Below are 71,719 nucleotides of genomic sequence, written 5' to 3'. Positions count from 1 at the left end.
TACGACCTCTTTGCCAGGATAATGGACGACCTAGACAAATTCGATTGTGAAACCTATATTCCTGATGTCAAAAAGCTTCAAATGGATGGCGACACTATACTTGTGCCTGAGCACGTTTTGAAGAAGCTGGACGAGCTCAAGAAGAAGTAAGACGCAAAGAAATAACAGCGATGTAATCGGCAAGGTTACATGTCTCATTCATTCAAGCAAACACGGCTCCTAAATTGCTGCCTAAGCTTACACGTCTAATTGTTTGCTGCAGGAAGACTAGCAATGCCATCAGCTAACAACGACGCCTCACAAGAAATTTGCAATGGCAGCCGGCCTTCTTTCTCTAGTGTTCTTTTTTTCATGTGAGGAATCTTGAACTTGTTACATCCTCTAACCTTCATGGTTTCCTTCAAAACACTCTGAAGTGTTAAATAAATCATGTTTGCTTTGTGTGGACAATGCTCTTGGAATGCCTACATGTGTTGAAAAAAAATAAAAAAAATGAATAAATCTGTTGTTAAAGAAACAATGAAATTAAACAAGTGATCAATTTACCTCTTGCACTGCTCGAATTAGACCTTCCACAGTTTTTGCTTGCTTCTTGTATTGAATAGATTGAATAGCTTGAAAAAACCCCAAGTCCAAAATGTTGAAATCCAGAGAATTAGGTGGTTGACAAATTAGGTGAATGTCAAATCCTTCTTGCTTAGCAGCCTCACAAAAAACCAGATCATTCACTTCTAAATGAGAAAGTGCATTATCCTGCTGCATGTAAATTGGTTGGTTCACATCTTCACGTGGCCATTTGGCTCGAATGGCAGGCAACACTTTGTGAACCATGAAGTCTCACATCTCTTGTGATTAAAGTTATGGGCTTGACAACTTGGGTACCAGCTAGACGATTCCTACTGTCTCTTTTAGCATTTTGATAAGTAACAAGTGGAAAACAACCAATTTTCCCATAAAAAATGCACACTTCATTCCTAAACCTTGGTCGAGCACAAACACACAAAAACATGAGCCTAGGAATGTAATTCTTGCTCTTACAAGTGCGATGGGGATCATCTTCCTCGGGTAGCAAGTAGTACTTCTCTGATTTTTGAGTGAGGAAAAACCATTTTTCATCGATGAACACATGGTTAAAAAATCCCTTAAATTTTGGTTCATCATGCAAGCTACCCTAATCAATCATGTCAACACACCACTGTAACCGAGACTTCTTGTTAGCATCTGTCAGGTGTGGCTTGATGCTATTTGAGTGGCGCCTAAGAAGACCTTTTTTCAAGTATCTTTGTAGCTTCCATTTGCTAATGTTTAGTTTCGTACTGACATCTTCTATAGTCATTCTTTCTTTGAGAGGAATGTTGCGCAATGGTTCCAAATCAATAGGGATTGCCTTGCGGCCTACTCTACCCTTCTTTTGACTAGCAACATTAACCAGAATGGATTGAGCAAGGGGGATTTTACCTCGCTGCCATAAGTGCTGGGCAACTCGAATGTGAAGTCCAAATTGTTCAGCAACAACTCTCGTATCACACTTGCCTAGTTTCCTATTCTTGATTCTAGCCAACAAAGCTTGATACACTTGTTTTCTGAGTTCTTCTGTCATGTCTTTGGCCTTCCTTCGTCCATTGGCTTCAACGGGAGCCTCATTAGCATCTTATAGTTGCAAAAAAAAAGCAAATTCAAACCAACGATTTTGATTACCAGCATCGAGTCATATCAAAAGAAATTTATCTTACCAGCGAGGTTTGCTTCAAAATCAAAATTAATCGCATCATATTCGTCTAGTGGCAGGTTCAAATCAAATCCTATCAACAAGAAAACGATGATACGAGAGATGATTAAATATAAAAAAAAATAATAAGAAAGGTAATACCGTTGCCATGTTCCAGCGGAGGCTCGTTGAGATCGAACCCAGCATCGCCGTTGCCATGTTCCAATGGACGCACGTTGAGATCGATCCCAGCAAATAAGTCGGCCATGTGGAAAAGTTTGTTGCACGGTAGATGAACAAGAGAAGTGGTGGCTTAGTGAGTTAGTGTTGTGGCGCTTAAATAGAAGAAGCTAGCAACCTAAACGTAGGACGCCAACACGAGCGAACGACAAAATATGCGTCATGCTAGTGAGCGACTGGCAAAAATACGCGCCCAAACGTGAGCAACCGGCAAAAATACACGGCGAAACGGCAAAAAAAAGCAGCGCCATGCAAATCCACGGTCTCTTAAAAAAAAAAAAATAACGCGCCTGAGAGGGATCAAACCGGGGACCTCTTGCCTCTGGCTACAGTGCGCTTACCAGTCCAGCTACGAAAATTTGTTGGATAGACGATACCCACAACCCTATTTAATAAGGGTAAACAGGAAAAAAATACCCCTTAATTAATCACTCCTTAGTATGCTAAATCATGTCCTAAACGATTTTATGAGTACGGAGGGAGTAATCATTAGTGAAGCTTACGCTGTGTGGATTTCAATAGATTTAGACTTGGCATTGTACTTTAAGATTTAGAGTCCTACTCAGACATGTATTGAATTTTACTTGAAATGTATGAATCATACTATGTAATGAACATAGACAAGTAACCTAAGGGCAAGTCAAACCATTCCAATGATTTGACATGGCTCACATTATGTTGTCACGTAATTAGAACTGTAGCCTACCTAATGTTTGGCGGGCAAAGTTTGATAAGCAACAAAACATGTGCTTAAAATAATGCAAACTTCACACAGTTGCACTAATGGATTTTGTTATTTAGAGAAAATTATCTTTGTTTCGTCTAGTGAACTCGACAACGGTTATCCAACGCTCACAATAGCCGGGGGAATTCCATGCGTTCAAAATTTAGCACCGAGTAAATTACTCCTATAGTCCTACTAGTCCATCACGCGCGCCCTCCACGCGCCGACAAGGTAGGAAAGGAAATAAAGGAGTTTTTTTTTCCACCCGATTCACTGCATAGATTGAATGGGGAGCGGAGAAATCTAAGCATTTGGTGGAGCACAAGCGGAGCGGTGGGAAGAGGCAGCGCGGGGGAAGCAGCGGCGGCGGCTACCGGCATGGGGCTGTCTTGCCGCTCCGTGGCCGAGGACGTCCACCGCCGTGGGGCCGCCGACCATGGGGGGCCACGCGCGGCGCTGCGCAGCAGGCCGGGGGCGCCGTCGCCCCGCCAGCGGCATCGCGCTGTAGTTCCGGCAGGGCCTCGCGCGGTGAGCCAACAGCGTTGAGGGGAGGAGGAGGAGGAGGAGGAGGGCCTTGGCGTGTCGGGAGAGAGGGAGAGGGAGAGGAAGGGCTGGAAGAGGGCGGCGCGTGCGCGTGCGCGCGGCGCATCACTGGAAGGGGGCGGCGAGCGTCGCGGAGAGGTCGAGGGAGATGGGGTTTGGTTTCTTTTTTTTTTTACGGTACGACGGGAGGCTTCGAGAGGCAGCGGACGCGGTGAGAGCAGGTATTCCAAGGTGGGCACTGTAGAAGCCGGTGTGAGCAACCAGGGCCGTTGATCTAAGAATCCAACGGCTAAAGTAATTCGGGTGACGTGGATGGACTGAACATTGACCAAAGCTTCCTGCTTTGATATATAGAAAAATTTGGGTCCCTATAGTAAAAAGGAAAAAGGAAAAAAATGCCTAGGCAGAGCTCCTTTGGGGTAAAGGGATCTCCATTGTGGTAAAAATAAGTATGGAATTTTCTTGGGGATAACCGAATAAGGACTCGCTTGTGGTACATGAGTATGGAATTTTCTTTTGTTTGACAAAAAAGAAGTGCTGGACTTCGAGCGCGCACGATTCGGCCACACGCGCCCGCTTCAGCCTCCAGGCGCGTTCCTCCCGTCCGCTACAAATACTGAGGCACCCCGCAGACGATGGGCGCCAACACCCACGGCTCTCAACAATCTCTCGGCAGGCCGCGTTCGTACGTCGCAACACCGCGTCCGCGTCCCCCACAGGCAGCAACGACGCCATGCCGGTCGAGCATGTCGTCGTCGTCGACAAGCGCGGCGGCGGCGGCGGCGGAGGCGGTGGTCATGGTGGCCAAGGAGGCGGCGGTGGTCATGGAGGAGGAGGAGGCGGCGGAGAAGGTGGAGGTTCCGTCGTCGGCTCAAGAGGCTGGGGCTTTGGAGGCGCTGGGTACCACGGTCACGGCCACAAGTCGGCCTCCAGTGGCCGCGATGGCGTCTGGAAGGTGGGCGTCGCCGCCTCGGTTCTGGGCGCCGCCGCCTGGCTGCTGTAGGAGAGCTTGAGGGTCGGCCGGGGCATTAACTAGTGGCATCGCACTTGTTGTGTTGCCAGTTCATCGTGGTTACGTTTAGCATGCACGCACGCACGTGTGAATTTTAGTTTAGTCATCCGGTGGTTGGTTGGTGAAGCTTATTACTACTAGCATTAGCGAATAGCGATTTGTATTTTTGTCTGCGTGCAATTGCTGATGATCAGTTGAATTAGTAATACGGGACTCTGACATTCACATGAGGCAGGCGTGGAAACAAAGCATGCGTAAGATCTCGTGTTTGGATCGGCTTGGAATCGAATCGAAATTTGAAATACATAGAACTGGGCATGATCCAAACTAGCTATTAGCCCAATCTGTTGAGTTTTACTACTGTAATTAGAAGAGCTTGTTGCGTGGTTAACGCTGGGACGAAACAAGTCCAGCAAAGCAACGTGTTAGTTGGATCAATAATAATCACATAACTCTAACTATATATACCATCAGGAGAGGCCTTCCCAATTAAATATACTGGAATTGATAAATCTGCTCCACCTAATAAACTAGTACTTCATGAAACCAGCCAAATTTACAGCCGAGGCAATTTCTTTTTGAAACTCAGCCGAGGCAATTTCTGCGAGAGAGAGAAGCAGACGGCGTGACGTCCTACGAAGATATCAGCGTCGTGCAGCTAGCCAGCTAGTACAATAAAGCACCATCTTGCAGTGGCAGCCTAGCACACGAGGCGAGCCCCCCGAGCGCTCTGCGTTAGGGATGAAAACAGATGGGTACGAACGAATATCATTGATATTATATTTGTTTTTATATTTCTGTCCGGATCACTACGTCAAAAAACATTTGTAGGGGTGGTTTACCCAGCCGTCCCTACGCAAGGGTCTCTACAAATCATGTATTTGTAGGGGCGGTTCCTAGGCCGCCCCTACAAATCATGTATTTGTAGGAGCGGCTGGTGTTTCCAGCCGCCCCTACAAATCTATTTGTAGGGGTGGCTCTTATTACCAGTCGCCCCTAAAAATCAATTTATAGGGACGGCTGGAAACACCAGCCGCCCCTACAAATCGATTTGTAGGGGCGGCTGTAGTACCAGCCGCCCCTACCAACGGGTGTTTGTAGGGGCGGTTCAATCTAGAACCGCCCCTACAGTACGTTTTCCCGCAAAAAAAATTGTTTTTTCAATTCAAAATCACTTTGCCGAACGTCCCACAACCAACGTTCCGAACCGCGTTCGCGTTGCCGAACGCCCCGTGACCAGCGTTCGCGTTGCCGAACACCCCGCGACTGCGACTATAAACATAAGAGTATTCTATAAACTACAATTACAAGTCTAATTTATATGAATATATACAATCCATCATTAAATATACAAATTCCATACACATTGTTATCAACGTCCTAGAGCTAGCCTTTCTGTCTCACGAAGGTGTTGGTACTGAGGATTTGTACCTAACTCAGACTCTCGGTCATGGTAGACGCCTCTGACGTGTACAATCTGGTCTAATATGAAGTTGCAAAGGTCGCCGATGAGCTCTAAGAGTTGGTCATCCTTGTATGGGTCTCTTTTCATTCCTTTCTCTTCTCTCCACTACAAGAAAACAAGTTTCGGTTTAGTATTTCATACCATTTACAAAGTTTTTATACTATGGGTGAAGAGGTTCAAACTTACTCTTAAGGGGTGTCTCCTGTAGGCACCGGTGTTACCCATCATAGAACATATATAGTATCCACAATGTACACTCCCAGGCTTCTGCTTGGGGCACTGTGTGTTTTGCATATGAAAATGTTTAGTAATGCTTTTGACAGCCATGTAACGGAGTACTGAAGAAGTAAGTTACACTTACCGCACATAGTGTTTTTATAGCCAGCTTTTCCTTCCTTGCTGGATCATGCCTTCCATGATGATTAGTGACATAGAACCTAAATGCCCTGTTCGAATTATTTTAGCAAATACAACTTGTTAGTATCCAAAAGTGAACGTTACAAGTATGTATACAAACATATAAGCTAATGAGGATTGTCGATATGTATACGTCTTGAGAATCGATATGAAGTCTTTGTATGTCACCGTGTCCTTATCTAATGAATCAAAGACCCATGCTATGCTCCTCCCGACATCGACGGCTATACAAATCAAGTGGTTGCTGTATGGATTTAATCATAGAACTAGATAAGCCCTTTTGCATCGAATGAAATATATCGAACAAAGCTTTAAGTATAGAGTTGAGATTACTCGAAGTTGTATGGTAGCTATATAGTAGAGTGGTGTTGGAGATTTTTGAAAGCCAAGGCAATGTATGCCGCAACTTTAAGGGACTCTCCCTTAGCTTCGCACTACGGATGCGCTCTTTCTTCCGAAGAGTCTTTGCAGCTGCTAGCTCTTTGGCATCCAGTGTCCACCGTTTAGGGTAATTAAAATTTATTTGGGCTATAGCTTGAGGGTCTACATACCCGGCTTTCACACTTGGCATTTGTTTGACAATGTACACTTGCATTCTACAAATCACGACGTGGGTTAGTTACAACATAATTCAAAGATTACATTCATATCATATCGGGAGGATAAGGACTTATAGGCACCACGTGCGAATTAGATTCATCTCCATTTCTCCTAGGTGAAAGCATGTGTGCATGTCATTAAAGTCAAAGACAATTTTCCCGGTTGGGCTTCCAAATGTGCCGGTGGGAAAGCATGCTTGTATGATATCTATGCTCGTTGGGAGAACACACAAGTACCAATCATGGAACATTCTCATTCCAAGTGGTAGGCGCTGGATGTCCCGGTTTGGTAGGAAGGGCTTGCCTCTTTCATATTTTTTTAGGCAATCCTTTGACCATTCGATGGCATCAACATTTGGATATTGCTTTGCAATTTGGTGGAGTTTGCTACTGACGGCCTCCTCAGAACCCCGTGATGAGACTTTTTTAACTTGGTTTTCAGGCTTGAACTGATCATGGGAATACCACTTGGACACCGACGAGACGTCTTTGATCGGAACATAAACTGGCCTTATGTTGATTGGAATCTTCTTTTAGAGTTCCCATTCAGGCACGTCCTCATCTTCTTGTGCATCACCTTCTTCAGGAGACACTCATTGTTCATGTATCGGTTGTGCTTGTTGAGAAGACTATGGCATCTCATGATGCACTTGCCCGGTACGAGCTGGAGAAGGTTGTGGCATCTCATCAGGCACGTGCTCGATAGGAGGCGGGGAAGAATGTGGCATCTTAGGAATGTGGGGGTCACGAGATGGTGAAAATATCTCCTCGTCCTCAACAACTCGCTCCAAATTTGGAAGAGGGAGAGGCGGCGAAGAAGCAGTCAATATAATGTCCCGTTTGTGCCAGAGGATGAACTGCCCCATAACGTCTCTGAGTAACACTAGCCCCTCGGGAGTTGCGTAGTCTATCCTCCACTGCATGAACTCGGGCTTCACTGTATGCACCTCGACCCTAGTGTATTTCGACGGTATCTTATTATTGTGGTGTAAGCCACCGGGACGATATGCCACACCCGTTGCCACCTCCATTACAGTGTTCTGCCAGCTGCTGAGAAACACCAAGGTGCAACTAGTAGGTTCCCGTATGAGATCGACTGGGGTTGTGGCTGCAGTGGAACCTTGGCTACTAGGAACTTTCGGAGGGCTGCCAACTAATGCAGTTCTCCCGACGGCGTCACTAATATACGTGGCTCCGTAGACATTCCTTGCTCCTCCAGCGCCTTCACAACTAGAGCCTTCGCTCGGAGCTCAAGACTAGTCTCCCGGTCTCGGCCATGTTTCTTGTACATGTGCCTGTCCTCTTCGAATCCTTGCTTCTAGGTCATCCTTTTCCCTAGCCCCCTGGTGCGGCCTGTGTGCTCCTTGTTTCTCAAGCCAAGGCTAAGCTCGTCCCTCTCTCTGGAAGGATTGAATGAGCCCGTCTCTTTGTCTTCAGCATATTTCAGTATCCTTGATACTGCCTCTTGGGTCTCCGGCTTATCAAACCTAAGATTACTACCGGATGGTTCTGTACTCCTCGCATATATCCAGTTCCTTGAGCGTACCTTCAAGTTCGTCACATCGATATTCCCAGCAGCTGCGGCCTTTTCATCCATCTTCCTAAATTGCTCTTCCTTGGCATAGTAGCCACTGGGGCCTAGATGATGGTGGTGTTTGTTCCTCTTTGCTAGCTCGGTGTTACGGGCACTGAGCTCCAATGCCTCCGCTGAAGTCTTCTAAGCCACGAGCTCCTCCCATTGATTAGGAGTTATTTTGCCGAACTCGTTGAAGGGAGTTAACCCCTTTTGGATATACTTCGTGTTGAGCTCTGACCTCCAATGTCGAAATGACTCTTCCATCATCCTGATAGCATTTTTTTACCAATTCGTGCTTACCCTCCGAAAATCTAAAATTGACCTTCAGATGCCTATCCCATAGTGCATTCTTTATGTTCTCTGGTACCTCTTTTCAGTTAGGGATTGCTGGGTTCAATTTATCTCTTACTAGGGCCCGATCGTATTATGCAATCATCCTCTTAATTCCTTTGGCTCAAGGATCTCCCCTACTAGCCCAACCTCCGTTATCACATAGTAAGCCTTATCTGGATATAGATTTCCTTTTCTATCCCCTCGTTTCCTCTTAGGCTTGGTAGTCGTGGTTGTGTCTTGAGTTTGTTGAGCAGAGCCATCGTGATCTGTCTCTGTGGTTGTTGCCTCTGCTCTCCTTTCCTCTACTCCGTCTTGTCCAGTGAGATGTCACGGACGTCGACGTCGTCTTTTCTGAGTTTCAGGATGGACCTGTATATAGGACAGGTCAAAGTGTTAGCAGAGGTAACACAGCCAAAGCTTTAGCAAAATTTACATGCTAAGGCTTCTTCCCTACCTCCTCGTTCGGGTCAAAATCCTTGTCCAAATCTTCCTCCGTTGGCCTCCTTCTTGCTTCTGGTGGGAAAGGATCCTCGGGACTTTCATATCCCTCTTCTGACTCATCATTCTCTTCTTCTTCGCCTTCAGCAGCCTCTCCTTCGGGGCCTTCCTCCTCGTCACACTCCTCCTGAGTAAGCATCACTTCTAGATCCTTTTCTATCTTGTTATCGAACTGTTCCTGAGTAAGCTGGTCCTCTAGTGCTTGCTCCTCAAGGGTTGGCTGCTCATCATGCTCGGGGCATCGAGCTGCACTGTCTGTTGTCCGCGACATTATTTTATGCTTTGTTCTAAAAGATGTAAGAAAGTGTGCTTTAGGTACGCGAGAAGGTATAAGAAATCAAAAAGGTCTATAAACCAAAGTAGTCCTATAAAACAATAATATAAAAAACGAGAAGTAGCAGTGGTAGAGGCCTAAAAAACATGTCAATCATCATCTGATCTTGAACTTGGAGCATCAAGGCATCATAACAGGGAAGAGAGGAGAAGGTAATGTAGGGGCGGCTGCTAATGATGCCAAGTTCCTCACAAGTTCTTAATCATCAGCTCATATTCCATATAATATATGGACTTGGATAATTTCATCATCGGCAAAACAAAGGAGAGGAGAGGAGAGGGGAGATTTGGCAAAAAAAGCAATAGCTGCTTAACAAACATAGAGAGGAAAATGTGTAAAAAAAAGCAGCAGCTGCTTCTCAAACATAGAGGATAGGAAAGGCGGCAAAAATAGAGGAGAGGGGAGATTTGGCAAAAAAAAAGCAGGTGCTGCTTCCCAAAAAAGCAACAGCTGCCATACTGACTTTGCTCGATCACACATGAACATCATATGCTTAATATCTTCTGAACCTAATAGGCAGATTGGACAATCAGAAGTAGTAGACAGTAGTAGTAGGGAAGTAGTAGAATTAGTTGACAGAAGTACAAGTAGTTGATAGAAGACAAAAGTAGAAGTAGTAAACAGTAGTATTAGGGAAGTAGTAGAGTAGTAGTAGAAGTAGCAAAAGCTGCTTAGGAGAGGAGAGGAGTAGAGGAGAGTATAGTAGTAGAGTAGTAGTAGGAGTAGCAAGTAGTAGTAATAGGAGTTGTAGGAGACCAGCCAGCAGCCAGCAGCCATAGTTGATAGAAGACAGAAGTAGAAGTAGTAAACAGTAGTATTAAGGAAGTAGTAGAGTAGTAGTAAAAGTAGCAAAAGCTGCTTAGGAGAGGAGAGGAGTAGAGTGGAGTAGATGAGAGTATAGTAGTAGAGTAGTAGTAGGAGTAGCAAGTAGTAGTAATAGGAGTTGTAGGAGACCAGCCAGCAGCCAGCAGCCAGTAGTTGATAAAAGACAGAAGTAGAAGTAGTAAACAGTAGTATTAGGGAAGTAGTAGAGTAGTAGTAGAAGTAGCAAAAGCTGCTTAAGAGAGGAGAGGAGTAGAGTGGAGTAGAGGAGAGTATAGTAGTAGAGTAGTAGTAGGAGTAGCAAGTAGTAGTAATAGGAGTTGTAGGAGACCAACCAGCAGCCAGCAGCCACTGGTACTAGCCAGCAGCCAGCAGCCAGCAGCCAGCAAGCACATTACAACCAACACAATTTATTTCTTATAGTGGTCGATCTCAGCCCGATACTGCCTAAGTGCCTAATAAGTAGAGTAGTAGTAGGAGCCAGCAGCCAGCAGCCAACAAGCCCGATTACAGCCAGCCAGCAGCATTCAGGTACCAGGTAGATCACAACATTAGGTAGATCACAGCATCAAGTAGTTCACATTCAGAAAATAGCACTGAAATTGAAACTGAAATGAGCACTAAAACTGAACTGAAATGAGCACTAAAACTGAACTGAAATGAGCACTAAAAATTAACTAAAATGAGCACTGAAACTTAATTGAAATGAGCACTGACACTTAGCTGAAATGACCACTATCCAGTTTTTAGAAATTTAATAGTACTGACACAACACTACAGACACTTAGCATAGTTACTTTAAGTACCAATGCATGAATATACTTACTAGTACTATCGGTAAGCCGATAAGCCAAGTAATTATGCAAATTACCAATAATTATGCAAATTGGTTAGCAAGGCTTTGAGATTTCAAAATCTATCTGACTGCTTTGCTGCAAATCCTGCAACTTGCGCGCCATTGTTTTTAACTGTGTTCACGTTTGTCATGAAAGCTCTTTTTTTTACTGTGATGTTGCTTTTGCTTTCACTGCTGTAACTCTTCTAGTTATGAGTGAAGTGGTACTAAGAAGTCCTGCTATCCATGATGGGCCGAAAACTCTAGGTCTCTTTCTACAGTACTTGCCATGTTGGGCCTGATGCCCAACATGAATATACTGATGAGGTTTACTAACAGTAGCAGGTTCACAACCATACTCAGTTCGTCGGTAGTTCAGTACAGGCCTACAGGGGGAGAAAAGGCTTCTTTTCAAGCTCTAACATCCACTACTCAGTTAGATAGCCTAATTATTTCTATTTTCAAAAAACAAAAAGAAGACGCAAAAGGGACATGAAACAAATGCACTGCAACTTTAAGCTTTCCACACACTTAATCTGGAAAGACTATGTCTTCCTATAGTGTCTGACCATTCTCGTGCTCATAAATAACATGATTCGGATCAAATACAAGTACAAAACCAAGCAAACCAAGTTTGGGTGATCAACAGAAACACGAAATTACTGCAGACTTGCTAGAGCACCATTAACTAGTAAACTAGCATACTTCAAAGACAGTAAAAATTAGGAAATCTCTTTCAACATAGGACATGCAGCAGCAATTTACTTTTTGGAACAAAAGCTGAGATCAATTCAATGATACGACTAAAAACCCACCAATAGTCCTATAGATGCATCATGACAGAGAAGTGACCTAGAAACCAACAAACTGACCATGTGTCATACAAGTACAGACCACTAGCCCCTTGGATATGTTTGTGATTAAATTCCAGGTAATCCACTAACTGATTGATTACCATAAGTGTGCTAGAGACATATACTGAACTGCACCAGTGGAAGCAAAGTAATCAAGGTAGCAGAGCCCGAGCACCAAAAAAGTATGCATAGCACATCAAGGTCAACTTTGCAATATATCATATTCCTATATAAATGAGATAGCATGGATGAAGCCTTCAAAGACTTTTAAGCACACTAAGAATTTTAAGCTGCTTTTGGAAGGACTAACGTAGGACTGATAAGCATTGCCCTATATAAGAATCAGTGTACCCACATTTTTTCACATGACAGTGAAAAAATATAGCAAGGAACTGAAGACAAGAAGAAGGTTCAAGGGACGGAACAAACCTGAGCCGAGGGCCGGGCGCGGGTCGTCGGCGTGCGGGGGCGGGCGCCGGGGGCCGGGCGCGGGTCGCCGGGGTCGGCACGCGGGGGAGGACGCCGGGGGTCGGCGCGCGGGGGCGGGCGCCGGGGACTGGGTGCGGGTGTCGGCGTGTGGGGGCGGGCGCCGGGGGCCGGGCGCGGAACGCCGGGGGTCGGTGCGCGGGGGAGGGCGCCGGGGGCTGGGCGCGGGAGGCCAGGGGTCGACGCGTGGGGGAGGACGCCGGGGGCCGGGCGCGGGACGCCGGGGGTCGGCGCGCGGGGGAGGGCGCCGGGGGCCGGGCGCGGGACGCCGGGGTTGACGCGCGGGGGAGGGGCGCCGGGGGCCGGGCGGGGTCGGCGTGCGGGGGCGGGCGCCGGGGACCGGGTGTGGGTGTAGGCGGGCACGGGACCGGCGGCGGAAACCCTAGGCAGCCTGACGGCGTCGAAGGAAGAAGACAGCGCCCAGACGATGACTCCCGTGCGCTTCCCTCCTATTTATACTAGGTACCATTTGTAGGGGCGGTTCCTGATCCAGCCGCCCCTACAAATGCATTTGTAGGGGCGGTTCCTGATCCAACCGCCCCTACAAATGAATTTTTAGGGGCGGTTCCTGATCCAACCGCCCCTATAATTTTTTTTAAAATTATAAATTCTATATTTTTATATCATAAAAACACAAAGTAATATAAAAAAATTATGTATATACACAAATATAATATTTTTTTATTATTCTATATATGAATAAATATATATATAAACAATTGTAGTCAAAACAATATAGAAAACAAAAAAAACAAAAATTAAAAATTTGAATTTTAAAACTTCGAATACAATTTTATGACGTTAAATGAAATAAAATGAAAATATTGTAAACATAAAAGTTGTATAACTCATCAACATGTACAACTTTTATTTTGGTCATCTTGTCATGTGACTTTGTTTGAACGATTTAAATTTTGAAATTCAAATAATTTTAATTTGAAACAATATTTTGAAAGAGTAAATGCTTTCACATGAAAAACTCATGAATACCAAAGTTGTAGAACTCATCAATATGTACAACTTTTATTTTGATCATATTTTCATTTGACAAAATTTGTACAGTTCAAATTTTGAATTTCACTAAATGGCAACTTCAAACAAGATTTTGAAACCTTAAATGATTTCAACAATAAAAGTCGTGAACAAAAAAATTGTTGAACTCATCACTATCTACAACTTTTATTTTGGTCACTTTTTCATATGACAAAGTATTAGTAAACATTGTTCATAAATTCACATGACTCATAGTTTCATGAACTATACGAGAAACATGTTGATTTGTGAACAATGTTTACTATCACTTTATGAGATAAAGAAATGATCAAAATAAAAGTTATAGATCTTGATGAGTTATACAACTTTGGTATTCATCACTTTTTCAGCTCAAAAACATTTAGTGGTTGAAAATCTCGTTTGAACTTGTCATTTTTTTAAATTTGAAAATTTGAAGTGCTCAAACTTTGACAAATGAAATTTTGTAGTAATAAAGTGGATGTTCAAATAGAGTCATCTGGATGTTGCAAAGGGTAGTCTCACACACATGCATAAAATGTAGTCTCATACACATACAAAAATATATAGTCTTACACATGTATATAAATATATAGTCTCACACACATGCATAAATGAAGTGTTACAAACACACACTTACACAAACACTCCACGTTCAACAACTAGCTAGCCCGCTGTAACGACTTTCCCTTTGACACCTTTTCATTCCCATGGCATTATGTCTTTGGGGAGGTTCTTTTCCACAACACTGATCTTCTTAGGAAAGTCTGTGAATAGCGGCATCTCATCGTACTTATTGTAAGCTTCAACATCATCCACGCCATCGACTCCAATAATGTGTTGTTTCCCGGAGACAACCACGTGCTTTGTCTTCTTCTTCGGGGGAGGTTACTTTGTGGGTCAGACATATAGAAAACCTGTGCGACACGTGAAGCGAGCACCCAAGGGTCATCTTGGTAGCCTAGATTCTCGAGGTCTAGGACTCTCAATCCGATCTCATTCAGTTGGTGTTGTTTGATCTAGCGGCATCGAAACAAGGCCACCGTTATATCCCTTCCATAGTCAAGTTCCCATATCTCTTCAATGATGTCAAAGTATTGGATCTTTCGCCCTAATCCATCGAGAGCCTCTATTCGAACGCCGCTGTTTTGGTTCACATATTTACTATCCTTTGCGTAGGTATAGTACGTGTATCCATTGATGTCATAAGCATTCCAAGATATCACTTATCTCGATGGCCCCTCCGCCAACCTACTGATGGTAATAGAGTCTATGGTTTCTTTAGGCGGTCTATTTTGGTCCTTCAACCATGTAGTTAGTCGTTGCTTGTGCTGTTTCATGACCCAATCATCCGAACGACCATTTCTCTCCGCCATAATGATAGCCAAGTGTTCATCAATATATGGTTGCATCAGTTGTGTACTCTACAAGACACTATAATACGCCTGACTCACCTCTTTATAATCATGGTCGATAAACACTTTTCTACCACTGGTGCCCTTCCCAGCCAGCCTACCCTTGTGACGAGAATCGGGTTTACCAATCCCTTTCTGTACTTTTAGGTACTCTTGACAGCACTCGACGACTTCTTTAGTACTGTAACCCTCTATCATGGAGCCCTCTGGGTATGCTCGATTATGCACGTATCAACTTAAAACCGACATGAACCGCTCATATGACCACATTTCATGCAAGTAGCAAGGGCCAAGCGCCTGTATCTGATGAACCATGTGAATCATGAGATGTGGCATTATATTAAAAAAAGCAGGAGGTAAACACATCTCCAGTTGGTTTTGTGTCTCCACCATAAATTCATGTAGGTCACTCAGCTCTTCCTTGCCAATCATCTTCTGTGAGATCTTTGAAAAAAAGTAGCACATGCGGGTGATGGCCATTTTCAAGAACTCTGGCTTTATAGTTCTGATTGCAATAGGTAGAAACACTGTCAGCATCACATGGCAATCGTGAGCCTTGCAGTGTGTCATTGATAAGTCCTTCATCGACACTAGCTTCTTCATATTTGCTGAAAATCCAGTCGGGACTTTGATCCCCCTCAGGAAAGTGCATATAGCTCTCTTCTTGTCTGTTGTTAGGTTGAAGCACGCCACTGGCATAGTGTATTTTCCATTAGCCTCAGGTACCGGGTGAAGCTGTGGCATCACGTTTAGCTGCATCATGTCTTTCCGTGTTTTCAGACCATCCTTTGACTTGCCTGTGTCCATCAAGGTAGCAATGAGACTCTCAAAGACATTCTTCTGCACATGCATAGCATCAATGGCATGGGGGACCTCCAAGTCTAGCCAATAAGGCAGATACTAAAAGAAGATCGATTGTTTCTTGAAAGGTATGCCTTCGACAGGAGGTGTGCTTCTATCTCTGTTGGTCCCATCTAGATTCTTCTTTCCATAGACGACGCGTATGTTTTTCACCATTCTGTACACATGTTCTCTGTTATGACGCCTCTCCGGAGGGGGTTCAATCTCCGAGGCGTTGTCATAAAATCTAAAGAACAATTTGCTACGGTACTTGTGACTTGTCTTTAAGAAGCGTCGGTTCCTTAGGTAAACTATCTTCTTAGATGCATCCAGGTACACCCATGTAGTACCATCCAAGCAAACCAAGCATCCCGTCTTCCCTTTGATCTGTCCAGACAAAGCAAACATCATGGGGTAATCATTGGTAGTAACAAATATTATTGCTCTACATATGAAGTCCTCCTTTCGGAACGCATCGTACATCTGTTCCCCATGCCTCCATAGCCTCTCCATTTCTTGCATCAAGGGCTCGAGGAACACGTCTATATCAATGCCTGATTGTTTAGGGCCAGAAATAAGAATAGTGAGGAGAAGGTACTTTCTCTTCTGACACAACCATGTTGGAATGTTGTACATGGTCAAGATCACTGACCATGTGCTGTGGTTGCTCATCCTCTCATTGAAGGGATTCATTCCATCGGTGCTCAGGCCAAACCGTACATTCCTTGGGTCATCGCTGAATTCTTTGTGCTTCTTATCAAACCTTTGCCACTGACTACAATCAGCCGGGTGTGCAATCTTATTATCATCCACCTTGCGCTCATCATCCCACCATGTCATGAGTGCGGCTTCTTTAGGGTTTAGGAACATACGTCTCAAGCGGTCGGTCACTGACAGGTACCACATTACCAGGGCAGGAATTCTTCTTTGCTTTGCATTGTTGCCTAATGGAGTGTCCTCTGGGGGCTAAGATTTTTGTACCACCTTTTTTTGTACCCTTCTTATTCCTCTTTTTCCTCGTGGATGGTTTGTCCCCACCGTAAAGGTCATTGTTCTTGTACCGGCTGGCCCCACACCGGGGACATTTATCCAATGACTTAATGTTTCGCCACGAAAAAGTATACAGTGGTTGGGGCATGCATGTATTTTTTCAACCTCCATTGTCAATAGACTTATGACCTTCTTCGCTTGGTACGTGTTGGCGGGAACTGAGTTTGGTTGTGGCAGCACCCATGACAGGAGATGCAATAGATCATTGAAACTACAGTCTGACCAGCCGTACTTAGCCTTCAGGATGAGCAGCTCAAGCACAAAACGTAGTAATGTCCAATGTGTCGGACAACCCTTTTCAACACCATACACAGTCTACTTCAATGCTTTTGTCACTCTTTCCAAATTTTCTAGACCTTTCGGGCTATTTAGTAAAATCTCTGGTCCAAGGGTTCAAATCATGTCATCTAAATCATCTTCAACTCCGACACGTGCTCCACCATCATTATTGACACCACATTCGTCGTTACCATCCCAACCACTAGCATCACCACCTTGTTCATTACCAAATTCAAAATCCATTCGTGCATCAAGCTTTGCTGAATATTGGGATAGGGATTCTATGGTTTCGTCGTTGTATTCCTCCTCATCCTCGTCGTTAACAATAACCGTTTCACCATGATGAATTCATACTGTGTAGTCCTCAACAAATCCTCGTATAATCAAATGTGATCTGATGATAGTCACATCTATCCATGCCATACGGTTCTTGCAATCTTTATAGGGGTAAATAATTGTATCCTTATTCTCTTTCAATGTCATTGCATGCTTCGTTGCGGCTTTAATAAATTTATCCACCTCTTCACGGAAACTTGCCTTGAACCTTAACGAACCATACATCCAAGAGTTCTTGTACTTCATCTTTTACAACAACAACAAAACAAATATTAAAGGACCACTTATTCAGATATATATAAAAATGAATCAAAGTAATAATTATTTGAGAATAATTGTATATACCTCAGATATATATGAATATAAATCTAATATAATTACATGAAGCATACAAACACACCATGATAGAGAAAAATTAATTAATGGCCCATTTATTCATAAATAATTAAAATACATATTTATTGATTACAATAAACAATTTCAAAGACAACAATTAGCAATAATTATACTTTACCCAATATCTTTCATACAAACCCTAGTCCAATTTTATCAAACATAAATTTACAAAAACGAAATTAATAAAAAAATCAAACCCTAGATCTAGATCACATGCACATGAAACATCCATAAAACTAACTAATGGTTCACTAAAATCAAAAAATATGGACCAAATAAGGGTATGATCTTGTTCTCCTCCCTAATTTACCCTAGTACATTTAAAAGTTAGGTCTAATTTGCTCATAAATAGCTCAAGCACCATAGAAGAGAGAGAAAAACAAAACTCTAATTACTCACTAACCAACCATTAAAACTTCAAAAAAAGTTTGGAATAGCATTTTCTTACCTTCTACAACCTCTCCACCAAAGGATTTGAGACCAAAACCTTCCCCCCTTAGTAGAGCAATTTTTGGGAGGTGTCCAAGGCCTCCCCATCTTTTTTTCACGGGTTGGAGTGAGTGACCCGAGGAGGAAGAAGGAGCTGCATTTGTTTTATATGGGGGGCATTTGTAGGGGCGACTGATGATTGAGCCGCCCCTACAAATCGGTGCTATAAATACGGGGCCATTTGTAGGGGCGGCTCAATCACCAGCCGTCCCTACAAATACCATTTCCAGGGGCGGCTGGTAATTGAGCCGCCCCTACAAATCAGAGCACATTTGTAGGGGCGGCTCGTAACACCAGCCGCCCCTGCTGTTCCGTTTGTAGGGGCGGCTCCATCACCAGCCGCCCCTACAAAAAATTCGAACCGTTGCTAAAAATCGTTTTCTACGTAGTGGATTCGGATTCGAATACGGATAGTGTCAACCATGCCAAATAGGATACGATTGAATATCGACATCATAAATATGTGATTTGAGGATTCGGATACGGATATGATATCGGGTGTTGAATATCCGGACCCGGATACGGACAGATTTAAACCCCTCTAAACGAATTCGGTATCGAATACGGTCGAAAAATATCCGTACCATTTTCACCCATACTCTGCATCATCCCGTCCTCTCCCTCTCGCCCTCCTCGCGCTCTCGCCACTTGCTCCAACTCCAGCCAGCGCGCGCGCAGGCACACCCACCGCACCGAGGAGGCGAAGGAGAGCGGGAGGCCATGACCATGAGACGCGGGACGAGGGCGCCATGCGCGCTGGCGCTGGCGCTGCTGCTCTGCGCAGCCGTGCACTTCCAGGGCGCTTCCTTCCTCGCCGGTGGAGGAGGCGGCGGTGACAGGGGTGGAAGCGTCGGAAGCGGTGGTGGAGGCGGCGGCGGCGGCGGAGCGGAAGAAGGCGGTGGCTCCGGGCCTGGCGGCGTCGGTGCGAGGACCGCCAACGCTGCAGGAGCATCGAACATCAACGGGGGCCGCAGCGACGCGGCTGGAGCATGGAGGGTGGCGGGCGCCGCACTCGCCGTGGCGGCGGTCATCGTCTGATGAGGATCGGACCTGCGTGTTGATCGCACGCACGCAGTCACGGTGTGGATGGGAGGCGTAATAATAATCCAAGGTTAACCCTACTAGCCGGGTGAGTTGTCTTAATTAATCAGCAGCAGCAGTATAGCCGGGTGAGTACGTACTAGCAGATCGGTGGATGCATCATGCGTGTGTGAGTACTCTACGTAGCATGCGGTTCTGGAATCTATCTACGCACAAGTGTGTGAGTAGCTGTGGGATTGTGGATTACTAGAACCCAGTTTGTGAACTGTGATCACCAACACCATGAGGGCCATGAGTCATCATGGTCACGCGAATAAAAACCCCCATGTAGGTGCGTGTGGGTGTGGCAACGACTTCACTGTCACTGCTGCACAGCCTGTTCGTTTGCTCGTAAACGATCATAAATTTACAGTCGGGAACAGTGTTTTTCTCTCACACCAAACCAGCCAGCAGTAAATAATTCACGATACGATACGGCCTCCCGAACAGGCTGGCAGCCTGCAGAGTCCAGAATCTCAAAGTCCAGTGTTATGTTCGTTTGGCTGATAAACTATAGCTGAAAGTACTGTTAACTGATTTGTTGCGAAAGAAAAATACTATTCATTAATTGAAAAAGTAGAACTTATAAGCCGCGAACATGCCGTTGGCTTTACGCTCCGTGGGTACTACTGTACTAGCATGCAACTATCGGCTGACATGTTCTCTTCGGAAGCATCCCAAATCATCACGGACAATTAGCTCATCAGCTGTGATCTCTACTAACTGGAAACAAGGGAAATGTGCTAGTATTCGTTTTCCTAGACGACGAGACGAGGACAAATTTTGCTGCACAATCCCCGCCCCCGTCCGGCCGTCCCCACCATAACTCTTTTGTGGTCCATTTGACTCTTGTCGTTCAATAACGAGCATCGAAATTGTTTGGCTCCGCTACGGCTGCAGCTGGTGTCATCAGCGTTGTCTCCGCCAAGCGGCAAATGCAGGGGAGCACACCGCGCGCGCCGGCCTTCGGAGAAGCGTAGCTCGAGCTCACGCGGGCGCACCGGTCGTGGTCGACGTCGACTCCAGTCCAGAGTCCAGCAACACCAGCTTGCTACTAGCCTACTAATGTTGTTAGCTGGCTAACTAGCCAACTGTAACTAATTTAAGGGAATTGCTATTAAACAGGCGCCTGATTTCTTCCAAATGTTCAGGCGACGTGTGATGGCCAACGGTCACAGGCTTCCTTCTTCCTTTCGTCAGCTCAGCACTTAAGTAGTAGATCGTGTCATGAACACGTCGCCTGAGAATGAGAACTCAGGCAACTGAACTTTAGGAGATGTGCTAATTTAATTAGGCTAGTGTGTATATATCCATGTGTATCTAAATATATGCCCTAAACACCGCACAAAAGCGCAACAGAGTAGCAATGTACGTCAATGCATGAATGAAACTAACAAATTCAGAAGAACCAAGCTGTCGTGCTAAGCTCTAGAATATCAGATATATTCCGCCAAACATATGTGCCCGCCCTTAAATCGACAGGTTTGTGGTTGCCATGCAGAGCGTCCACACGCCACACGGCTAGCACACGGCTAGCGGTCTCGCTAGACCAGCCGGCCGGAAAGCGGCAAACCCAAACGCAGATGCGACTGCGACCCTACGTCCCTACCTGATCCACCGAAAGCAGCAGCTCTGCATCAGCACGCCGGCGCGCAACAATTTCCAGGTTCCTACCTTGCTGAGTGCCAAGTGCCCACCTCCTGCTCCCCGTCCCATCATCATCAGTCCAAACTCCAAACTTCCGAAGCATACACGACGTGTCACGTACTCACGTGTAGCCGAGCATGTGAGCCGGGACGAGGTGGAGGATCGGAGTAATACACGTCTGCCCTCCATTGATGATAGTTCTTTCGCTTAGCGAATGTAAAACACTTATTAGTTAGAACAAACCTGAATGGATATGGTGGATCAACGGGGGAAGTATGTGCTATTTTTTCCTCAGAAGGGATGCCAAAAGTTTTGCCGCGATTTTTATTAGTCGGGAAAAATAAAAATAAGTGTTTGGCTCAGTTTTTTGAGTGAAAACCGGGTCCAAAAATCATCAATTGGAAGAGTGCACCACTCATCCCGATCAACTTTAGAACACTACCCGAACACCTAACGACTTTGCGCCACTACTTGTTCAACCTTGAGCCAACTCGGTAAAAAACAATCCAACTAGCAACTCAACTGCACTGGCAACTATCTAACAACTAAAGTAACTAAGAACATCTCAGCCCTAAAACCAACTATCTAAAACAACTATCTCTACCAAACAACACCGAGCACAACAGCCCATAAAAAAACACTAGCTGCCAATGAGTACTTCCATCTCTTGGGTATTTCCATATCCCACTTTGGTTAGCTTGCCTCTCTTCTTGTTTTTTTCCCCACTTCAGTTAGCACCGTGAGAGCATCCATGCTCGTCTTGGTGAGTGGACGCTCCAAATGTGCGCAAAAAATTCAAATTGATCAGGTTCCTCTTGTGTTGTTGGTGGTGATAAATGTCATAGCTTTTGACAGGCAACTTCTACTTGGATTGCTCCTTTTCCCTGTGTGGTTTTGGATTTCTTTGCTAACCTAATGCTTTTACCTTGTGGGGTAAAGATAGAAGGTCTTTGGTGGTGGGGCTTGAGGTGGTTCAGATGTGTTTCCCATTTCATGATCATTGTGTTCTTTCTTAGGAATTTGTTCCGGTAGTCGTGGGATTAGAGGGGTTGGTACAGATTTAGAATTTGAAGCTATAAAATTTAGCCCGGTTTTCAAGGAAAAATATATTGTTTCGTCTAGTGAACTCGAGTACGGTTATCCAAATTCCATGCGTTCAAAATTGGGCACTTTTACAATTACACTTACACGAGTAAATTACTCCTATTTGGGTTCCATATAGAAAAAAGGGAAAAAAATATTGCCTAGGCAAAGTTCATTTGGGGTAAAGGGATCTCCCTTGGGGTCAAATAAGTATGGAATTTTCTTGGGGGTAAGGACTTGCTGAGACGGAATTTTCTTTTGTTTGTCAAAAAGAGTGGTGTGCGTGGACTTCGAACACGATTCGGTCACGCGCGTCGCGGCGTCAGCTCCAGGCGTTCCTCCGCTACAAATACTGAGGCATCCCAGACGATGGGCGCCAACACAGCTCTCAACAATCTCTCTTCCGGCCGCGTTCGTACGTACGTCGCAACACCGCGTCCACGTGCGCACGGCATGGCTCTCCCGCAGCGCCGCGCCAGCGTGCTCCTCCTCGTTGCCCTCGCGCTCGCGGCTATCGTCTTCAGCTCCGCCGACGCGGCCCGAGTTCCCAAGGCCCTTGAGGTCCAGGAAGCCTCGGCGGCCGACGGGCGACAGGCACAGGCCCCCACAGGCATCGACGACGCCGTGCGGCCGGTCGAGCATGTCGTCGTCGTCGACAAGCGCGGCGGAGGAGGCGGTGGTCATGGTGGCGGGGGAGGCGGCGGTCATGGCGGAGGAGAAGGCGGCGGTCATGGCGGCGGAGAAGAAGGTGGAAGTTCAAGAGGCTTTGGAGGCGCTGGGTACCACGGGTACGGGAGTGGCCGGGGACCCAAGTCGGCCTCCAGTGGCCGCGATGGCGTCTGGAAGGTGGGCGTCGCCGCCTCGGTTTTGGGCGCCGCCGCCTGGCTGCTGTAGGACTGCTGAGGTCGGAGGGCCAGCCGGGGCACTAACTAGTACTCCACTAGTAGAGGCATCGCACTTCGTAGTTACGTTTAGCATGCACGTACGCACTGGCGGAACTACGTGGGGGCCTTAGTGGGCCATGGCCCCCCTCGCCTCCGTGATTTGCTGAAACCCCCCGTCCCCGAGCCGTAAAGTCTGCGAGTTAGCTGTAAATCTGCATGCGCTCTAAGACTGCATGCATTGTAAGCAAGCGGCCAGGGTCAGCCATGCATGTCTCTACATAGACGAAGGTCATTTTCGCTTCTCTTATAATCCATATTTTTCACAAGCTGAAACAGTATTTTTCTCTCACAGTAAATTAGCCGGAACAATGTTTCGGTTTATTTTTTCAGCGAAGCGAACGGGGACCATAGCAATCGTATAGCATTCTCTCCATTAAAAAAAAACAATTGTGTAGCAATGGTCCCACCGCTTGGCTCAGCCGTTAGCCCGTTACTCCGTTAGCCTATTTTCTTTGCTTCTGTTGCTATCCACCGTGTTGAGTCTTGTTGATTTTTCTATCTTTTTTTCTTTCTAACTTTTCAATCGATAAATTCTACATAGTATGTGTATCAGAACTGCTGACTAACATATTTTGTAGTCAATCGGGATCTTATGTTGCTTTTTTAGAGAAATTTTTATGTTCTGCTATTGTGTTGTCAAATGTATTTTGTATACTGTGACTTAATTATAAGTACTCCTTTTTTTCACTACTTATGTACATATAGATTCAATTGACAAATGGCCCCCCTTTATTTTACTTCAAGCTCCGCCACTGTTAGTATATACATTATTTTAAAAACACAAGTACGATATTTTGCCAAGCATGTATCAATAGAGAAGATTTGTATTAAATTTTAGAAAAGAACTAGATCATTTGCACTAAAATGCAAAAATATGCAAGATGATATTTTCTTAGAGGAAATATAAAAGATAATAAATATATTTCTTAGAGGAAAGACCCACTGACACTCAGGGCACATCAGTGTCAAAAACAAATTGTCGAATAACAAGGCCCACCGGCCCATGTAGGCTACTTTTTGCAAGACCGTGAGATCGTCACACGACACACACACACAACACCCTGAGCTGTAGATCGTCACGAGTAGGTTCCATGGCCGACACTTTCACTGAAGATGCTTGTTGGTGTTATGGTATCACACTTCTGCGTTTGGTTATTAGGTAACCAAAAAAGTAGACTCCATTTTTTTTAAAAAAAAAAGTAGACTCCAAAGTCCAAACCAAGGCCGTGTCCATTTTTCACTACTACATATTTGGATACTACAGATTTGGACATCACTGCCGGCCTCATCACTGTCGGATTCGTGAGAACCGACAGTGATGTACGCTTCCGAGCTTGAAAACAAATAAAAAATAATTGAGTCTAGGCTAAAACCGACATTAAAGGACCACGTCACTGGCTGTTGTTAATACAAATGTCTATTTAGTGTCGGTTGGATTACCAAACCGGCACTGATGTATACTTCTGGACCTGAAAATTTTATCAATCCCAGTTAACTCCGCACGTCTCCCAACCCCCTCCCAACTCCCAAGCCGGACGAACAGATAAAGCGTCTGAACAGATCAGAACAGGCATCCCAACTCCGCCGAATCTCCCCACGCCTCCACACCACACCCATCTCTACTCCGTCGAATCCCTTGCCGGAGAGGGGCTTCTTCCTCCACCTGTCCCCGAGGAGCGGCGCCAAGCCCCCACGCCTGCTCCCGCTCTTCCCCATCAGCTCAGTGAAAATGGAGGACGCTCAGCCATCTCCGTCGGAGGTGCTCGAGCATGAGGTGCGGACCCATGGAGGCCGCGACAGTGACGTGCGGGCACGAGGCCACCCCAGCGCGGTGACGTGCTGCCGTGGGGAGGCCGGATCCGACCTCCACGCCACCGGATCCGGCCTCCACGCCGCTACCGGAGTTGGAGGGAGAGGAGCGCCATCGTAGGGAGGCCGGATCCGGCCTGCACGCCGCTGCCGGAGTTGAAGGGGAGGAGCATCGCCGTGGGGAGAGGGCCACCGCCGCCGCTCGCCTGCGCCGCCCGCGTTGCCCGCGCCGCCGCCGCCTCGCCCGCTCCCGGATCCGGCGAGGAGGAGCCCGGATCCGTCCTCCCCGCCACCGGATCCGGCTTCCCCGCCGCCGGATCTGGCCTCCTCGCCCGCATCGCCTGAGGAAGAGAGGGAGGGGAGAGGGCCGTCGCGTCGGAGGGGAGGAGGGGCGCGCCCGCCGAAGGAGGAGGAGGCAGCCGCGCGCGCCCGCCGGAGAAGGAGGAGGCAGCCGCACTGTGTCTCCTCGGCAATCTCCCTATCTGGTGCTCCTGTGTCTCCGCCGGTGTAGATGAGTTTTTTTTTTGTTGTTGAACCCTGCTCCTTTGTCGTGATGTACGAATCGATTTGTGGATGTGTTGATTTGTGATGTGTTGAACCTTTCTCTTTCGTCTGCGATGCACGAATCAATTTGTGGATGAGTTTTTCTGATGTGTTGAATCCGTTCTTGGATGAAATGCTTGATGTAGTGGCGGCGGTAGCCAGCGAGCATGGTGGCGGCGGCGGCGGTAACGAGCATGCTCCAGCCAGCATGCTTGTTGGATTGTTTTTTTTTCTAAATCTTATCACTGTCGGGTGAAGCACCGGTAGCAGTAGCCAGCGAGCATCAGTACCGGTATGCCACTGCCGGTTCAAAATTGAGCAATGAAGGCGGATTTTGAACCGGCAGTGACGTCGATAACTGGGGTAGTGTTTGGTGTCAGCCTGTACATTGTGAAGGGAAAAGGTATTGCAACATTATACTGTGATCTTTGACATCTCGCATCAGCGTGTCATACGTAAACCCAAGCGGCAGCAATGTGCTCAGACTACACAAATGATCTAACCTTTCCCTAATTCCATTCACTCTATAGTTGGACACTTCCGAGTATCAGGATGGGGAACATCCGAAGACCACTGAAACAAGCACGATAAGTAGACATGTAAAGCTGCTAACAGCGCAACAGATGAACGGCGGTACTTTGCTATAGGTTCCGGTACTCATTCTAACTTTCACCCTTTTTCCTGTAGGTTCCAGTACTGGCGACAAGTCTTGATTTCCAGAGCTACAATTCGGAGGGAAGTAGTTCCTGGAAGAAGCTGTTCAGGTCATCATTCTGTGTATCGAAGGCCATCAGTTTAGTCACTGCATCCTGAAATTTAACAAAGATTATTACATTCAGTTAACACATCTTTTCCCCCAGTTTATATGTAACATCAGAATAGATGTTCTTTATCGTTAAATGTCATTGTGCGCCAAGTTATGCACCTGGTACTGCTTGTCTGTTGCTGTTAATTTCTCACTGGTCACGCGCCTCATAGGTTTCTTGGAATGTATGTCCTCCAAAACACTGTCAGCTCTCTGGACGACTTCATTTGGAACACCTGCTAACAGGCAAACAGGAGGACCATATTTAAAATTGCAGTTTAGAGTAACATGATATCCTGTTTCAACATGTCAACGTGACAGTGTAACTTGTAGGTAAATTTTACATGGCGCGTCAACATGTCGATCACTTCACTATGACCGCAACTTTTAATTGAAACAAAACAATGATGACAATACCAATCTGAACAAAATAGTACAGTAGTTTATGGTTTCAATGAAAAAGTAATCGTGTTATCACAACATGCCAGGTGATTACAAGTTCGTCCAGGTACGTACCAGCAAGCCGTGCACAATGCAGACCTGCAAGGCAGAAGAAAAAAAAATGTTACCTTGTAACTGATTCAAAAGGATCCATAGCAATTGTTGGAAATGCAGTACGTAAGCTTACCAAAGCTTAAGAGAGCTTGCCCAGGTACAAGCCTTCATCATGTACATTACAAATTAAGGAATTAGTACACAAGGAAAACAAAACAGTAACAAGAATAAAGTATGGCTGGTTTCTTGTCTAGTTACCGATAAAGGAATATGATATTCATTGCTCGTCTGTCCATCAGGATTCAGAACACTCATGGTATAACATTTGATATGTTCACACTGCAAATGTCTCAGATTTATTCTTGTTATGAACAGGACTACACAAGACTGACTGAAAAAGAACCGGTTGTTTTAGTCTATCCCAACAAACAGATTTTTGCCTATGCACTTACATTGTCCTATAGCTATATTTATACTATCTTATTATTATATTTACATTATCTTATACCAAAATTTTCAAAAAAAAGTTATAATTATTTATATGAATTCCGGACATCAAAGAAATATATGTCAAATTATTCACAAATATCAAATGTCACACACAGCTCCCGGCACTCGATCCGCCCGACGTCGACGAGGACGCCGGCGTTGACTACATGGCCCGCGCGCAGTGGCTCTGCGCGGCTGTCCTCGGCGCCAAAGACGGCCTCGTCTGAGTCGTCTCCGTGGCCTCCCTCATGATCGGCGTCGGCGCCGTGAGCGCGACGCGCAAGGCCATGCTGGTGTACCATACGTAGTCGACTACATGGCCCCCACGCGACTACTTGTGTTGCCAAACGAACCGAAGGATTCTGGATTCATGGTGTTGCCGTACCATACGTACTCGGTACTCGTATTCTACTGCGACGCAGTGGCGGCGGCAGACGCCAGACCGAAGCGATCGAGCGGCAGGGGCAGCGACCCGTGCGCCAATCGTACGGCCAAAAAACGGTTGTTAGCTGGTTGCAAAAACAACCGGACGACTGTTAGCAATTCTGAATGGGATACTAATACAGGATTTTGACATTCACAAGAGCCTTGGATCGATGCACGTCCCGTTCAGCTGTTTTTCTCTCACAATAATTTAGCAAGAACAGTATTTTTCGGTCAGTTTCAGTTTCAGCAAGCCGAACAAGGCTGTAATCGAATCGAAATTTTTAATTTTAAATACGTAGAAGTGCCCGGCATGATCCTAACGAGTAGCCCATCTGTGGTCGTTTTAGGGCGTGTTTGGTGCGGCTCCCGCACAGCTCCGGCTCTGGCTTCGGCAGCAGAGCCGCACCAAACGGTATAGGCCGGAGGAGCCCTTCTGCCATGAAATGAGAGAGTAGAAGCCGTTTTGGCGTACGGCAGGTGAAACCCGAATTTGAGGCTCCGGCACTCCGGCTCCGGCTCTCGTACAAGAGCAGGCCGAGCGGAGCCTGGCCAAATACGGCCTTAATTAGCAGAACTTCTTGTTGCGTGGTTAAACCTGAAACGACGAAGACACGAAGCAAGCTCGGCGTGTTCGTTTTGCATCAATATATATGTAATCACAAAATTGTACTATTGCCGTCAGGAGAGGGTTTTCCAATATACTGGAACTGATCAATCTGCTCCACCTAAACTAGCTAGGAGTCCACGTACGAAACCAACTCAAATTATAGCTTGGCAACTTCTGCGTTTTTTCCCAGTATACGCAGCAGCACGCGGGGGGGGGGGGGGGGGGGGGGGGGTTCGGTGTTTTTAGCCGGAATCATGTTTTTCTTCCACAACAATTTAGCCAGAATAGTATTTTTAAACTGTTTCAGTTAAAATTCTACCAGCCGAATGAGTTCCGTGCAGCTAGCCAGCTACAGTGCTACACAGACCATAGGTTGCAGGCTTGCAGCAGTCCTGCCTATGCCTTTAAGCTGGGAGTAGTAGCGCGCCACGACGCCACGCCTCTCGCCTTGTCCACCCGTAACCGGCAAAGCCAACAAGAATCAAAAGCTTGTGAACGCCTCCCACATCCTCTCACTGTCGCCCTCCTTGCTCCAACTCCAACCAGCGCACAGGCACAGGCACCGCCACCGCCACCGCCACCGCACCGCTCCGAGGAGACGAAGGAAAGCGGCGAGGATCGGAGGAGCGAGCGGTCGTTGGGCGGGAGGGTCGGAGGGATACCATGAGACGCGGGGCAAGGGCGCTATGCGCGCTTGCGCTGCTCTGCCTCTGCCTCTGCGTGGCCGTGCACTTCCAGGGCGCTTCCTGCCGCGGTGGCGGCGGCGGCGGTGGGGCAAGAGGCGGTGCTAGGAGTGGAAGCAGCAGCTTCGGAAGGGGTGGTGGAGGCGGGAGCTCCGGAAGAAGGGGTGGAGGCGGCCGCTCCGCCGGCTCAGGGGCCGCCGCTGGCATCGGCGCGAGGACCGCCGCTGCTGCGGGAGCGTCTTCGAATGTCAACAGGCGCCGCAGCGCCGCGGCTGGCGCGAGCGGCCGTGGCGCGTGGGCGGTGGCGGTCGCCGGCACCGCCCTCGCCGCGGCAGCGATCATCGTCTGAATCCAAGGTTATTAGCAGGGTGAGCTAGCTTAAGCAGCAGCAGTATATAGCCTGATACTGGTAGTAGTGTACCCTGGTATTAGCAGATGCAGATCGGTCATCGGTGGATGCATGTGTGACTGCGAGTAGGTACCATACTACCATGCCGTCCATGCGGTTCTGGAATCTATCTGCGTACAAGTGGGTGATCGAGTAGCTGTGGACTGTGATCACCCACGGCATCTTTTTCAAAGAACTATCGGTTCATGATCTGGCCTGTTCTTTTCGCAAGCATCCCAAATCACCATGGACATTATTGTCATGTCTTCAAAGGCTGTATGCAACTTGGATCGTGGCGCTAGCTCATCAGCTGTGATCTACTACTAATTGACGAGCTTATGACAGATTCTGGTGGGTTTCCCTACACGACGAGACGAGAATTTGCTGCACAATCCGCCAGTTAGAATTAATTAATTCTTTTGGGGTCCATTTGATTCTCTTGCCATTAAATAATGAATTAAGGTGGTGTTTGGATCCGTGACTAAAATTTAGAAGGTGTGTCGAGAGGATGTTGCATGAGGTGTTTAAATACTAATAAAAAAATAAATTACATAATCCATTAGTACCCCACGAGACCAATTTTTAAGCCTAATTAATCCGTCATTAGCATACGTTTACTGTAGCACCACATTGTCAAATCATGGACTAATTAGGTTTAAAAGATTCGTCTCGCAAATTAGTCGCAAACTATATAATTAATTTCGTAATTAATCTATATTTAATACTTCATACATGTGTCTAAATATTTGATGGAACAACGACTAAAATTTAGAAGGTGCAACCAAACACCACCTAATGAGCGTCGAGATTTTCCACCCGTCACTCCGTCAGAGTCAGTGTCAATCTGTCAGCGTTGCCTGATTGCCTCCGGCAAGCGGCAAACGCAGGGGAGGGGAAGGGGAGCCGAGAACCTCGCGGCCCTCGGAGAAGCAGAAGCGCAGCTCGAGCTCACACAGTCACACGCGCTCGCGCTGGCGCACTGGTCCACTCTAGCGACGCCAGCTTGCTACCGTTCGTCCAATACTTCTGCGGCGGCCTATACACCATAGACGCCAGTACAGTGAAATTTTCGTATTTTGGTCTCTTTTGAAAACAATTTCTAGAAAAATACCAACGCCAAAACAATTTCTGAAAATAGACCATTTTTAGGCGTCTTAGCACATGACGCCGAGATATGAGGCTCGGCGTCATGTCACTCGACGCCGAGGTACTGCCACGTTACGGAAGACCGGGGTTGTCGTCGACACGTTGGCGCGTGGGTCCGAGACGTCGGCGTCGTGTCAGCCGACGCCAAGTACCTAACATCGGCGCGGTCGGACTGAGCGCCGAGCTCTGGCCCCATCCGGAACGCGGCCCAGGTGGCCCAACAAAGAACGGTGGCCCAGAAGATCGGCGTTGGGTCACTTAACGCCGAGCCTCCAGACCTCGGCGCGGCCCGACTCAACGCCGAGGTCTGCACCCTTTAGGCCGCGCCGAGGCCCCTTCTTCTTCTTCCCTCCCCTCCTCCATTCCCCCACGGCTCCCAAATCCCCCACGGCCCCCACGAAACTCTAACCTCCAAAATCGACCCCCGGTGTCCGGATCTTGTCTCCCGAAGCTTCCTCGAGGTAATGGTCCCTCCCCTCCTCCATTCTATCCGTGTAGATGTGCTTACATTGTCCCTAATCATGTGGAATCATGGTTGTTTGGTGATTTGGTATATTTGTGTTTACATTTGCAAAATGTATGACTTAGGATGATTGAGTGCATTGTTGTTTAACTGTTATATGTGATGAACATGTTAGGTTAGTTTGGTTTCTAGTTATTTTGGTCATTAGGGTTATTTGTTTATTGTAGGTGTCATTAGGGTTAGTTATTTGTTGGTCATTAGGGTTACTATGTATTTTATTTATTTGTTGGTCATTACATTTCAATTTGTTATGACCAAGGCGTTTTCTTCGTAACGTTAGGATGCCAAGGCGTGGTAAAGCTCGTATTACAAGGTAATCCCAATGTTTATTCATTATCTGTGCAACAAATAGAAAACCCTAGGTTTAGGTTTGGTTCTCCGTTAATATGACTAAATTCTTTCAATTGTAGCTATGGTCGCCAGAGGGCAAATCCGTACGACCTAATGCCTCTCCCTGAAGGTGTTCCTCGACCAATGTGCTTTTGTGGTGATCCTTGCAAGGTAGACATCTCTGAAGATGAGGAAACATATAGGCAGAGGTACTGGATGTGTCCCAATTATGCATGGGAACCTACAAAGCAACAACGCCGTGCATCGTTTGTGAGGAATTTTTATTGTGTTAATTAATTTTCTTGTGATATTAAGTATTGCTTATTTATTTGTTTTGTAACAATTTGTTTTTCTTGCAGACCGTTCCACCACTGTGTGACTTTGAGCAGTGGATTGACACTGAGATCAAGGAGTCGGACAAGCAGCGTCTAGAAGGCCTGAAGGAGTGGGATGCAGAGATTAAGGAGAGGTTTGAGCAGAGACGCAGACTGGAGGCTATAGAAAAGGAGCATAAGGAAGAGGAGGAAAGGAGGCGTGTTGCTACGTACAGGGCGGAGAGGGAGAAGAAGATTGAGCGTGTGCGTCGAGCGAAGGCAGCGATGGAGGAGAATCCTGATGCCGAGAGGAAGGGAAAGTGGCCTCGTTGCACTCAGTAGGTATTTGGTTCATTCACGAGCGATGTCGTGTAGCCCTGGACTTTTTTTACTATGTTGTAATGCACTCTGCTTTTATTTCAGATGAACTTATTCCCTAGACTTTTTTTATTATGTTGTAATGCACTATGATTTTATTTCAGATGGTCTTATGCCATGTACTTCGTTAACTATCCGAAGACTGTAGTGGTACTGTTTGTATCACTAAAAAGACTACTTGTGTTGTTGCAGTCACTGAAAGGGCTACAAAAACTGTTGCAGTCACTGAAAGGGCTACTAGTCTATTTGAAAACTCACTGAAAAGCCTAGATTCGTTTACTGTTGTATCTGTATATGCAATGAATTAATATCAGAGTGATGTACTGCATTTAGATGAAGTGACAAAACACAGGTGTAGCCTTTTCAGATGAAATGACCAGTCATGGTTGTAGGCTTTTCAGATGAAGCATCTAGCATTTTCAGATTCAATAAATGAGTACGCACACATGTTTTTTGTCAAGTAGCATTCATGGTGAACCTGTCTTCATCTCTATATATAGTGCTCCATGTCTTGCTCCACATCCACACAACTTGTTTTCTGGTTTAGTTTTAGCAAATGTCGAGCGGAGGTTCCTCGAGTGGAAAGGGTTTAGGTGGAGGGAGAGGAAAGGGGGTGAGGAAGGGACCTCCGATTGTGTGGGAGGGTTCTCTGGGTCCTGATTCTTTTGAAGAAGCAATAGAGGAATTTCCTTTGGAGAGGAAGAGTGACTTCACCCGTGAGAGACCTCTTAGATCATACGAGAAGCGCATTGAAGATTGGCCAAAATGCCGCCACGGTTTGGATTGCGTTGTGCAGATGTACAACGACTGTGACGGTGGAGGCCGTCGTTTCTTCAGATGCCCGTGAGGATTTGTATTGCCTTTGAACTCTCTCCTTTTTTAGATTTGCATTTGGTTTCTAGTAGTACTTATTGGTAGATGGGTTTTCAGGATTCAAGCTGTCTAGATAACTGTGGCTTCACTAGATGGGTCGACCCTCCTCCTATCTATCTCCATCAACAGTATATCACATATCTACAGGGATGCATCTTTGACCTAGAGTATGGCCCTGGAAGTGGTATCAGGGACAAGTCGGACGACGACAACAGCAATGATGCAGAGGAGGCACTATGCAATAATCCGTACTGCGAGTGCCCGTACCATAAGAAGGACGGACCTCCTTCTCCACCGCCACCGCCACCGCCACCGCCACCGCCTCCATCAACTGGAGGATACTATGGGGAAGGCGCAACTCAGTTCAATATGTGGGAGCATTATTAGGACCAACATTTGTTAGTCAATCCGAATGTGGAATGCTTGTATGAGTTGTTCTTTTCAATCTCGTAAGGCATGCTAGGTTTAGTTTGCAACATGCCATTGTTAGTTTTTATGTGAGTGTGTTCCCTTTGCAATGTCTATATTACTTGTTTCTTTCAATCCCCTAAGGCATGCTAGGTTTAGTTTGTGACATGCCATTGTTACTTTTGATGTGAGTGTAATCGTTGTGCCTCCGCTATTTCATAAATTGCAGTTTACCTACCTCTAAGTTTCATTTACTATGGTTGATTCCCAAACTAAAAAAAGATTTGAGTCTCTAAAAATAGGGGATTGAAATCGAACCAACAATCGGTTTTTCCTGCAGGAACAAACATACAAACATAAATATAACTTGTCTACTCTTATTAGTATAACTCGTGTTAGTCGAAGAGGAATCGTTGAGAAAGATTTTTCATTTGAATCATGCAAATAGGATCGCAACATATACCAAATGGTTTGGGTCGGCGTTGACGTGTTGAGCTGAGGCTCGGCGTTGAGTCGGCCCACGCTAGCCCTAGGTTTTGGCAGGCCGTGTGTGAGGTGGGCTGAGGCTCGGCGTTGAGTCGGCCCACGCCGACCCTAGGGTTTGGCGGCCGTGTGTGAGGTGGGCTGAGGCTCGGCGTTGAGTCGTCCCACGCCGACCCTAGGGTTTGGCTCGGCCTTTTGCGAGTTGGGCTGAGGCTCGGCGTCGAGCCGGCCCACGCCAACCCTAGGGTTTGGCTCGGCCGTTTGCGAGTTGGGCTGAGGCTCGGCGTCGAGTCGGCCCACGCCAACCCTAGGGTTTGGCAACGGCCGTGGCCCGGTTTGGGCCGAACCTCGGCGCTTAGTCGTAACACGCCGAGCTTGGGCACCTCGGCGCTTCGATGCAAGGGTTTCCAGTAAGTACCAGGGGTCGGCGTGAAATGACTAAACGCCGAGCTTGGGCACCTCGGCGCTTCGATGAAATGCTTTCCAGTACGTACCAGGGGTCGGCGTCAAATGACTAAACGCCGAGCCCCTGGGTTCACCAATATATCATCTCTTCTTTGCATGCTTCGTCCCCTTTGCGTCCCCTTTGCGTCCCCTTCGCTAGCTCCCCGACTCTCCTAAGCCGCTTTGTCCCCTTTGCGTGCTTGCCATGTCACCGTGGATCCAATAGAGGTTGATCGTAACATGGAGGATGCGGATGATGACACCCCTTCTTCCTTGTGAGTTGCGACGGAGGCCCTTAATAGCTGGAAACATGAAACATGGTGACGTTCCACACATTCACATAACACATGACCACACCGACAGACACATTCATTCAACATCCGTACATATAAAAGGTCCAACACATTAAGCATCCAACATAGTCCAACACATTCAACATCCAACATAGTCCATACATATGCTTCATCAATCAACAAACATAGTCCAAACATAGTACAAGGTCTAATGCATACATAGTCCATGCACAAAATAAAGCATATGAAGTCTTTGGATCTTTTATCGCTCCTTGTACCTTAACGTGGACGGCGAGCGTAACGCTTCCCCCTCCCAAACGGATAGGTACCTGGAGTGTACCTGTCCACTGGTCTGAGCGTCCTATGTGGACGTCCAGAACCGGAGGGGCCTTGAGTTCCTTGGGGTGCATCTCCAAGCTGGGACATGCCAATCTCATCATACTCATGATCATAGTACTCTCCCTGTCCTTCATCAACTTCATCATCATAATGACCATGTCCTTGACCACCCTCTGCAGTAGTTGCTGCACCATGTGAAGAAGAAGTCCTGCCACCATGTGCACCATGTGAAGATGAAGTCCCTCCAACATGTGCAGTAGAAGGTCCAGCACCAAGCTGTTGTGGGACTGCCACATCCGGGGAATGTCTACATCCAAGGCGTGCAGCTACCTTTCGTAGGCGATGCATGGCACGCTGCATTTTGAAAGCACTATTAGTAAGTGGGGTTGGTCGCAAAACTATATAAAGATGTAACATCAACTGAATGAGAGAAGACTACCTGAATGTGCTGTCGTAACATGGAGGCCTCATCAGGATCGCCCATAGGAATCATCAATGCCCTTCCTTGGTCGGCCACTATCCTCATTATCTCCATGCTCTATGCAACAAAAACAATAATTTAAGTCTCTATCACAGTAAAGACCTCAGAGATTGAAATAGTTGTATCACTTACAGCTCTTGCTAACGCAGGGGCGATCTCAACTTGCCTGCCTTCTCGGGTAGCTTGGTCATATGGGTTGTTGCCCTCATCCTCGCTCGCAATGTCAGCAATGTCTTGCTCCGTCCAAGCGGGCCTCAATTGAAGCCTTGTTCGTTGACCAAACCAAACAAGGTAATCATGGAATGCCTTGTCACGATGGACAGCGTGGATGCCCATGTTGTTCTGCTCCATCAACATCCACTCATCAATGTAGCGCTGGTGCTCTAGCTGCCAGTTGGTGATCTTCTTATTTTTTTGTTTGTTGAACCTACAAATTTTACACCAAATCGGCAATATGAAGGCCTACTCAATGATTCTTTCATGTGAAACGAACAAAATATTGTATGTTACGTACTTGTGGAGCTACCAACCGGTGGAGAAATCATCGAGCGGAGAAGGCTGCAGCCTACCAAACTGCCGTGCTACATGGTGAGGGAGATGGTACTCCACTGCATAGAAACAAATAAGGGGGGTCCTCATCGTCCAGACGTCCTCGTCTGCCATGCACAAGGCGCTCAAGTTGAGATCCGTTACTTGCCTCCGCCGATATGGGCTCCGTTGAACCTGTACACAACGTCATCATCAACTAGTCGACGCTCAATTTGTGCACATATCCTCGATTAGGGCAAAAGGGTGGGAAACTTACATGCTGTGGCAAAAGGGTGTCCAGCTCGTTGGTGAAGCTGATGTACGCATGGCGTGACACGTGGTATGTTCGGTGGGCTCGCTCGTAGAGGTGTGCCATGGTAGGGGCGACAACTGCGTCTCCTTAAGGAAACCAAGGTTGTGGGGGATCAAGCTGATGCGGTCTCCCAACTGGAAGCCTCTCCCACATCCAAATCTGCAAAAAAAGAGTGGAAACATGAATGTTAATCACTTTTGTTAAGAAAAAACATTGAATTGTAGTGGTAACTTGTACAACTTTGCTTTATTACCTGCAACAGTGTGATGCAGCCTGACATTGTAGCGTGCACGCCTCCAGGACGGCGGCAAGCCTCGCAAAGCTGACGGTACAGGAAGGCAAGTATAGCCGAGCCCCAACTCCTATTACCGGCATCCTCCCAGTTCAAAAGGCATGGGATGTACATCTAGGACGCTGTGTCTCCAGTGCCGTCAGGGAAGAGAACCGTACCTAACATGTGGAGGACGTAGGCCCGACAGTAGTATGTCACGGTCTCGGCGTCTATGTTGGGTGGGCACTCCCGAAACTGCTGACGAAGCCACCTCAGGGACACCCCACTGCTGCGCCGTTTCTTGCCAGCCTCAACTGCCGCTAGGGGCCATCCCAAGAAGTGCTCAACCTGCTGCTGTCATCCTTCAGACTCCGTGTCTCCTGTCACTGGGAATCCTCGGATTTTGACTCCAAGGATCATGGCAATGTCCTCGAGAGTGACCGTCATCTCCCCGCATGGTAGGTGAAAGCTATGTGTCTCCAAACGCCACCGATCTATCAACGCCGTCAGCGCCGCTGGGTTGAAAGGTGGCGTGCCTCGATGACAAACACGAGCAACGGTAGCAAGGTTCGCCAGCTTCAGGAGGGGCGTGTACCTCTCATCATAGACCATGGTCGTAGAGGCCTCATGTGTCATTGGCCTCAGCACATTCAAAACCTGCAAAAAAAACAAGCATGAAAAAGTATTAGTTCATGTCACTTTATAAAGAGCATGGACTATAGAGCAAAACATGAAAAATGCAGTGTTTTCATATGAATTGTTGAATATACCTCTCCGTTCTCGATCCTCCGAGCCCGGTGGTGCTCATCGAACCTTGGATCAAGAAGGGGGAACCGATCCATCCTGCAACATAAGCAATGCCAAACCATTAGTATAAGTTAAAGCATGTGTATGTGGTACGAAGTAACATAAAAATAAAAAAACAAAAGTAAACCAATGTATCATTACACAAAGCAATTCTAGTAGCTAGCTTGATGGATACCTGTTGTCTAAGTAGTTCAGGACATTTTCTCTTATTGTGGCCCGGCTTATGGCAACCAGAGCAACAGCTCTTTTGGGTGTCCTCTACAAAATGTCTCCCAACCTTACTCGTGGTTGATCTACCTTTCGTGGCTCGGTCCATGTCCATCCTAAACCGCTTCCGCCGCCTAGGTCCTCTACTCTTCCAGAGTAAATCAAGATCAGCCACATACTTAGGGCCATCATAAGTAGGCCATTGACTCTCGTCAAGAAATGGCTCGAACTGAGGATTCCAGGTGCTCATTAGGTTCCTCAAAGAGAACTCCGCAGCCATACGGGGAGGGACCTCAGGGTCAACACGTCTAAGGTGACAGGCTGTAATCATGTGGGAGCAAGGCCTATGGTATATGATCGGTTTCCCACACGTACACTTGTTCTCATTGATCACTACTTTATGTTTTTGAGCACCACGGTCTTCACCACCAATGTTAGTTCCGCCACCCTCTAGAATCTCATATCCATGGTTGATCGGATCGAAACATGAATACTTCTGTCGTTTAGACTTTTTCTTTGAGAAAGCTAGTTCCTGAGATGCTAAAAGTGGCCAAGCTTTGCCTTGTGTCCATAGAGACCTCGCATGCTTCTTCCTCGAAACAAACCAAGAATTCAACTTGTAGAAGGTGAATGAGGCAATAGCAGTCACAGGCAGACCACAACAACCTCTTAGAAGGCTGTTGAACATCTCTGCCATATTACTAGTCATGAAGCCCCATCTCCAACCACCCGTGTCATATGCAAGTGACCACTTATCCTTCGACGCCATCAACTCGCTCAAGAATTGCCTGCCATCAACATTTGTGGCTAACTTCAGGGCATCTAACTTGTCTTTGAATAATTGAACCTCTTGCTGCCTGCAAACCTCCTCAAATAATTTGAAGTTGTCCTTTGTGTGATCACGCCTTATAAGATTCTGAGCAAGGTGTCTGGTGCACCACCGGTGATGTATTTGGCCGTAACCAGGAATCTCTTGTTCTACGGCATTCAGAATGCCAGCATGCCTATCGGATATCACGCAAACATCATGTCCCAGACCAATTACCACTTGTCTTACTAGCCTGAGAAACCAACACCAACTATCCGTGTCCTCCTTCCGAACAATCGCAAAGGCCAATGGCACAAGTTGGTCCTCTGCATCTGTCCCAATACAAATAAGCATTGTGCCTTCAAATTTCCTTGTAAGAAAGGTCCCGTCAATTGAGACGACGGGCCTGCAATGCTTGAATGCTTCGATGCTCTGCCCGAATGCCCAAAACGCCCTTCCAAAAACCTGGCTACCATTCCTTGTTTCACCCTCCTTAGGTAAATACTCGAAGTGCATCCTAGGATTTACGGCCCTCATTGCGTTCGACATTACAAGGAGGCGCTCATAAGCTTCTTCCCAATTTCCAAATATTATTTCCAGTGCACGCTACTTTGCCCTCCATGCTTTCCCATACTTGACATAGTAATTATACCGTTGGAAGATGATCTCAACCAACACAGACACCGTAATGGTTGGCATATGCTTCACCACGGGGCATAATTGCCTTGCAATGAACCTAGAATTGAGCTGCAGATGGTTCTCTTCTGCCTCAGCAGTGGCACAAACATGTGGTTGCTTCACTGAGGTAATCTTCCATTTGCCTGCCTTCGTCTTCCTAGCACATACTCTCCAACCACACTGTTGTTCTTCACAAGCAACAGTGTACCTCTTCTCCTTGAATGAATTGATGACCCTAAAAGGTCGGTTGTGTACAATGGAGTACTCTTGCAACCATAATTTCAACTCATCCATGGTAGCAAACAATATGCCCTTCCGTATGGTGAGGCAACCGCTAACATCAGGCACAGTTGTATCACTTGGCCCACCATCAGCTACTGCCCTATGACCATGGCTAAGGTCCTCGAAATCACCAACTAGTGGATCTCTCCAAGGCAAGACCCTAGACAATATCTCTATTTCCCTTAAATTCAGACGACCAACAGGGCGATCGTCATCAGAGTCTTCGGCTATCTCCTCTACGAAGGACTCATCATCTCCAGCTATCTCCATGTCAAAATGGTTCGTAGCCCTAGCATCACCAAAGTCTTCTTCACTACTAAGATCATCTTCGTCGCTAAGCTCATCCTCAATAGAAAAGTCTCCGCTAGCGTCGTCCAAACCTTCTTCTGCATCAACAATTACATAATCATCATCCTCTTCATCACTATCATGATTGCCCTCACCATCGGCAACCGGATTCTCTTCCTCATCTCCACCGTAGCCTAGTTGTGTGACAAGTATTTCTTCTTCAGGCAAAGGACCATAACCTATGTGAGCGGGGGAAGATGACCATGCTTCGAAGTTATCATTTCCTAAGCCGGACTCCTTACTTACTACTAAATCCAAAGATCGCACTTTTGAGGCCAATACAACTGCCTTATAATCATTCCATTCAGACTCGTTTGTAATTTTGAGCAACCGCTTGATCCGAGGACCCTTCGACGACCCAACATCTATGACACCTTCAAACTGAACATGCACGTCTCCTTCATTCCAGCCTAACTTAACCTTCACTCGCTCCACTAACTGGGTCAAAGATGGTGTTTCAGAAAAAATCAACAACTCCTCACACATGTCTAGAAATTCCAAACTATCATCTCTTGTCCTAACAATACGGCCTCCATAATGCAACCTCACTAATTTATCCATCTACAGCCATCACACAACAAGTAGTGTAACATATGAATATATTTCAATCCAATAAGTAGAAACTAAAATATATCATTTCATCGTTTTTCAACCCCAACAACATAATCATTTCTAGTCATAACAAATTGAAATGTAATGACCAACAAATAAATAAAATACATAGTAACCCTAATGACCAACAAATAACTAACCCTAATGACACCTACAATAAACAAATAACCCTAATGACCAAAATAACTAGAAACCAAACTAACCTAACATGTTCATCACATAAAACAGTTAAACAACAATGCACTCAATCATCCTTTGCCATACATTTTGCAAATGCAAACACAAATATACCAAATCACCAAACAACCATGATTCCACATGATTAGGGACAATGTAAGCACATCTACGTGGATAGAATGGAGGAGGGGAGGGACCATTACCTCGAGGAAGCTTCGGGAGCCGAGATCGTGGCATCGGGGGTCGATTTTGGGGGTTAGGGTTTGGTGGCGGCGTGGGGGAGAAGAGAAAGAGAGGGAGGCCGGCGGTTTCAGAATGAAGGAAGGAAGAAGAAGGGGCCTCGGCGCGGCCTAAAGGGTCCAGACCTCGGCGTTGAGTCGGGTCACGCCGAGGTCTGGAGGCTCGGTGTTAAGTGACCCAACACCGAGCTGCTGGGCCACCGTGCTTTGTTGGGCCGCCTGGGCCGCGCTCCGGATGGGGCCAGAGCTCGGCGCTCAGTCCGACCGCGCCGATGTTAGGCACTTTGCGTCGGCTGACACGACGCCGACGTCTCGGACCCACGCGCCAATGTGTCGACGACGACCCCGGTCTTCCGTGACGTGGCAGTACCCCAGATCATTTCTTTCCCCGCGGCAAGGACCAGTCCCGTCGGCTAGGAACCTCCCGTCACGAGCGCTCTCTCTTTCCTGACGTTTACACTGAACCGAGGCAGAAAGGAGTCTGCACCGTCAGAAACACGGCAGGCGCCCAACCAAAACCAAACTTGCGCGCTCCAAACCTCAGCATGGCCCACGTGTAAGCGAGGGATGGCAAAAAGAAGCGCGCGAATGGAAGGCGACGGGCGCGCGAGGTAAAACATTTCGGGCCTGTTTGGTTCCCTGCATCACCTGAACCAGGCTGGCGGGATGCAGGGACCGGCCTAACGTAACCCGCTCGTCCGTCCCGCAAAACTGAGCTTCGTGGCTGTTGTGGACCAGCTGCAATTTTTTTGTGGGCCGAAGACTTCCAGACCTCCGAGCCCGTTGGGCGAGTGAGAAGGCTCGCAGCAACCCGCGAGACCCGCGACGCCCTCTTCTGCTCTCCCTTCCATCGCCGGGCCACCGCCACCGCTGGGCCAGATCTGAGGTTGCCTTCCGCCTCCCGAACGACCTGGGCCTCGGCGGCAGCGGCGGCGGCCCTGACGGCAACGCCTTCGACGAGATCGGCTCCGAGGACGACCTCTTCTCCACCTTCATGGACATCGAGAAGATCTCGTCCTTCGGGCCCTCCAACCGCGACCGCGACGGCGCCGCCGAGACCTCGTCTCCGCAGCGCCCCAAGCACCGCCACAGCAGCTCCGTCGACGGCTCGGGCCTCTTCTTCTCGCCCGGCATCGGCGGCGGCGCGGGGAAGGATGCCGCGGCGTCGCTGGCCGAGGTCATGGAGGCCAAGAAGGCCATGACTCCCGAGCAGCTGGCCGAGCTCGCGGCCATCGATCCCAAGCGCGCCAAGAGGTACTGCATCCTCGATCGCGGCAATCCATCCATTTCTTTAGTTACCATTACCATGCGGCAATAAGTCTAGTCTATAAGGTTTCTGTGAATGCTACAAATCCATCCTGATTTTCTCCAAACAGATCCACACATGGGTAATGGAAAAATAATTACATAGAGTTGTGGAACTTCAATTGTTATTACCTTTCTTCTTAGAGAAGAATCTGGTGACACGAGTTCCTGAGCTCGCTGTTCTCTGGCCTTATTCCTCTTTCTAATGTTATTGTTGGTCTTGCGTAGCAGAAACCATCTAAATAAAGGTATTGCAAAAAAGGAGCCAGCGTATATCTAGAAATGATCACATTGTATCAGTACATATCATTAATTTATAGGTAATTCAATAATCATCAATTTTGCAACATTCACAACATTTGGAAACTCCCTTAAAAAGAGAAGGGCTAGTGATTTCTGTCAGGCCAAATATGCATAAATGGAGTGACTAGAGTAATGACCACGATATGTACTAAACCGGCATATCAAGCCCAGCCATACCTGAAGCAAAGGATATAACTGTGCCGCAAATGAGATTAGTCCACTAGGTGTCACTGTCATTTGCCTTCATGATAAATTTTAATACATATTGTTAGCATTACATATCAATGATATGTGGGGCCAGAATTATTATAATTCTTACTTCAACAAGTTTCCAAGAATGATGACACCAAAGAGATTGAGTCCTCCCAAACCAGCAACCATTGCCTTCTCTGATGCATTCGCTTTACTGCAAAATCATCAGGTAGGTGTATGGAAGGGCATAGAATAGATTAAAATAGCAAATTTAGAGCGGATGAAAAAATACCACTTAATGAATCAACCTATATAACAACGCCTAATCTCTAGATCCTCATGCATTACGCTCCTGATGTAACGTATTTACAATATAATATTTAAAATCCACATACACTAATTGTATTACAAATCTAAAAAAAATATCATGGGAGTTTCACACTTCTTTATTTGGTAAAATTGCAGCCTGGGTTAGTTCAACTTCACTAAGGATGACAATGATATATACTGACCTGAATTTCCACGGTTTCTCCTCTAAGTACTTTTCAATTCCACTGAACATTGCTGACCATTTGGTACCCACATATTCCCTGCTCCTACCACTTTTTGATGAAGCAGTACGTTGCAGCGATGGGAATCGATACAGGATATTGCCCTATAAGAAAAACAAAACCATTAAGTTACTCAGAAAAATGCCATCTTTAGTATGTAGCTGGCACAGGCAGAGCTATCTGTCAGCTAAGGTGGGCAACATTTAACTCGCTGTGTACTACTGATGTGTGATGGTTGCACCCCATATGCTTGTATTCCCCTTCTTCCTCAACCTCAAATGAAGGAACTAGTGCATGTAATGTAAGGGTGTTTTTGCTTTGGCTGATGCCTCCATGGCATCTGAAACCACCACTGCACCCTTCATCATCCAGGACATGGCATTTCCCAGAACCTTTTTTCTTACATCTACTCACACATTGCATGTTCCTTTATCATTTTTCTTCGTTGGAAACTTGCAATAAATCTCAAGGATTAGATACTTAGGCATGCAAGTCAATTGAGATCTTCTAGTATTTTATAGTAGAGAACCTGACATGATTGGGGTTGTTTGTTTATTCCAATTTTTTGATGCTACCTAATAGAGAAAAAAAAAACAGTAATACCCCCCCCCCCCCCTCACCCCCCCTGGCCCTTGGCCAGCGTTAGCTGGGTGGGTTGAAAGTGTAGGCCATATTTGACAATTTTTAGTGCATTGCAGCTACAACTCTAGATGAACACCGGATGCATTTTGAGAAGGATAAGGCTTTGGCCCGCCGCTTCCAGCCAGTATTAGTAGATGAGCCTAGTCAGGTACTGTGGTTGTCTTATGAAAGTGAGGTAGTTTAACATGTAAATTTCTCTCTCAGCTATTTTTGAAACTAACTGCAGGAAGATGCTGTGAAGATATTACTGGGTCTTCGTGAGAAATATGAAACTTACCATAAATGCAAATTCACATTGGAAGCCATCAATGCAGCAGTTTATTTGTCAGCAAGATACATTCTTGACAGACAACTTCCTGATAAGGCTATTGATCTGATTGACGAGGCTGGAAGTAGAGCTCGGATGGGATCGTTTAATAGGAAGAAGGAAGGGCAGTCTTCAATTCTCTTGAAGTCACCAGATGAATACTGGCAAGAGATAAGAGCTGCTCAGGCCATGCATGAAGTGGTAATGAAAAATTTATGCACTGCTTATATGATTTTATCTTTTTGGTCCATCTAGTGAGAAAAAAAAATTCTAATATTATTGTCCTTGATTACTCAGGTGTTATCTAACAAGGCAAAATATTCTCCAAATGAGAATGCTCAAGAAAGTGGTAGTGCTAACGTTGAAGCACCAAGTCGAGACAATATTGAGTCAACATCTGCTTCATCACTCTCAGCTGATGAGTAAGTTTTATCAGTCAACATGTCATACAAGATAATCTCATGCCCTACATATCTTCAGATTCGGACATTTTGCTTGATTCCCTAGACCAAGATGATATAGGTAACTGTGATTCTCATCCGATGTATGTATATCATTCGACCCTAAGTGCAGCAATCCTGCTGAATCATCGGTGTGCCTGTCAATTCTTTTTTGCAGTTGAATATTTTGCTGACGCCATCAACGGGTCTCAGTCATACGAAGAGAAATCATAGTGAAGCTATAGTTTCGTAGACGTCCCCCATGCATTCAGCCATTCAGGTTCAGGCAGGGCTGTCATCTCATCTCATGTAGTGTAAGCTTGCTGCTTCTCTCATGTAGTGTAAGCCTGCTGCGACGCCTCGGCAAATCTAACTGTGTAAACCACAGGAACTGTTTTTGTATTTCTTGCGGGTACATATCTGGAGCCTATGCGGGTCTTGCGGGTTTTGCGCAGGCAAGCCAATCGCGTTTGATATGTACAATATTCTCGTTCGATATGTACTGTTTTTGTATTTCAGCAAATCTGACTATTTTTGTACACCATACATAGATACTGTACTGTACGTCTTGCGGGTATTGCGGGTTTTGCATACAAGTTTGTTGTATCCGCGGAACACTTGTCCGCAAGATCCGCATCTTTGTGGCAAGCCGCAAGCCCGCTAATAAACTTTGCGGCAAGCGAGGCGGGTTAGCGGCCGGCTGCGAACGAGCCCATCTGCAAGTTGAGACCGGCCGTTTGGTTGCCTACTCACCTGGTTGAACCAGGCTCTGCGCGTGCACGAGGCACCCCGCGGCCAGGCTCTGCAGGAACGAGCAAATCGGCCGTTCCTGCCGGGCCTGGCTCGCTGGATGCTGCTGCTTTCACACCTAATGACACTGTTAGTGTATGATTAGTGAATATCAAGTGATATTAATGTATTTTAAAGATGTTTAAGACATAGTTAGATAAAATAAGTACTTTAGGAGTGTATTTGCATAAAATAAAAAAAAATCATATTCATAACCTTGTAATATTTTTATCTCATGCAATATATCTTCATACAAGCAACCAAACAGCATCTCTTCTCAGCCAGGCTAAGTCGACGCAGTCAATCAAACATGACAAGGTCGCATGCACTCAGCCTATCCCATCTGAGCCAGGCTCTCAGATACGAGCCAGGCTCTACTAGTACGCAAACCAAACAGGCCCTTCGTGAACCCTATCCTTTCGCCTCACCTACCCGTCTTCTTCCTGTCCACAAGTTTGTTTCCTCTCTATCTCTCGGGCTCTCGGCAGACGGCGGCGAGCACAGCACGGCACGGCCTCCAGTGCTCCTGCGGCCTCCACTAGCTGCGACGCCACCCCCGTCGGAGCGCCGCCCTCTTGCTCCCTCCGCCGGCCGCGCGGCGCGGCCCCGCAGGGCGCCGCTGTGCCGCACCCCTGCAACGCCGCCGTGGCGCGGCGCGGCGCGGCCCCTTAGCAGCGCCGGCCCGCCTCCAGCCATCTCAGTTGCGGCGTGGAGATGTCACAATATAAACATTGTTGTATCTTGGAACTGAAGGAAATATCACAAAATTTAAGAGTATACAGAGTACCATTAAGCATTGACACATGGATTTTTGTTCAGCTAGCTCCACATGTTTGCATTGCTTAACTCCAATGTCCCTGCTCAATGCTAACCTTTTCTTTCTCAGGTTCAGTGCATCATTGTAAACTGAAAGAGTTGCACTAGGAGCCTTTTGATGATAAATATGATAAAATAAATGTACTTGCTTGATATAGCACTGTATGAGATAGCCTGACATACCACAAGTTACAAGTAGTCATACCACCTGACATGCTTGAGGAAAAAGAAAATGAATGATAAGATTAGCATGGATCAGACTGACATATCACATATGCTTGATAGTGATCATTCGATTATGCGAGAGAGCGATTCTAGTGCGATTGCATCGTGAGGTTGCATTGAGTGGCACTAGGTGATCGAGTTGCAAGCCGGTGGTGCTTGTTACTCTTGGAGGTTGCCACCTCCTAAATGGCTTGATGGTGGTCTCCGTCGAAGTCCGCAAGAAGCTTGTACGGTGCTCCGGAGAAGAGCTTTGTGAGGGGCATTGTGCTCGCCCCGCAGGAGCCGTGAAGAGCAACTCTAGTTGAGCGTGTCATTGAGCTACCCTCACTTTCGGGGTAGGTTCTTGCGGTGCCCGACGTGCGGGCTTGGCAGGTGATGCCAATTAGCCGTTGAACCACCAAGTGAGCGATCGACACAATGGGGGCTAGCGTGTTGACAAGCACGTGAACCTCGAGAGAAAAATTACCGTGTCAACCTTGTTCTTCCTATTGGTTTGCATCCTCGTTACACAAGCTTATAATCACTTTCATATACATTGTGCTTGTGTAGTTGCTCTTGTATTTAGTTAAGCTTGTGTAGCTCACTAGTTACCTTCTTGCTTGTGTAGCATAGAAGTGGCTTCCTTGCGTGGCTAATTTGGTTTGTGTAACCTTGTTAGTCACATTGCTTAATTTATGTAGCTAAGTATCTGCGCTCTCTAATTTGACATTAGTTGCCTTGTAAATGAGCATTGCTAGTGAGCTTAGATGGCTTTGTGCTTTTGCTTACTAGCATGTGTAGGAGCTCCCTTTTTGCTTAAAGTACTAGTGGCATAGGTTTGTGTGACCTTGTTTCTAGAATTGGTTAGGTGAGCTCTAGCTAGCCCGGCACCTTTGTTGCTTAATTAGTATTTTTGGAAGGTGCTAGAGAACATAAATAGAGGGACGTAGTCTTGGCTAGACCGATAGCTTTAATTCCGCACTTGTTTCGGTTAGCCAACACGATTAATTTTGGAAAGGACTATTCACCTTCCTCGAGGTGCTAAGCACCAGCCATGGCCGAGGCCACCTTCTATTTATAGCCCTACGGGCTAAACTAGCCATTACCCTTTCACTGGGCAAAACTCGGGACGACCGGACGCTCCGGTCGTATTGACCGGACGCAGGACCTCAGCGTCCGATCAACGAATTCTCGCCACGTGTCGCCTCTATTCAACTTCAGTCACTTGATCTTAACGGTCAAGTGATGACCGGACGCAGCTGCACAAACTGATCGGACGCAGCAACCCCAGCATCCGGTCGTTTCCCGTAAGGTACCAGTCACGACCGGACGCGTCTGGTCGGTCACGATTGGACGTAGCATCAGCGTCCGGTCCTTCTCCAACTTTTCTGTGTCGCCTACGTCACTGTACGTCAGCCTGACCGGACGCACCCTGCCAGCGTCCGGTCGAAGACCGACGCCTGCACGCTCTCTGCCGCCACTGACTGGATGTAGGACCCCAGCATCCGGTCACCACGTGACCAGCATCCGGTCCACTCTATGAAACCCTATCTTTTCTATATAGGGCGTCGGTGGCACCATCGGACTGTCCGCACTCTACGGGCGAACACTCCGCCGGTGGAGTTTCAAACCCTTCTCGCCTCCGTTCCTTCGCTGAGTTGATCCAGAAGGTGGAGAAGGGGAGGCACGGTGGCGGTACAGGCACCGGTGAAGAAGGTGGAGAAGGAGGGACCGGCGGAGGAGGCACTAGTGAAGACGGAGGAGGGAACAGCTGGGGCTGACTTGGGATTCACGAGGGGACGGCCGCTGTCACCGGGCCGATATCCGATGAGAGCGACACACCTTGCCCCGCTGCCTAGAGAGTCTACTACGCCGACGCCGGCCTTGTTGTGGCCGCTGCGCTCGTCTAGTGATGATTTAATTTATTAAGAGTTAAATGCACCGGAGGTCCATTAACTTGTGAGGAGATTTCGGTTAGGTCCATCAACTTTCAAAGTGCTTTTTTGGGTCCATAAACTTTGTATGCCGTATCACCTAGGTGTTGATGCAAAAGTGGATCTGCAAACACAAAGGGCTAATACCCAAATCGATATCCAAAGCGTGCCAGTCGATTTGACCTGTTAATCGACAAGGATGAAGATACGAGCACTTTGGTCTTGACAACAGCAATACGCCCGGAAGTCACGGCCAAGAGGTACTCACGTGGAACTCGAGAATCGCCGAAGGTCGCACTGAAGCTATGCAACTCGCCGAATCAATGAGAACTCGTAAAAAGGAAAAATATGCAAATTGACGAAGTCGCCGAAAAGTAAGTAGATGCAAATAGGAGTAAAAATTGGTTTTGATATTGATTGATTATCTATTACATTGCCCCTCAATCTATATTTATACCATGATCTAAAGAGACACAACCAAATACGACTAGGACACCAAGTCCATATCTAAGGAAACACGTGACTCTTACATGAATCATACTCTAACAAATATAGAAAAGAAAATCAACTCCTATCTATTTCCCTGTCCGCCTCAATTACGATGGAATTCTCACCGACCTCCTTTCCATCGGCATACTTCCTGTTTCATCGACAGTAGTCTTCAAGCCTTCCTTCATCGGCATCGACAATAACATCTCCAACCTTATCGGCAACGCCCGAGTCTAAATCAACCTTTCCATCGATCACCACCATTCATCGGCAACCATCTTTACAAGCTGATTTTCATCGGCTGTCAGCGTATACAGTAACTTTCCTCCTGCCGATTAGCCCACTCTGATCATTTTGACACGTGCAAAAAATGGTGTCAACACTAGGTCCATACCTCTCCACGTTGGCTTCTCGTGCTGACGTGGCATGATGCCGTGGCCATGCAGGCCAACCGCAGCGCCGCGGCCGCGCGAGCAGAAGCCGGTGGACGGCGCTGCGCCACCCACTTTGGAAGCTTGTATCTCTTCAACCAGGCCGAATTAGACTTTAGCACTTTAAGCAAAGTTGGAGATCTCGCGTAGCTCTACAACATTTGTTACTATCTCTTGTGCCAAAACTAAAGGGATTCAGAGTTAAGTGGGGACAAAGATTGATGTTTTCGTGTATTTTTGCGGTAGTATTGATTACTTCCTTTAGGATTGAGAAACGAATGGTGCTGTTGTGTTCCAGGAGAGGTCGAGCGCCAGACAGCGCGGCGAGCTACGCCGGGATGGTGCTGTTGAGGATGTTGCCGGTGAGGTCGAGCTGCTGCAGCTTGGTGAGCATGGTGAGTGACTTCGAGATGGGCCCATCAAGGGCGTTGTGCGCCAGGCTAAGGAACACGAGCTAGTAGCTCCTAGTGATGGCCTCCTTGCTGTCACTGCTGCTGTCGTCGTCGTTGTCGAGGGTGAGCTGGCACAGGTTATTTTGAACCATCCTGGCGATGAGCCTCAGCTTGGCACGCTGGCGAGCTCCTCCAGCCCCCTCGCCTTTAGCGTCGTCGATGTGTGCCTTCCGATGCTGGTGTACATCGCGCGGGAAAAGCGCCCGGGGTACGACCACCAGAAGAAGGCGGGCGCCATGAATGTGCAGCTGCACGTCTCGGTGCTGCTCTCCAACGCGCCCTTCATCATCAACTTCGACCGTGACCACTACATCAACAACTCAGGTGCGTTCCGTGCTGCCTTGTGCTTCATGCTCGACCGCCGCCACGGCGACGACACCGCCTTCATCCAGTTCCCACAGCGCTTCGACGGCGTCGACCCCACGGATCGGTACTGCAACCACAACCGCATCTTCTTCGACGCCACCTCCCTCGGCCTCAACGTTATCTAGGGGCCATGCTACTGTTGAACCAACTGTAATCGTGTCAGTCATGTTTAGGTGCATTAGGTAGTTCATTTTCAGTTTGAACATCTTTTGTAATCGCGTAGAATCAGGGCGGAACGGAGACTGCACGTTTGCGTCTTGACCGCGTTCAGGTTGGGCTGGGTCTCCGCCATGGCTGGATAGCCGTGCATGTCGCACGGGCGCCGCAAATGACGGCGCACCGTGCAGCATCGAGTCGTGGCGGGACTCTCGGATCACAGCCCGGTTAAGTAACAAGGAATGCATCCAGATCAAGCTGGCGCCATTCGCAGTGAAAACACTTTGTCTCTCTCTCGCGTGAACTCGTGCTCTCGCCATTGTTAGGGGTCGCCGCGGTCACCACCGGCCGGTGCCGCGTCGTGCCGAGCTCCTCGCCGTAGATCGGTTCTAACATTCTGGTACCAGAGCCAAGTTTATGTTCTATAGCGGCTCCGTGAGCCCACCATCGTTGCCACCGAAGAAAGTTCGCGTTGTTCCTCGCCAGTCACCGGTGATCAAGATGGGAGACGAACAGACGAGTGTGCACGGTGTTCCCAGCGTCAAGGAGAGCACTCTCATGTGGCCAATGCTGTCCCGCGACAACTACTCCGAGTGGGCGATGCTAATGCAGTGCAATTTCGAGGCCTTGGAGATCTGGGAGGTGATCGACCCAGGTACCAACCCGAAGCGCTCGCAGGATCGTCAGGCCATGAGCGCGCTACTGCGCTCGGTGCCAAAGGAGATGTGGCAGTCACTTGGGAGGCACAAGACCGTGAAGGAGGCGTGGGAGGCGGTGAAGGTGATGCGTTTGGGTGCCGATCGTGTAAAGAAAGTCAATGCTCAGAGGCTCCTGAGGGAATTTGAGAACATCACGTTCAAAGATGGGGAGTCGATTGAGGATTTCGGCATGAGGATCACAAACCTCGCCGGAAATCTCAAAACCCTTGGTGAAACCGTGGAGGATGTGCGCGTTGTGAAGAAGTTCTTGCGCGTCGTTCCTGCCAGGTTCACGCAAGTGGTCGTCTCCATCGAGATGTTTTGTGACCTCAAGACGCTGACGGTGGATGAGTTGGTGGGGCGTCTGCGAGCGGCGGAAGATCGGTTCGACGACAAAGTCGATCAAATCGTCGACAAGACGGGACGGCTCCTGCTCGCCGAGGAGGACTGGCTTGAGAAGCACAAGCATCGTTTCCATCCCGGGGCCAAGCCGGGTGGAAGTGGTGGCGGCGCTGGTGGCAGTTCGTCAAAGGGCAAGGCGGTGGCGCGCTCTGACGGCGGTGCCTCAGGCCCAGTCAAATTGACCTCCGAGGGCACGCCGAGGAGGAAGGGGCGATGCCGCAACTGTGGCATCTACGGCCACTGGGCGGAGGACTGCAAGCGCCCAAAGAAGGAGAGAAAGAAGGAAGGACGTGCACCGGAGGCGAACGTGGCGGTCGGCGGCGCTGACATGCCAGGCGGCGCACTGATGCTGGCAACGTGCGATGTCGTGCACGGGCAGCACCAGATCATCCACCTGACGGAGAAAGTGGTGCCGGTGAATGTACCTGACGACGTGTGGGTGCTGGACACCGGCGCCAGCAACCACATGACCGGCGCAAGGTCGACACTGTCACAGCTCAACGAGACAGTCCGTGGGACAGTGCGTTTCGGTGACGGCTCCAGTGTTAAGATCCAAGGTATGGGCTCAGTAGTGATACAAGATCGCAGTCAAGGTCATAAAGTACTTACTGATGTTTACTACATACCTGAATTGAGGAGTAACATAGTGAGTTTGGGTCAGTTAGAAGAGAAAGGCTTTAAATATGTGGGAGAAAATGGGAGATTGTGTGTTTATGATCAGGAAAGAACACTATTAATTTCTGCACCTAGAGTTGGCAACAGATTGTACCTAGCAAAATTTGGGTTGGCACCACCAGTATGCTTGCTTACACAATCAGAAGATGAGTCTTGGCATTGGCATGCTAGATATGGGCACATTAATTTCAGATCACTGAATGACCTAAGTGCTAAGTCAATGGTAGATGGGTTGCCAAATGTCAGAAGGGTAGAAAAGGTTTGTGATGGATGTGTCCTGGGTAAACAACATAGAAAACCATTCCCACAAATGTCAAGTTTCAGAGCAGATCATGGTCTTGAGTTAGTTCATGCAGATCTCTGTGGGCAAATCACACCTAGCAGTATAGGGGGTGCTTCTTATTTTCTACTACTAGTAGATGATCACTCTAGGTATATGTGGGTTGATATGCTCAAGACTAAAGATCAAGCACTAGATAGTTTCAAGAGAATTATGGCTAGAGCTGAAAATGAGTCTGGTGGCAAACTCAAGGCACTGAGAACAGATAGGGGGGGAGAGTTCAACTCCAATCTGTTCACAGTTTACTGCAGTCAAGGAGGCATTAAACACTACACTACCACCCCATATACTCCACAGCAAAATGGAGTGGTAGAGAGAAGGAATCAATCAGTTGTAGAGATGGCAAGGTGTCTGTTAAAAGCAATGAGTGTCCCATCAGTTTTCTGGGGGGAAGCAGTGAGAACTGCAGTCTATTTGTTGAACAGGTCACCTACTAAGGCCCTGAATAATGTGACTCCTTTTGAAGCTTGGCATGGTAAGAAGCCCAAAGTCAATCACCTGAAAGTTTTTGGTTGTGTGGCACATGTAAAATTGGTTGGTCCTGGTTTGCACAAATTGTCTGACAGATCTAAAAAGATGGTTTTCATTGGTTATGAGTCAGGCACTAAAGGGTACAGATTATATGATCCCTCTACCAACAGGTTGGTGGTGAGCAGGGATGTAATATTTGAAGAGAATGTACCATGGAACTGGGATAATACTGGGTGCAGCACAGATCAGCAGGTGACAGACAGCTTCATAGTCCACTATGATGAAACTGACCAAAATCCGACAATAGCAGAAAATGCAGACAATGCTGTCAGTCCAAATGCAGGAGCAGGGAGTGGACAGTCTGCAGTTCAGGAGGGTGTTGCTAATAACTTTCAAGCACCTAACTCTCCTATTACTCCAGGTTCAAATTCTGATCAAGCTATTGTTTTTGCAACACCACCAAGTCAGAACTTTGAAGAAACCTTTGGAGGGCCTCTCAGATTCAGAACTCTGAATGATCTGTTGGACTCCACTGATGAAATACAAGACTATGATTACAGTGGTGTGTGCTTACTTGCTGCAGATGAACCAAATGGGGTTGATGATGCTCTACAACAAAAATGCTGGGTAGATGCCATGAACAGTGAGCTGCAATCAATACATGAGAATAATACTTGGTATTATGCTGATCTTCCAAAAGGTCACAAGGCAATAGGTTTGAAATGGGTCTACAAAGTGAAGAGGGATCCTGAGGGGAACATTGTCAAGCACAAGGCAAGACTTGTTGCAAAAGGATATGCTCAAAAGTATGGGGTGGATTATGAAGAGGTATTTGCTCCTGTAGCTAGATTGGAGACAGTGAGGTTGATGCTTGCATTGGCTGCCAATGGGAAGTGGGAGGTGCATCACATGGATGTAAAATCTGCTTTTCTAAATGGTGAACTACAGGAGGAGGTTTATGTGCAACAGCCTCCAGGTTTCCAGAGCTCTAAGCATCCTGGCAAAGTACTGAAACTGAAGAAAGCCCTCTATGGACTGAAACAGGCTCCAAGGGCATGGAATGCTAGGTTGGATCAGGAGTTAGTCAAGTTGGGGTTCTGTAGGAGTGAAGAAGAACATGCAGTGTACAAGAAAGGGAGTGGTGACACACTGTTACTCTTGGGTGTGTATGTTGATGATATCATCATCTGTGGGCCTGATAAGAACAAGATCAATCAGTTCAAGCAGCAGATGAGCAGAACTTTCAGCATGAGTGACTTAGGGTTGCTGAGTTATTATCTGGGAATGGAGGTGAAACAAAGGCCTGGTGACATAACCATCTGTCAAAGAGCATATGCATCAAAGATTGTTGAACAATGTGGCATGACAGGGTGTAATCCAGTGGATACACCAATGGAGCAAAATCTGAAACTGTTCCCTGGAAAACCTGAGATGGTGAAGGATATGTCAAAGTTCAGAAGTGTTGTGGGTAGTTTGAGGTACTTAGTGAATACTAGACCTGACATCTCTTACTCAGTAGGGATGGTCAGTAGATTCATGGAGTGCCCTACTGCTGAACATTGGGCTGCCATAAAAAGAATCGTAAGATATGTGGCAGGGACTACTGAATATGGGTGCAGGTATACCAGTGGAGCATTTTCAAACCTAAGGCTGTTAGGATACTCTGACAGTGATCATGCCGGTGACTTGGAGAAAAGAAAAAGCACCTCAGGTGTGGTGTTCTTCCTGAATGGAAATGTGGTCACCTGGAGCTCACAGAAGCAAAGAGTGGTGTCACTTTCAAGCTGTGAAGCCGAGTACATTGCTGCAACTTCAGCAGCTTGTCAGGGAGTTTGGCTAAGTAGATTGATTGCAGACTTAACTGGTGAAAAGCTGAAAAGCTTCAGACTTCTCATGGATAGCAAGTCAGCCATTGAGCTGAGCAAGAACCCAGTTCATCATGAGAGGAGCAAGCACATTGACACTCGATATCATTATATCAGAGAGTGTGTGGCAAATGGCATAGCAGAAGTTGATCACATCAGCACTGACAGGCAGCTTGCAGACATCTTGACGAAGCCACTTGGGAGAATCAAATTTGTTGAGATGCGTCAGCAATTGGGAGTCAGGGATGTGTGTCACGATTAAGGGGGTGAAATGTTGAACCAACTGTAATCGTGTCAGTCATGTTTAGGTGCATTAGGTAGTTCATTTTCAGTTTGAACATCTTTTGTAATCGCGTAGAATCAGGGCGGAACGGAGACTGCACGTTTGCGTCTTGACCGCGTTCAGGTTGGGCTGGGTCTCCGCCATGGCTGGATAGCCGTGCATGTCGCACGGGCGCCGCAAATGACGGCGCACCGTGCAGCATCGAGTCGTGGCGGGACTCTCGGATCACAGCCCGGTTAAGTAACAAGGAATGCATCCAGATCAAGCTGGCGCCATTCGCAGTGAAAACACTTTGTCTCTCTCTCGCGTGAACTCGTGCTCTCGCCATTGTTAGGGGTCGCCGCGGTCACCACCGGCCGGTGCCGCGTCGTGCCGAGCTCCTCGCCGGAGATCGGTTCTAACAGCTACATCGGCACCGGCAGCATGTTCCGGCGCGTCGCGCTCTATGGCGCCGACCCGCCCCGGTGGCTGCCCGACGGCACCTCCAAGCTCCTAGACAACCCCCACAGACAGTTCAGCAACTCCATGCCGTTCATCAACTCTGTGACACTGGCTGCGCACCAGGAACGGCCCCTCACGCCGCCAGTGTCGCTCGACGACGAGCGGCTCGTGGCGGAGTTGGCCGGCGTCGCGACCTGCGTGTATGAGGACGAGACGGAGTGGGGCAACGGCGTCGGGTGGGTGTACAACATCGCGACGGAGGACGTGGTGACCGACTTCCGGGTGCACCGCAAGGGGTGGCGGTCCATGTACTGCGCCATAGAGACTGACGCGTTCCGCGGCACGGCGTCGATCAACCTCACGGAGCGCCTCCACCAGATCCTGCGCTAGTCGGGGGGCTCCCCAGACATGTTCTTCTCCCGCAACTCCCCGCTCCTAGCCGGCCGGCAGCTCCACCCGATGCAGCGCGCCGCCTACACCAACATGACAACCTACCCGATCTCGGCGGCTTTCATCTTCGTCTACGACCTTCTCCCGCTGATGTGGCTCTCCGGCGACGGCGAGTTCTACATACAGAAGCCGTTCCAGACCTACGCGTTGTACCTGTTCGTCGGCATCGCCATGATGGAGGTGTGCGGCATGGTGGAGATCAAGTGGGTGGGGCTCACGCTGCTGGACTGGTGCCGCAATGAGCAGTTCTACATGATCGTCGCGACGGGCGTGTACCCGGCGGCGGTGCTGCACAGCCTGCTTAGGCTCATCGGCCTCAAGGGCCTGTCGTTCAAGCTGACGTCAAAGTCGGTGTCTGCGAGCGGCGGCGCCGCCGGGAGGGAGAGGTTCGCGGAGCTGTACCAAGTGCAGTGGGCGCCGCTGCTGATGCCGACCGTGCTGGTGATCGCCGTGAACGTCGCCGCCATCGGCGTGGCGGTTGGGAGGGAGGCCGCCTTCGGGTGGTCATTCGCGCAGGTCGCCAGCGCGGCGAGCGGGCTACTGTTCAATGTGTGGGTCCTGCTGCTCTGTACCCGTTCGCGCTCGGGATCATGAGGCGTTGGAGCAAGAGGCCCTAGCTGCTCTTCGTCTTGCTCGTAGCCGTGCTCATTATCATCGCGTTCGCGTACGTCGCGGTCCTGGCGGTAGTTGCTCCAGATTCCGTGGCGGGGAGGATGGCCAGGCATAGGCGCTATATCTCCGGTGAGCTGGTCGGTTTAGCTCAATCCTAAGGAAGTAATCAATACTACCGCAAAAATACACGAAAACATCAATCTTTGTCCTCTCTTAACTCCGAATCCGTTTAGTTTTAGCACAAGAGGTAGTAACAAATGTTGTAGAGCTATGTGAGATCTCCAACTTTACTTAAAATGTTAAAGTCTAATTCGGCCTAATTGGAGAGATACAAGCTTCTAAAGTGAGGTGGCGTGGCGCCGTCCACCGGCTTCTACTCGTGCGGCTGCGGGGCTGCGGCTGGCGTGCATGGCCACGGCATCATGCCACTTCAGCACGAGAAGCCAACATTGAGAGGTATGGACCTAGATGATACGGCGTACAAAGCTTATGGACCCAAAAAGCCACTTTAAAAGTTGATAGACCTAACCGAAACCTCCTCACAAATTAATGGACCTCTGGTGCATTTAACTCATTTATTAATTTAGTACTGTAATTAGGAGTGAGTTAGTCGTAGCAGCTTGGTACTCGTAGAGTACAACAGTACAAGTATCACTTCACCTCTAAAAGATCGAATGAGTTTGATCAAATGAGCCACCGTTTTTATAGATATGGATTATTGCCTTTCAAACTTTGAGCTTTTCAAAATTACCACCTAGAACATGGACTTTGCGAAATCGTTATCCATAATATTGACATCTTCGATTATGATCGGTAGTAACTTAATACCCTTCTCTCTCTCCTTTTCATGTATTGCCTGACTAGGCAGTACTCTTAGAGCAACTCTAAGAGACTCTAAGAGACTCAGTAAAATCTTACATGTAGTCTATATTTTTTAGCTTCAGTCTAGAAAACACATCCAACAGTCTCAGTACGCCTCCTCCACCTCTACCTCCACCTCCACGGCCGCTCCGGCATTGGCACTGTAGGCTTCGTGCCAAGCTATGGCCCCGTTCGCTCAGAGAAATCTGGATGAATCTGTGAGAAAAAAATACTGTTCCGGATAAAAAAAGAAGCGGATAAAAGCACGCGAGGCTGTGCTTTTTCAAACCATGACCGGCCCATCGTGCCTGGTCCATTTGACCGACTAGAGCTGGTAGTCGATCTTGCAGTTCGCTTCGGCATACTTCTCGGTTCTCGCCAACCGTCGTGAACAGCGGATAGGCGTCTGTCTGTACTGACTTTTTCTTTTCTCTGAATGAACCAATGAAACACGTGCAAAGCAATTTCGCGAAAAAAAGAAAGGACCGGTGCATTTTTATACGAAAGTGTATATTAATATGAGGGTTAATTCCAATTTACACCCTCCAACTTGCAGCAAAATTCGAATTTCAACCTCGAACTTCAAAACTGGACAACTTTGGCCCTCCAACTCTCGAAAAAGTTCAACTTTCAACTTTGCGGCGGTTTCACGGATGAACAGTAACTTTTAATATTTTCGGTAGCGTTGAAATTTTATATTATTTTTTTCGAGCATCTTAACGCCCTCAAATGAAAAAACTCAAAACTACAAAGTTGTAGATCTCATCGAGGTCTACAATTTACATATAAAATTTATCTTCATCCGACATTGTATTGAAGGGTTTTCTATTTTTTGAAATTTGAGTCTCATCACACGATAAAATATGGTGCTGAAATTTTATATTATTTTTTCGAGCATCTTACTGTCCTCAAATGAAAAAACTCAAAACTATAAAGTTGTAGATCTCATCAAGGTCTACAATTTACATATAAAATTTATCTTCATCCGATATTGTATTGAAGGGTTTTCTATTTTTTGAAATTCGAGGTTGAAATCCGAACTTTGCTGCAAGTTGGATGGTGTAAATTGGACTTAACCCTTAATATGAATATAAAAAGATAGGAGTCGACATGGTTCTACAGATCAACTCTAAATAAACACTATAGCCACGCATGCCCAGTTGCCCACAGCAGATATCCTTTGATACGTATGCAGCACGATTGGCTTTAGTTACGTAGCAATGCACCGGAAGGACTCAGAATTGGTTTCAAGATACGGAGCAGTACATGTACATCGGAAGCACACGTAAAGTAATTGGTTTCAATTACGCTCAAAGATAGTATCGGAACCTCCACATTGACACATTCCACATCCCATCTTAGCTACCAGCCTCGACGACCGAGACCGAGGACGGCCATGGCAGGCAGGAGGACGGGACTGCTATGCGCGGCGTTACTGCTGCTGCTCTGCGTGTCCGCGCGCTTCCAGGGCGCTATCTGCGGCGGAGGGGGCGGCGGTGGAGGCTATCAAAATGGTGAAAATCTTTAGTGTTTGTAAGTAGCAGGAAAACACTATCACTAATTATAACACATGAGAATCTCACCGTGAGACATCTAGTAGGAAAGGTTTGTATTAAATTTTGAATACCAAAACATTAGGAGAAGCCCACGTCACTAGGAGAAATCTAAAATTTTGGTTGTGCAGGCGCCGTGAGAGGAGGCGGTGGCGGTTCAGGCGCCGGTGAAAGTGAAGAGGAAGGGATCGACGGAGGCAGCACCGGTGGAGCGGGAGGAGGCAGTGGCGGGTTTCCTGGAGTTCTCGTCGGGATGGACGCCGCTGCCGGACCGGTTTCCGATGGGAGCGACCCACAACCTGTTCGTTTGGCTGTGGCTTGTCGTAAACGATCGTAAATTTTCAGCCAGAACAGTATTTTTCTCTCACACAAACCAGCCAACAGTACTTCTTCACGAACCAGCAACGATACGAACCAGCCAACCGAACAGGCTGCCACATGGCCCCGGTGCCTGGAGAGTCTACGGCGCCGGCGCCGCCCTTGCGGCCATTGCTGCGCTCGTCTGGTGATGATCTAAATTAGTACTGTAATATTAGGAGTGAGTTCTTTTTTGACAAAATAAATTAGGAGTGAGTGAGTGGTAGCAGCTTGGTACTTGTTGATCAGTTCGTCCGTGTTAGTGTGTATACAACAGTAAGTATCACTTCTCTCACAACTAAAAAGACAAACTAAAACATCGGAATGGTGCGACAATTGTTGGCATCGTCGCTTTGCCTTCATCGTGCGATCCCGCGACTCCGCGACGCCGATAGTTTCGTCGCCACCAGGTGGGCCTCCCTTCCCGCGCACTGCGAGCACGTGCGATACCACGACGCTAGGTGGGCCTCCCTCCCCGCGATCACGTTGATCGCGCACCTTCCCTTCCTCATTGATCACGGATCACGGTGATCGCCCACATTGATCGTGGATGCGGATCACGTTGATTGCGCACCACGTTCACTTCCTCATGCGACCCCGGTCATAGAAAGCACGACGACCACGACCAAAGACTGGCATATCGAGTTCGCGGTGTTTTGATCGCGGGCACCCCTTGAAGCACGACGACCTCGATCGCGCGAACCGAAGCAGGGCTGGGCCGCCGTCGCTGGGGCCGGCAGGACGTCGTGTCCCTTGAAGCACGACGACCTCGATCGCGTGAACCGAAGCCGGGCAGGACGCCACCTCGAGCCCGTGGTGCGCGCGCAGCTTCTGGCAGTCGGAAGCCACGTTGTAGGCCGCAAACATGACGTGGTCGTCGGTGAGGAACCGGTGCAAATCCTGGGGCGGCCTGCGGCACTCGGTCGCTCGAGCGTGGTGCCCGGCATGCGGCCGTGCTCGCTGCGCCGCCTCCTCCCGTCTTGCGTTCCTCCCAGGGCTTCGAGCGTGCGGTGACATCCAGCGCTCGGCCGCTCAGTCGCAGTGTCCGGTGTGCGGCGGCCGCCCATCCCGCCCGGCCGCTGCCGGCCGGAGCACCGTCCGGCCGCCTACCCCAGGACGCTCATACCACAGGAGGCAGCGCCGCTCTATTTTCCCCTTGTCCGCGCATACCACGGGAGGCAGCGCTGCTCTTTTTCCCGCTTGTCTCAGCAGGTGAGCATCGATCGATTGATCCTGATCAATCCTCTATTGCTGTAGCACAAAGGATAGTACAGGTGCTTGGTGAAACCTCTTCTGCTGGCTGCAGATCATTGCCCTCTTGGTGTTGACGCACTGCTGCTGGTTTTGTGAAGGGAGAAGGCAGGATGATGAAGCCATAAAAAAATTAGGAGGGGCTGAATAAAAGAATAGAGGTTTTTTTATCTTCTCTTAACCTTAGCCCCTCCTACCTAATACATATATGTATAAAATTTCAAGAGAAGGCTTAGGGGGCTCCACGTGCCCAGGATCGGTTGGGGGGCTAGAGCCCCCCAGCCCCACCGCTGCCTCCGTCGCTGGGCAAGAAGGGGCACCAGGATAAGTTTTTGATCTGCTTTAGGTATTGACTAACAAAAGTGCCCGTGCGTTACAACGGAAGAGAAAAATACTGTTAGATATTTATAGAAAACAAAGACATGAATAGTATATAGTTATTTATGTTTTATTACCCTTTCTATAAATTTTAATAATTTTTATTTTATGATGATAAGACACGTAATACTAAGTTAATAGTGGCAATGATATGTAAATATCATATATTAAACCTATATGGAATTAAAATACAATATTTATAGATTGTATTGGTTTGTTAAAGTGCTCAATATTTTAGATGATGCTTTGATTAGCTAGATTATCGGCCGGTCCACGGAGAGCATCGTAGCACGTGCAGGCGTCCAATGACCTCCTCCCTCGAGAGAGATTCCTCGGAGCAGCGCTCTATCCGCGACGCGACGATGTCAACGGCTTTGGCTTCTTTGACGCTGCGGGCGAGGTCATCTCGACCACTCCCAGATCGTGGCTGGCATTGTCGCCCTGCGCGTCCCTAATGAGTATGCACGGGTGTCCTATAGAGACCGGTATCTTTTATACCGGCATAGAGAAACATAAGCTGAGAGGTTTTGACACAACAGTGATTGAGTTGGGTTCGTATATGACGCGGTGCCTTAATTTTCAAAACAAACACAAAAGGAATATGACCGGAACATCTTGTATTTGGATTAGGATTCTAGTTCTATTCAAGTTATTTAAAGATGCAATACATATGTCATAGAAGTGAAGAGAGCCAATTTCCATATTTACGGAGTTAGTTAGAGGAAGACAGTCCAAAAAATGGACGGACTAAAAAAAATGGGCTGAAATTTTGCCTCTTTATTATTACTACATCCATCCTGAAAAGAATGTAACTGCGGGTTGTGTGCCACGAAAAGTGATTCATGTTTGACCAAATTTTTAGTGAATAATATTCACAGTTATGTATTTAAATTAATTTATTATGAAAATACATTTCGTAATTAATCTGATGGTATTTGTTTGATATCATAAACATGGATACTTTTTTATTTATAATTGGTTAAATTTAAGTACTAAAACATGACACTGTGCTAAAATTGCATTCTTTTGGGGGACAGAGGTAGTAGGAAAAAAATATAGAAACCGAGAAATATTGGGGAAAAGAAAAATAACGGAAAATTTTCATGGAACCGATAATGTAAAAACAAACGGGAGATACTCAAAAAACGTGGAAGAAATATTGGGGAAAGAAAAATAATGAAAACGTTTCATGGAACGGAGTAACATGTGGTTTCTTTTTACGGTCCTACCCGGACGTATAACCTGCAAAAGAAGGAAAAAGAAGACAGGCAAATTTATTACATAAATATATATGGGTTCACATTCGATTTGGACTCGGGCTAGTAGCTGGGAACGCAAAAGATTAGTACGGTAAAGTTGGAAAAAAATTTAGGGTGGCAAAATTTTTTTGTGTAACACCCTAAATTTGTATATTTTTAAAATAGAAGAAAATGATTAATTATGTATTTTATGGGAATTTGAATTTAGGAAAAATAATAAATTTTATCAAATTAAAATTAAATATAGGTTAACATGCATGAGTGTGCATTCATGCTGCTGCATAATAATTTTGAAGTGGTGTGATTTGAAATCAAACTTCAAATTATGTTGAATTTGCATTTTAAAATTTGCTTGGAAAAAAATTAGAAAAGGAAAAAATGAATTTCCCTTCTCTTTTTCCCTTACCCCGCTTTTGGCCCACTCGGCTTCGCTCCTCCCGCCAGCCCAGACGGCCTGCCTCGCTCGCGGTCCGCTCCTTCCTCTCCACAGGCCGCCGCTCTCCTTCTCTTCGTGCGCGGTGGCTTTTCCTCCACGCTGGCCTAGTTCGCCGAAGGCCCGTCACGCTCCCCTCTTTTCTTTCTCCCACGCCGCTTCTTCGCGTGGCCTAGCCGAGTGCCTGGCCCAAGTCCGTGCCGCGCTGCGCGTGATCTCTCTCCGCCTGCTGACGCGCCGGGGCCACCCATCAGGCATTCTTCTTCCTCGGTCACGTAACCGATCCGGAGACCATCGCGCCAACACCGCCTGTGTCTGACCCTACCACGCCTCGGTGCCGTGCCGCCCAAGTCCCTGTGCCCCTTTAAATGTCGCCCGAGCCTGCGCCGCCTCCAACCCGATAGCAAGCGCCACCCCTGCTCGAGCCGAGGTAGCCAGCCCTAGCACCGCCACAAGAGCTGCCGCCTCATCGAGTCCCACGCCCACCTTGCTCCTTCTCTGCCGCCGAGTTGACCCTAGGTGAGCCTGCCATCGCCTCCTCTCTCTCTCTCCCGGACCTTCCCGTTCAAAAAACCGTGCTCCATAGGCCAAGAACCGAGAGCTCCGGTGAGCCATCCATGGCACTGCCGCGTATACCTCGTCGCCGATCCTATTTCGGCGGCCATGTTTTTTTTCATCCGCCCGATCGAGTTTTGGCCGTTCAAATCTAATCCGACGGCCCCAGATGAAAGATACCCCTTCGTCTTGGAATTTTGCAAAAGAGCCCTTATAATTACTTGAGACTTAACCCGCAGTCCAAAACGTCTTTTCCGAATTCGTTTTCTTCTTTTGAAAGCGTACTTGGTTACGGTTAGATTGAAAATACGTTTTCAGCTATTTACAGTTTTGCCACTAGATTTGTTTAGGCCATAACATTTTCGTTTTAACTCCGATTCGATCTATTTAAGTTGCGTTAGGTTCATAATTTCATAATCTACATGTTCATACTACTGTTATATAGGTTTTCAACTTTTAAAATTCGAGGTTAGATTTAATCTATTATTTTAATAAAGGAAATCTTGTTTATTTCATATCTTCTGTGTTTTAGCTCCGTTTTGACCCATTCAAGTTGCATTAGATTCATAGCGAAGAGATCTACGCGTTAGTAACAATGTTTATCATACTACTATTTCTAGAATTTCATGGTTTAAACTCTAATTTGAATAATAATTATGCAACTGGGTTTTATGCATAAAATATGATTTGTTTTACTTTAGTATTACAATTCAAATCTAAATTTGACTTAATTCAATTTATATAAGCTTTTATATAGTTAAAATAAATGAAGCCTATAGTTTTCTTTTCCGCGTATAAAGTAGATCTATCGGTAGATGTATCTTTTTCACTGAAGCTCTGATTAGCTTGCTTTTCACGTCTATGTGTTCGTAGTGAGATATAGATTCGTTTTATAAACTTTTTATCTTGATTTTATGTTTGGTGTATTGTTCTAATTTAAATCTATTATTTGCTTTATGTATAATTGCATGGATGCTTGTGTGGTGCTTTATGATCTTGTCCAGTCGGTGAGTTATACGTGGTAAATCAAGAAGCAGATCTTTGCAGTTTTGAACTTAAAGAATGATCTAAGTTTAAGGCAAGTATAGCATAGGATCTTCCTTGTTGTCCTATACACCTTTATTTGTTTAATTCATACTGCATGTGTCTATCTTGACTGCCACTAAGGATTTTCTAGTGTTTTGTTACCTTGTGCCTTGTTACTTATGGGGTATTACATTGGGTAGTATGATGCTAGTGCTCAACGAAAGCCATGATATTGTAACTTGACTAATGGAATATGCAATAAACATTAAAAGATGCTTTTTAGCAACATGGAACAAGAGGGCTAGAGCATTGGGCTGTTTTTATGGTGCTCTAGATTTCTCTTCCTAAGGACTTATTTGTAAGTGATTATCCGAAACTTACAGTACAACTGTAAGGGCTATATGGCTCTGGCTTTAGCTCAGTATGAGGACCTTTTCTAGCCTGTTAGTGGTTACCTTTATGGGGCAAGAGGGGCTCTAATTTGTATGATCTCGGCCTGTCAAGAGGGTGCACTTTGATTTCTTGGTATTTTATTAGTCATTCCTTGGAGGGGGGTTTCATGCTTATTGATGGGGAAACCTTAACGGCCCTAACTTGTTAGATGAAATTTTGAAAGACTTCATAGTGAATTCTACCGACCTTCCTTGGTAGTGGGTCAAGAGGCTCTCGACCTCAGACGAAAGGGTAAATCACGATTCACAGTGAAAGTGTACAACCTCTGCAGAGTGTAAAACTAGTATATCAGTCGTGCTCACGGTCATGAGCGGTCTTGGAATATTTACGGAATAGATGTTCATTAATGGTTAATAATGATGAACACAGATAATACTGATGATAAAGATGCTCCTTAATGATTACCGTTTATACTATTCATTATTTATGTTTACCTGATCATGTGTTTATATGGGCTTGTGATAAACTTATTGCTACTCCTATGCTAAAATTGTGACAATTAAAAGCTGATAGCAGTTAAACCAGTGTCAGTCTTTTGAGCCTCATGAACCCCATGTTATATTTATTGAGTACGACATGTACTTACGCTTGCTTTACTTTTTTAAATATTTGGAAAAATCTCGGATGGGTACCAGATTGATAGACTTTGGAGGAATTAGGCTTGTGATCAACCAGTCAGTTGTTCCTGTAGAATTGGAGTCTTCATCCGAAGATTGGAGCTGTCTTTCTGCTATTTGCTATCTAAGGTTATATTCTTTATACTAAGTACATTATATATTAAGCATTGTCTATTGATATTACCCTTATTTGTAGCTATATATGAGATTTGACTTTCTGGGCTCACATATGGTGTGTATCTGGTTTTGTTCTTAAAACCGGGTGCTACATTTTGCCTCTTTAGTACCAGGTATAGAGGTATAGAATCGAAACACTTTTCCATCTTTGCTGTTCATTTAGCCCTATTTGATTAGCCGTGTCCATATACTGTATGGCAGAATAAGCAGCACAGTAGCAAATCGAAGTCTATTTTGAGGACTTTAGCTGTCGAATTGGAATATCCCATAGTAATGAAAGTTACAGAACTTTTCATTACCTTTCCAACGAATATTTAGACGCATTTTTCGTTGAATACTATGGGAGATATCACGTTCTGGATATTATTGTCAGTCTCTGACAGAGTACACATTCAGTTTCGACCATCAATTTTGGGTGTCAATTTAGAAGTTCGTCAAGGCTGAATTGGTCCAGTGTGCTATGGATGTTTTTGTAGTACTTTGTATGATCTTTCTATCTGGTATTTTAACTCTATTTTTGGTTGGATGGATTGGGAGATATGATTTTTTTGTCCTTCGGTAGGTTGTTACAAAAATAGAATATGGTGATGTTTGACCTTGGTTTGAATACCAAAGTTGTAGCTCATTCAGTGTAGATGCTTGGGGAGTATTTGTTATTATCGCTGTTACGGTTTTAAGTATACAAAAAACACGAAGAGCACCGCTGCTGTTTTATCGGGGTGAAGCGGGGCTGTTTTCGCCGGTTGTTGGATTATGTAGCTAAAATAAGAAAATGTTATCTCTTTTGCTTTCCAACATGTTGCAGGTACATAAGGAGCAGATCAGTGATCTGTCAAACTATCTTAGTGTGTCGTGCAGGTATATTTATCTACTAGGAAATTATTCCGAAACTGTTTTGGGGAAAGAAAAATCGTCTTCCATATGGAAATTATCTTAGTGTCTGGAGCTGCTTTTCGCACCCACGGAAATGTTTCTAGGCTACATGGCTGAATTGTCCTGCTGAATAGCCTTAGCCTGAAATGGTTCTAAAAATAATAATCTATTTTAACTTTCATCAGTGAATGTGTACCAGTAATCGTCTAAAACCTTTTGATAGGTCAGTATGACCATTTCTTTTTGCTACCTATGGAGAGGTTCATGCTTTTACTATACTAATTGCTACATGATGTTGTTTTATAAAAAAAATTCAGTGTGTGCATGTAAGCCTAGGGATCCATGATCCGTAGCTAATAACTGTTTCTTGGAGCCCTTCAACATTATTTAGGCAGAGATCAGGAAACATAGATTACCTATGCTGCTAGCTTAACCTGGTAGTAGAGTTTAATTTTAACTGTTTCTTGGAGCCCTTCACAGTATTAGTACGTTGTGCCCATCTCTGTTCCCACAGTCGTCGGCTCAGTTTAATTTGGAGCCTCCCTTTGCTGACCACAAACAGTACCAGGTGAGGGTTTGTTGTATGTTGTTTTGTGAACTTGAGTTTCATAGAATAATAAAATTTGGTACAGTTAGGCACCGAAGGACCGAAGAGACTTCTTCCAGTTCAGATCTTCTATTCTAAAAAACAAGAAAAAGGTATCTATGTTGTATGGCAAATATATCACCACCAAACAGATGTTTGATCCACCTCTCACTATCTGGCAATGGATTCAGACTTTCAGATATTTAATTCAGTCTTTCAGACATCGTTCAGTCTCTTTGATTAATGGAGCTAATGCCTTTCGTACTTAGAAATGAGCTGGGACAGCAGGACATCAGCTGGAGGGCGCTGGAGCAGGAGAAACTGAAGTCTGCATAGTTTTAGTTTCTATTTGGGTGGTGTCATGTTCTCATATCATTGCATGCTTGCTGTCTCTTTGGCAGTTACCTGAGTCTCTATGGAGCAGCTGGAAGAAAAGGCTCAAGGTCACAAACTAGCATCATTTGAAGTCTGTTTTTGCCCAATTATTTTGTTACTAATCTGATATAAGATATCACAGGGCTTAGAGCTTAGCTTTTGAATTTTACTATAATCTTGTCAGGACATAGAGGTGGTTGTTTTGTTGGTGATGATCACAAGTGAAGTGGAGCTTCCTTGCTGTGATGGCAGCTTTTTTTACAAGTAGCTTTTTTATAAGTTGAAATTATTAATGTTTTGTGAAAACTCCTGTAATATTGATGATCGGTTACAAATGGATGCTGTGAAACATGACCCTTAAGTATCACTTTTTAACAGTATATCACACGTTCATATTCAAATTATCGTGGTATTATTTTTTCCTGTTACAACGCACAGGCGTTATGGAATACAACTGTCGGTGCGGGACCCACGGGATACCCCGCAAGGAAGGGAGAAGATCTAGTCTAACTAGGATTCTTCCCCTGTAATCTTAGTAGCAGTATTATTCTGTAATCCTACTAGGAACTCTCATTGTAAACCGACCAGGACTCTGGCCTCCTGACTATATAAAGGAGGTCAGGGCTCGTTGGATCGGGAGTTCGGAGAACAATTGTACAACACAACACTTTACAATCAATCCAACACAAAGGCTAACGCCGACCGGACGTAGGGCTATTACTCGATCCAAGATCGAGGGTCCGAACCAGGATAAATCGACTGTCTCTTGCGTTAACCGTCGAGTTTCGCATACGCTGAAGCCCGAACATACTGCCCCGGGGACCCCCGTGGCAGGCTATCGGTGGTCAAACATCGATAGCTGGCGCGCCAGGTAGGGGCTTTCGGCGACTTTGCATCCGAGAGCTCGATGGACCTCGACAACATGATCTTCTCAAAGGGGTCAACCTTCATCTTCGGTTCGTGGATCTACGAGGCGAGCGACGATGGCAAGCTCCAAGGTCGTCTCCTCGAAGATTCAGACCATCATCAGGACTTTTCCATTTCGGCGACAACGACAGATCAGCTTGCCGGAAGATTCGCGTAGCTCGTAATGTCCAATCCAACTCAGATTTCGTGACTTCACACATCCGATTCAAACTCAGGTTCCGCTTCCGAGACGGAGTCTTATCCGAGTTCTTTCGGAAAACCGAGTTCTTTTTTGACAGGGCTCCGGAACACGACATCAACTTATCAAGAATACTACTCGGAGTACACTCAGAGTACTAAAAACAAGTCGGGTCCTCTTCCGTTCGGACACCATAACATGGTAACGTCTTATCAGACACAGCCCAAAGGATCCACCAAACTGGTGCTTAGGATGCCACTGAAAGGAGCCCAGGAAGGTCTCGTCTTAACTATAACATCTCAAGACTGCATCGTCCACTGGCCAAGTTCAGTTCCTGAGGATAGCGGCACCCAACTAGTCGACAATGTGACAACAACAGCTCTACCCTACCAAGAAGGAGACTCGATCTGTGACCTTAAAACCTCTACTGAAGTTATCAACAACTCTGGCAGTACGAAAACCAACGCCGATGACAAAACAACTCACGCTAGAGAAGTATTCATGATTCACCGTCCTCGATCACCATTGGTCCCCCCAGAAGCGTCCGACGTCAGGTCTTCAGATGAATCTGAGTCCAACATATAACCATTTATCCAGGGGCATGATGGTGAGACCGAGAGTCAGAGGCAAGCCAGAGAAAGAAAGAACAAATTGAAACAAAGACGTCAACGCTGTGCTAAGCAGCGAAAGGAAACTTGGATCAAATATGAGTCAGACCTAGCCGAGTACAATAGAAGAAAATCAGAGCAGGCAATGAAGAAAATCAGACCTAGCCATGAAGAAAATCAGCGAAAGGAAACTTGGATCGAAGATTGCTATACCTTCAAAGATCGATACACGAGGAAAGATAGTAAGGAGAATACCAAAGAAGGCAATCGGAAAAAAGAAGAAGACAACCACAAAGACAAGGGATTCCAAAAATCCAGGGGGACAGTAGCAGTAATTTTTGCCGGGGTTCTAGATTCCAGAAGCAAACATCAAGAAAAGCTAGCATTATGAACCATCATGGTAGCAGAACCTGGTACACCGAGATATCTCAATTGGTCACAATATCCAATCCAATTTTCAAGAGAAGACTAATGGACTAGTGTAGGAAACGTAGGCCATTACCCACTGGTTCTAGATCCAACTATTGCCGGTATGACTGTTATGAAAGTACTAATCGATGGGGGAGCCGGACTCAACATCATTTTTTTTTCAGAAACTCTAAGGAAGATGGGACTACAACTCGCCGAGATGATTACACCAACAAGCATGCCTTTTTATAGCATAGTACCCGGCAAGGCAGCAATGCCACTTGGACAAATAACTCTACCGGTTACTTTTGGGACTCCCTCGAACTACCGTACAGAGTTCATCAAGTTTGAAGTCACAGACTTCGATTCATCATATCATGCAATCCTCGGGCACCCAGCACTAGCAAAATTTATGGCAATACCGCATTATCAGTACCTGTTGCTTAAGATGCCAGGGCCTAACGGTGTCCTTTCTCTCCAGAGTGATTTGAAGCGCGCTTTTGACTGCGATGTTCAAGCAATCCAAATCGCATCAAAGACACAAGCCGCCGATGGAAGAAAAGAAATAGCCACTATTGCAGCAGAAATGAGCCCAGAAGAGCTAGTGATACCGGCTAAAAAACCCAGCATCTTAGCACCACCAAAAGAAGTCGACGTCAAGCAAATCGACCTGGGCACCGGTGATCCCTCCAAAATAGCAACCATCAGCGCTCACCTCTTAGCAAAATAGGAACTCACACTCACTAACTTTCTTTGGGACAATAAAGATATCTTCGCTTGGAAGCCGGCTGATATGCCAGGGGTCCCAAGAGAGTTGGTTGAGCACAGAATTGATATCAATAAAGGCTCCAAGCCTATGAAGCAACGACTACGATGATTCTCTCCCAACAAGAAGACAACAATTAAAAAGGAAATTACAAAACTAATGGCAGCTGGATTCATCAGAGAAATCCTCCATCCAGATTAGCTAGCAAACCCAGTTTTGGTACAAAAAAAGAATACAGACGAGTGGTGCATGTGTGTCGACTACATAAACCTCAACAAACATTGCCCGAAAGATCCGTTCGGGCTACCACGCATTGATCAGATAGTTGATTCAACAGCAGGATCTGCCCTATTATCCTTCCTTGATTGCTATTCAAGATATCATCAGATCGCATTAAAGAAACAAGACCAGAGCAAGACATCTTTCATCACTCTATTCGGCGCCTACTGCTACAAAACCATGTCATTTGGACTCAAGAACGCTGGTGCCACTTACCAAAGAGTTATCCAAACATGCCTCGGTGATCAGATCGACAAAAATGTAGAAGCATATGTGGATGACGTAGTAGTAAAAACAAAGAACCTAGATACACTCATTGAAGACTTAAAGCAAACCTTCGAAAACCTAAAAAGATGGAGATGGAAATTGAATCCAAACAAGTGTGTATTCGGAGTTCCTTCAGGACAACTACTCAGATTCTTGGTTAGTCATCGCAGAATCGAAGCAAGCGCCAAGCAGATTCAAGCCATAACAGAGATGGGCCCTCCTCGAAGTGTCAAAGATGTGCAGAAACTAACAGGTTGTATGGCGGCCCTCAATTGTTTCATATCAAGACTGGGCAAAAAAGGGTTACCTTTCTTTAAATTGCTAAAGAAGACATACAAGTTCAGGTGGACAGAAGAAGCCAACGAAGCTTTCAAGAAGCTCAAGGCATACCTCACCTCCTCACTCGTTCTCACACCTCTGAAGAAATACGAAGACATGATGTTGTATATTGCGGCAACTTCTACTGTGATCAACACAACGATTGTCGTAGAAAGAGAAGAAGGGCATGTATATAAAGTACAACGCCCCGTATACTACATCAGCGAAGTACTGTCAGAATAAAAAATCCGATACCCGCATGTGCAAAAACTACTCTACGCCCTCCTGATCACTTCACGCAAGCTTCACCACTATTTTGAAAGCCACAAGATTACCGTGGTAACAGATTTACCACTCGGAGACATCCTACACAACAGAGACGCAACAGGGCGCATATCTAAGTGGGCGTTGAACTTGGTGCTCTCAATATTGATTTCACCCCACGGAAGGCAATTAAATCTCAAGCCCTGGCTAATTTTGTTGCCGAGTGGATAGAAATTCAACAACCTATGTCAAATACCATCATTGATCACTAGAAGATGTACTTTGATGGATCACTCAAGCTAGGCGGAGCCGGTGTAGGCATTCTACTCATTTCTCCAGATGGAAAACAACTCAAGTATGTCCTTTAGATACTATGGCAAGCTACAAACAATGAAATAGAATACGAAGCCCTCATCCACGGGCTACGAGTGGCAATTACCCTCAGAATCAAGTGTTTACTCGTATACGGCGATTCAGCAGTAGTCATCAATCAAGTCAACAAAGATTGGGATTGCACCAAAGAAAACATAGGCGCTTACTGTGCAGAAATATAAAAGCTCGAAAAACATTTTCAAGGACTAGAAATTCTACACGTCCTATGAGATTCTAATATTGCGGCAGATGTCCTCGCCAAGCTTGGGTCAGACAGGGCGAAGGTCCCTCCCGGTGTATTCATAGAGGAGTTATCAGCTCCCTCTATCAAATAACCCGGTGAGATAACCCCTGAAATCTTAGCTAAAGGCACCCATATTTTGGTAATCACCACTTCATGGACCTAGGTTTTTATTGATTA

The 71,719-nt window shown here is 46.6% G+C and overlaps 3 protein-coding genes, 1 long non-coding RNA gene and 2 pseudogenes across 4 annotated transcripts; 3 read left to right on the top strand and 3 right to left on the bottom strand.

Moving 5' to 3' along the window:
* Nucleotides 1-22,525: 22,525 nt before the first annotated feature.
* On the top strand, nt 22,526-22,966 carry LOC136515943 (glycine-rich protein 2-like). Its single transcript, XM_066509390.1, has one exon. The coding sequence runs from the start codon at nt 22,526-22,528 to the stop codon at nt 22,964-22,966; it is 441 nt and encodes a 146-aa protein (XP_066365487.1).
* Nucleotides 22,967-25,750: 2,784 nt separating this feature from the next.
* Nucleotides 25,751-26,983, bottom strand: LOC136515010 (DNA mismatch repair protein MSH5-like; annotated as a pseudogene).
* A 9,891-nt stretch (nt 26,984-36,874) lies between these two features.
* On the bottom strand, nt 36,875-37,494 carry LOC136517036 (uncharacterized). The gene is made up of 3 exons (XR_010774181.1): nt 37,368-37,494; nt 37,156-37,228; nt 36,875-37,042 (listed from the first exon to the last, which is right to left on the bottom strand). It is a non-coding gene; the product is annotated as an uncharacterized lncRNA (long non-coding RNA).
* Nucleotides 37,495-41,131: 3,637 nt separating this feature from the next.
* LOC136515942 (transcription factor RF2b-like) lies at nt 41,132-41,861 on the top strand. Its single transcript, XM_066509389.1, has 2 exons — nt 41,132-41,154; nt 41,306-41,861. The coding sequence occupies exons 1-2, from the start codon at nt 41,132-41,134 to the stop codon at nt 41,859-41,861; spliced, it is 579 nt and encodes a 192-aa protein (XP_066365486.1).
* A 7-nt stretch (nt 41,862-41,868) lies between these two features.
* Nucleotides 41,869-43,271, bottom strand: LOC136515941 (uncharacterized protein At5g03900, chloroplastic-like). The gene is made up of 6 exons (XM_066509387.1): nt 43,224-43,271; nt 42,856-42,998; nt 42,471-42,557; nt 42,329-42,392; nt 41,981-42,124; nt 41,869-41,901 (listed from the first exon to the last, which is right to left on the bottom strand). The coding sequence occupies exons 1-6, from the start codon at nt 43,269-43,271 to the stop codon at nt 41,869-41,871; spliced, it is 519 nt and encodes a 172-aa protein (XP_066365484.1).
* Nucleotides 43,272-48,955: 5,684 nt separating this feature from the next.
* LOC136515940 (probable mixed-linked glucan synthase 9) lies at nt 48,956-56,844 on the top strand (annotated as a pseudogene).
* The last annotated feature ends 14,875 nt before the right edge of the window (nt 56,845-71,719 follow it).

This window comes from Miscanthus floridulus, chromosome 17, assembly GCF_019320115.1.
Source record: "Miscanthus floridulus cultivar M001 chromosome 17, ASM1932011v1, whole genome shotgun sequence".
NCBI classification, from domain to species: domain Eukaryota; kingdom Viridiplantae; phylum Streptophyta; class Magnoliopsida; order Poales; family Poaceae; genus Miscanthus; species Miscanthus floridulus.
This window is presented reverse-complemented; position numbering and strand designations above follow the sequence as displayed.

Bases quoted from the DNA above. Each gene is read 5' to 3' on its own strand.
- LOC136515942 (XM_066509389.1), top strand. From the start codon at position 41,132: ATGGAAGGCGACGGGCGCGCGAG. The intron at 41,155-41,305 runs GTAAAACATTTC...TGTGGGCCGAAG, and splicing joins GAAGGCGACGGGCGCGCGAG to ACTTCCAGACCTCCGAGCCC.
- LOC136515941 (XM_066509387.1), bottom strand. From the start codon at position 43,271: ATGTCCTGGATGATGAAGGGTGCAGTGGTGGTTTCAGATGCCATGGAG. The intron at 42,999-43,223 runs GCATCAGCCAAA...TTTTTCTTATAG, and splicing joins TGGTTTCAGATGCCATGGAG to GGCAATATCCTGTATCGATT. The intron at 42,558-42,855 runs GTCAGTATATAT...ATGATTTTGCAG, and splicing joins GAGAAACCGTGGAAATTCAG to TAAAGCGAATGCATCAGAGA.
- LOC136515943 (XM_066509390.1), top strand. From the start codon at position 22,526: ATGGCTCTCCCGCAGCGCCGCGCCAGCGTGCTCCTCCTCGTTGCCCTC.